The following is a 72,089-nucleotide window of genomic DNA, read 5'->3' as shown; positions in this document are numbered from 1 at the left end:
GATTCACGGAAGGATGCTTCCACTGATAGGAATGTTTTACTAAGTCCATCGGAACCGCCGATAACACTCTTCGTTCGGAACTCATCAAGCAGACTTAGAAGGGATGGAGTGCACAAAGCGTCAATTGAAGACTGCGTTGGCACTTCAATAGGTCTTCTCCTGGGAGTTGAACATGTAGGTTGCTCCTCCTGCATCACAGAGAGTTCCATTTACCAAATCTGAGCAAAGTGAACTATAATGTAATAGAGACTCCCCGAACCAAGTGAACAGCAGTACCAGGTCGAACTAAATGGAGAAAAAGAGGCAACAAAGCCAAAGCAGTAGCATACCAAGTACTCCTCTTTCAGAACGTGATCGGCGTGCTTTTGGACGGCAGACACACTTGAGCTATGGCCGCTCTCTAGTTCTGCAGCTGCTGCAACTTGGGATGCCATCGTTGACTGCATTCTTGCAGCTGCTTCAGCCTCTCCAGCACAGGTTTCTGAGAATAATCAGAAGGAAACTGTACAATTAGTCACTAGATCTCTAATTAATTCTAATTAAAACGGTTCTATGTCCAAGTATCAAATTTGGTGGAATGCTGCTATCCTTCTGATTAGCTTGGGAATGAGATAACTATTTAACATAATCCTCAGAGAAGATAACTCAAATTCATGGCATGCGGGAATACCGTTTACAAAAGTAACTGTGTAATTGTTCTCAGTCTCGATCTCCATCAGCGCAGCATCCTCCTGTCCTTGAATGTTGACCAAAAGATTCGCGTTCGCTTGTAAGCCCTCCCTAAAAAGTGAAAAGGAACTCAAGTTCGTAAGAAAATTAATTATCCATATTCAAGAACACGTTGAAGGAACTGAAACCTCCACCCCATAAGTACAGGAGTGTAGAAGGTGCTGACCCAATAATAGAGTTGACGGCCGCAGTGTGAGAATTCTGTAGCTCCATGATTTCCTTGTGGGTGGATTCCCATTTCCGACCAGAAGTTGAAGTATGGTCGGTACTGTAACGAAATACAAAGTCAGACCAAGAGACATCTGAATTGGAGAAAATAAATTTTCAGAATAAGAAAACCTCTACACCCGCATCACAAGACATGGAGAAGTTAATTACCACGACTGGAGAGTCTCCTCCATCCGAGAAACCTTGGTGTTTAACAAAGCTGCATCTTCAATTGAAGATGAGTCTGCAGTGGCGATGTAGGTAGCGAGGTGTCCGTTTGCAGAAACAGCTTCTTGCTGAATCTTTTCAAGCCCTTGTTGCACCACAGTCGCGTCTTGATTTGCCTTGTCCCTAAGCTTCTTGACAGACGTTTGAATCTGTAAAACCGTTATATCAACAATTAGAAAATGTAGTCATAGAAAAGACACAGGTGACCAATGTATATATACCCCAAGCGCGCTTGCGTGCAGACTGGCTTGGTTCAAATGGCCATATAGCCCCAGCACCCTTTCCAGCGTATCAAATGAAACGCAAAAGTCGTTACTTACAAGATTGGTCCGAGTTGACAGCGAACTGGCCAACATTGCTGTGATCTTTTCAAGGAGCTGGGCATGATCTTTCCGGGCATGTTCCTGAACACAAGCGAGTATTACGTCAACGTAAGTGGATGCAACCTTTTAAATAAACCCAACGCAGTTTGCAGAAGTGATCCTCAAATCTCTAAAGCAATGGATGCATTTCACAAGTGTCAGCTGTTGAAGATATATAGATTGAAAGCGTTGGATAGCAATTCCACTTCAAACTAACCAGCAATAATACATATCAGGAACGAACAAACCTCGTACGCATCTGCAAGCTGGATGAGTTCGTGGTCGTGCACGGAGCTAGTCGAGTTCACATGCTCTCGGAAGTTAGCAGCGTCGGTCTCCATGGTTGACAAGGAGGTTGTCACTACCTGAGTGATATCGCGTGCTGCTTCCAGGCTCCTTCGCGCTGCCTGAGACAGGAAATAGATTTCAGAAAATCGCGATATAAATAAATGATAAGTAAAACAATAAAATAAATTGACTTCTTTTTAAAAAGGAAGTGCCACGAGCAAAGAGAGTAGAACCAAGGACTGCGGGATACTTACTTCACGTTGTTGTTGGGCAAAACTAGCTACTTCTTGACCTTGAGTAGCGATATTCTCTTGTAATTCATTAAGCACACTCTGTGCATCTGCTATGGCGCTTACCAAAAGCTGTTGAGATCACGAAGAGGAATGGTCAATCAGTAGGATGCTAGAACTACACACGGTTCACAATTATCACTGATTCCTCTCGCAGTCACCTCCAGTATCAACTTTACGATTAACATACCTGTTCAAGGGCTGCTGGATATGCCGTCACGGTGGAATCGAGGGTCTTGAATGTGGAGGTCGATACAGTCTCATGTGCATGCACAGTCACGTGGACTGAATGCAACTGGGTTATATACAGGTCCTTCAATCCCTGGAGTTTCCTCTTAAGCTCCTCCACAGACTGCAGTTAAAAGTGAATCAATAATCGCGATTACGACCATAAAGCGGGCTTGATACATCATATTTGAGAAGTGAGAGGATGATGTGGTTCTGGAGAGAGTACCTTCTCTTTGAAGTTCAGGAAAGCTTGGAGTTGCTCTTCTAAAGTCCGGAATTGCTGCTGTTGAGTACCCACTCCTGATACCACTAGAGCACGGAGTTGCTCCATTTGTTCTTTCAGACCAGTTTGAAAAGCGTCTACCAATTTTAAGTTTTTGATCTCCATATTCTCTTTTCTCTCTGCTCGACATGAAAAAAACACAAAAATTAGTGATACATCATTTCCCAACACAAAACAGCTATCTAATTCAAGGACATGTGAACAAAGTTTGCCCTGTGGATCACAAATCCAATTCAGTACAAATAAGACTGTACCGATCTTTGCGAATAATCCTGCAACATCCTGGACTGTTGCCTCCAGCTCCTTTCTCAACTCAGTTGCCTGGCTGACAAGTGCCTTTTCTGTAAGGAAACAAATGCATTAGTGATGCGTACTGCCCGGTTCCGCTTGACGCAATCACGAATGCTTGGGCTAGGAGAGAAAATCCAAGGTTTCCTAAGTTAGGACCAGGGGTTCTAACGCGTGTTCCTAAATTAGAACGAATGAGTCTGGAAGACCAGCTGCCACTCTATATCTAAAGGAGGTGCTGACCTGCTTCTTTATGATTCGCAATTACGAAATCATGCTCTCTTATTGAAATATTGGCTTGCTTCAAGTTCTCTGTTGTTTCGTTCAAATGGTCTCGAGTGCGATCGAGGGATTCCTGCGTAGACAATGTACGAAATGTCAAACACAGCTCAGAAATGAGCAATTATCCTGCTGTAATGGAAGGCCGGAATGACGGAATATCTCACCTGTGTGAGATTTAGCTTGGCGAGGAGATCGGCATACTGCTGCTGTTGAATTTCACTCGACTTCTCTAAATCTTCAATTTGCTGCATCAGCCATAATAAAGCTCATGAGACTACTTGGATTGGTAGTACGACCGCAGAAAACCAACAGAGTTCCAAGGGTCAATAATACCTTATCTTTGACCTCCAAATCAATTTCCATGCGTTCTATCCTGTCCACCATGGCCTGCAAGAACATGGATTTTACCCAACCCTAAGCTTGAGAGATGTAGAAAAGGTGATACATTCGCATACTGAAGCTTAGCAGTGAAGTCCTGACGTCTTCCGGAAAGAAGCACGAGGAAAGACAAACCTTTTTCTCAGCTTCCTCTTCGAAGTAACGATCACGCGGAATGTAAATGCCATTTCTTTCACGGGCAGAGTAGACCTCTGAAACAGAAGGGTGGTGTGCGTCAGAAAAGATAAACTCTACTTAGCATGCATTTCGAGGAGTACTTCTGCATTTGTATGACATGATCTTGCGAATGGATTCAGGGAAAGCATTTGACCTGATTTGAGCCTCTCTATCTCGCTGTAAAGATCTCTAATGTGTGCGGTTTTCAACGTTTTTTGGTTCACCTGAAAAAGTTAATACAAAAAATTAGACAATCTTCCACACCTACGAACTTTGAAAACATTGAAAACATGGTTGACAAAAGAGACCAACCTCAGGCTTGTTCTTGATGTTTTTGGCACGATATGCATAATCCAATGTACTCAGTGTCTCTTCGAGACAAGGAACTGAGGGCGAGACGGTGGCAATTATACACGTTTTTGTCTTTCCTCCCAAGGAATCCCTTAACAATCTTGTCAGCTTACTATCTCTGTGACATTAAAGAAGAGTGAATTGTGAGGAACAGCCATCACGAAAGCTCATCCTTCATTCTAGAGGCATAAATGTTTTTCCCAATTAAGAATGCTCTACCTGTAAGGGATGTGACCCAAGTGCTCGACCAGAGCTGTTATCACACGTCCAAGCGTAAGTAGACTTTTATTGATTTCTCCAGTTTCCCGCGCGCGCATCTGGAAGTTATGTGGTAGTTAGAGATTGTTCAAAAAGATTGGTTTTCAAGAGATTGAGTTCAAAAGTTCAAAAGAATTCTTGCTTACATCTTTAGCGCCAGACCGAGAGATGTTTTCAGATCCGGCCAAATCCACTAAATTCAACTTCCCACACTTCATCAGTTCCTCGCCCTCGGGGGTGGTTTCCTTGACGTGTATGGTAATGGAAAAGATGGTATGAGATCGACTGCAAATGATTCGAAACCCGATTAGGCCATTGAGTTCGTGCTGCGGGGTTAGTAACGCTCGAGAAGTACATGACAGTGTCTTAGCTTAGGCACTGTAATTTCCGGTGAGAAAGTTTACATCAAATTTCCAACCTCGAAGATGTTCACACCAGAACACACAATCTTAAAATTTGAAGCCGACAGGTATTGCCTAAGTGGGTAGTGAACATATACACGCACCTGGATTGTTTGTTCAACAATGTATCCGCAGTTTGGCGTCTGGCCGAGCCCCTATCAAGCAGAGTGTAAATGTGACTGGCACTGGTCACGATTTCCTCCTCTAAACCCCTGACGAGAACACCACCTTTTCCATCCTCCATCAGTTGCAGATGTTTCTTGACTTTCTCATCGATAACCACTTTCGAATACTCTTCAGGTGCTAATAGATCAGTAAGCTCTTCGTTATAGAGCTCAAGATAGGTGACCTTCACACTGTACTCTTGTTCGTCTTTATCAAGTGTCTCGAAAATTTGTTGGATAGCACGAGGAATGACACCCGCATCGGGAGGAAGTTCTCCGTTCTGCAAAGAAATTGTAAATGATGATTCCTATGTTTCGACCATTCAACGACCAGTAAATTAGCTGAGTGACAACGCCTTTATGAAACTGAGCAACATATAAACGTTCAGGGGTACGTGAGGCTTACTACCTTCGACTTCATTCCTGACCCTTCCATAGTGAAGGTCTTTCCGGTCCCGGTCTGCCCATATGCAAAAATAGTGCAGTTGTAGCCATCCAAAACCTCGTTGACGATAGGAACGATGGATTCATCATACAATTCAATTTGCTTACACTGGGGTCCAAATACCTGAGTGTAATGCAACAAGGATTAATGAATGCGAGAAAACGGACGTTAGTCAAAGAAAATCAATACTTACACTGAGAGTGGAATAGCAGTGAGCTATTATAAATGTGAAATAGTAACAACAATAATGGTAATAATATTGGCAAAGAAAATATAATTAACGGCATACACCTCTGAAAGTGCTCAATCAATTAATTATGACACAAACATTCACATTTTAGCTGTAGTAGGGAGCACCAGATACGAGAAAGTGGGGAAGGTAATACAAGAGCAACACAGGGACATGAAGACAAGACTAAGGGACGTGATATAGTATGTACAGTTCGAAATGAAACTAGAGTCATACGTCCCTAAATTCAGGCTTGCTGTCGCATTCTGGTTTTAAATAGATATGTGAAAGTAATGAAGAATTGGGAGCACAATTGACGCGTTAATCACCGGAATTTGACTAGCGAAAAGAACATACATTCAATACGATGGGCATTGGTGCCACACTTCCGAGACCGTGCTAGATCCTAACAACTGCCACCAGTTTAAAAGCTCAAATACGCAGACTTGTACTTCGCGTATCAACTGATAAGACATCCTTTCAAGAACAGAATTGTCGTGAAAGTTACTGGTTGTCAACGGACCTTATCAAAAGTAAATGTTCGGTCAATTTGTTTGTGGGCTGAGCATTGAAATGCCGTAACTTCTCGACGCTGTTCGTTGCAAGAAATGACTTGAGGAGATTTAGCTTTCTTCTCATCGTCGCTTAAGGGCCTGTAAAAAGACAGAGTCAAATAGTTTTAAATTTATTGCAAAATCCGGAAACCATAATTTCAATCACAGTACAATTATAATTTACCCTGTACCTGCAACGAACCAGGACTTGGACGTTGACTCCTTTGTCTTTATCCGTTCGTGCACCTACAGCATCAGGCGGAAACCTGGACGCGGTCCGGGCAGTCCGTGGAGAAAACAGAATAGGATCGCGAGCCATCCCGGCGACAGCTCAAACAGCAGAAACTCAGATTTCAAGATTCAGTGAGGCAACAACGTCAGTTGCATCACCAAGAAGACCTCTCGATTCGCAGTGCACTACAATACTTTACCTCTTGATACGAATTGGTAAAGTATGCACAGAGGAACGCATCAACTCGAAATGGGCAAAATATGCTGCGAAGAGCGTGTTGCCCAAATGAAGTCGACAGGTACAACAGATGAGAGTCTCCAAAACACAATTTCGAGCAGCGACTGTAGGAGCGTCCAGAGAGACGCAGTGTAGATTAAGGCGGCAATTTAATCACCCCGAAGCCGAAACAAGACCCATGACACAAAGAGACGGACCGCTAAACCCGAAAAAAATTCCTGTTACACAACTCTTACTGAACCTTTCCAGAAAACCGCTCTCGAGCAGGGCATCATGAGCGATCCTTCAGGTTCCAGCCGAATCACAGTAACAGACGAGCGACGTGCACCGCATTTGACTGCGCCCAAATCCTCCACAGTGACACCAACAAAGACAGGAACTAGACAGAAACTCTCCGTGGAAACTGGTCCACATTCAGGGAACGATGCTGAATCGGGGAAAAAACTAACAAGCAAGCATCCAGTTTCTTTCAGAGGGATCCACCGTAGTCTCCCCCCACCGCTCCCGCTTCGTGGCCTTCGAAGCAACACGAAACTAAGGTACCCAAGGCGTCAAGCGAGCACGATGCTCGACAGAATGGAGCAAGAATGGACAGAGAGGGTGAGGGATGGGGAGGTAAGTCACAAGATCGAGAAGGAGGTGAGAGACGGAATAAGGACAGCGAGGATTGGCGAGTGGGAAGAAGCTGAAGGTGGGGGGCGGGGACGCAGTTCCGAGAGCTGCTGACAATCGAACCTACCCTTCAATTTTCACCTTTCAAACCCCTTCATTCCCGCTGACCCGGACCACCACCACCATCGACCTGCCCGCTCACACCCCAACTTCCATCAACCAAACACACACTTCCACCTCCCCCCGACCCGTGCTTCCATCCAACCATCCACCCCGCGCCGTGCATCTGCCGTCCGTAATCCCCGTACCCGCCCCCACCCCGCCAATTCCCACGTCAACACTTCCACCTCGTTTCCACTTCGGTACTGGTTATCGTTCCCGGAGCTTGAAGGCGTTCAAATGTGCGTTCAAACCGTTGAATGAGATTCCACTTCCTGCCGGTTATAGGGTTACACTCCCAACACCTTCTACATACATGTTGGTCAGCTACTGTAGTGTTTTGGTTTTTTACATTCTTAGATTATTTTTATTTCTTTCTCCTTTAGAATGTTGGGGTGTGTGTGTGTGAGTTTGTGCGTTTGGTCGAGAGGATGGATGACCGTTGCGGTGGAGATGCGTATCCCAAATAATGGAAGGTCAATTCGGCTGGCACGTATCCATCCGCAGCAATGCCTCGACAAGGACGTCCCCTCCCCTTCACATGATTGTGGTTTGACGCCAGTACCACGAAGAGGAAGAAGAAGAAAACCATGTCTTACAGAAAGATAAATAGACACATACCCGCCAATAGATACATACTCTTCATTCATCAATGAATTCATTCATTTCTTCTGTCGTTTGGTGTGGATGCATGGAATCCAACTTATCAGTGTTCTGTTTGTCTGGCTCGTGTTTAGTTGGATGGGTGTGGATGACTAGTGGCCGCCTCTTTTGTCCTTTATAAGACGGATGATGTTTGGTTTTGTTTCCAGGGCTTGATGTTGTAGTTTACACGTGGTGGTGTGTTGAACGAGCTGGAGCTTTAGGTTGCGGATTTACACGTGGTTGGTTGGAAACCAATGGGCATTTGTGACACGTGGGTTCCTTTTTATCCCAACTTTTTTGCGTTTTCTACTGAAATTTGTTGTGCATTTTCTGCGTGCGGTGTTAAAAACAAATAAAATACGATTACTTACTTTAACTTTTTTTTATTGGAATTTTATTGGTAAAAGGAGGTGGAACAAAGAATCAACTATAGTGTTCCCCCACTTTTTGGTTTTGCGTGTAACGAAAAATTATGCCTTGTTAACTGTACGGCGTCAACAATAATAAAGAGCAGTTTGAATTATGTTGGTGAAATGGATGGGGACAATTGTGAAGAAGAAAATATACACACATACAAGCATCTATTTGTGCAAATATATATATATACATATATATATATATATATATATGACATTATGTGCAGAATTAATAATACAACAACTTCTGAAGTGAATTTGTTACTATATATTGGTTAGTGTTAATAATACCATTCATATTTTGTTTTGATCAGGACGACTGAAGTTGAAATTACAAAAGTATGTAGTGAATTTTAACGAAATCTCGCTCTCTCTCTCTCTCGATATATATACATATATATATATATATATATATATACACATGCACACTCCTATATCAGACCAAAGATTAAAACTTTGACGGAGGAGGTTTCACATTTGGACTCATCTCTATAATTATCTGTTAGGTTGAAATCTGAAGTCCATAGTCAATTATGCCGTCACTTTCTTACCACCACACTTTATTCATAATAAAATACAGAAATAGCATTTCATTTCATTGTTGGAGTGATATTCAACACTCTCGGTACAAAATTATTCACAAATATATATATATATATATATATATACATGCACACATTCGCACGCACACACATGCACATTCCTCTTTATTTGTCTTGTATTAAATCAATCAATGTCTAATTTTACGTTATTTCTTTAATCTTGTTCTTTCGAACGAATCGATATTCAGCACAGAACAACATTTCAATTACTGTGTACCACAGAGCAAATTCCGCCTCATTTGTGAGACTACTTCAATCTTACTCAAAGTTAACTGGCTGACAAATTAAAGGGATTATTGCAAACTCTGAATGGCCACCTTGGATTCCATACCAAGAATTCCAACTCCGGATAGGCATCCTTCATGATCTAGCACCCAAAAATATATATTTTGTCTTTCCATTAATGATTTAATGATAGAATAGTATTAATTACTCAGGATGTCTTCCGTGGCTAAAGGTAAAAGCGCCCCTAATTTCAAGCCGGCAATAGTAAAAACAACGCATTGTCCGATTCTGGGCATGAAGCCGCTTCGCAAGGCCCATCAACGTCACGAGAAACTCACTAACTCACTCACTAAATCACTAACTGATTAACTAGTTCACTAACTAACTCACCAATTTACTGACTAATAGGATTTGCAAAGTAGAGGCTGGAATCAGTGTCGCAGTCGGACCGCGCTGCCACAAGCAGAAAGGCGACGAGGACGAGGAGGACGACGAAGAAGAGGGTGACGATGGGGTTCGAGCAGGAAATAGAACGCGAGGTTCATGGGTTGGAGGAGGAACTTTTTTGTCTGTGAGATGCTTCAGATGCCAGTAGAGACAAAGCCAACGACCTCGTGAGGAGGAGGAGAAGCAGCACGAGGAGAAGGCGACGACGACGCTCGGTGGTGTAGGGAGACAGCAGCCCCTGCTAGCCTCCCCCCCAAATCCCTCTCCCTCATAAACTCCTCGTGAGATGTGATCCATGCTTATCTCGGTGGCTGTTTGTTTTTCGGGTGGATTAGGGTGCGCATCGCCAGCCCAGTAGCTTGGATCGAGCTGCACTCCACGGTCCCCTATGCCTCATTCGTTCAGTCCACTCTGTGATGTCGGATTGCGCAGAGGGATGAGGAATCCCGCTGTCCTGGGTCCTTGGGATCACTCTTGGCGTGGACCCAGTAGCGAACTCTCTCTCTCTCCAACCCAACAGTCGGAGAGACTGAAGGAAAGCTTTTCAGAGGCCCAGTCCCAGTTGCATAGAAATATGCCGATTTCTAAACAGAGACACTGTGAGGCATGGTCTCGATGTCTCAGACAATTTATTAAATAACTACGAAACCAGAAGCTATTAACGAAGGTAGTGCAGGAAAGTTTCGATAGAAGAATCTCAGATTGCTTCGTTTAAGACGATTTCCCACGATTAAATGTTCTGCATGATTCAGTTGAAAAAATTGTGGTTGTCTTTTTACCCAATTTATATTTACGTGGAATTTCGTTCGTATTCACGGAAAGTGTCCAAAACTCCTGACCCACACCATGCATCGAAGTCAAAAAAATCCGGCATGGTTTTCACACACAAAGCCTGGCCAAGTCCACGAGGGAAACGACAGGCGTGTGAATGCAAGTTGAGGAGCATGCGAGAATAAGTTCCTTACTGCTCAAACCTGTGGCAGCGGCTTTAATGTGGGCCTAGACTAGTTCCACAGCCCCACAAGCGCCTTGTGTGTTGAAATGGGTGGAAGGCATCGGCTGCCGAAACGGTATTACGTCTGTAACTCTTTTCGTTTGTGTTGCCAATCGCCTTGATGCCGAAGCTTCGAGCTTATCAATGCCGGATTTAAGGGAACACTTGAAAGTATCAAACGCTCTTCACCGATCTGCAACCCCAGTCATTCATTAGTGCGGTGGCTTAGACTATGGCTTTGACTTAAATTGCAAGCTGTGAGGGGATCAATTACGCGATTCCAGAGTTTCAAGGAGATAAAGAATGTGTTGTCGTTTCTTTCGTTCTTTTCTATCTTCCTTCTTCCTCTCACGATCAGATACCTCTGATTAAAATAGAAACTATCCCACGCAAAAAGTTCATGCGATTGGAGGAGAAAATATCATAAACCTTCCCGTGTCCTAAAAAAGGATGACTTCATTGTTCTGGTGTTGGAAAGCTCTGATTCCAATTCCAAATCTTGGAGTGGCTGTTTCGTCCATTCAATCATAAAATCCTTATTTGAAAACGGTGATCACAATACGAAAAAAGGAGATAGGTAACCTAAAAAATTCACTTTGGCATCATAATTGACTAAGCGATGGTGTACTAAGATTCTAGTCGTGGGATTATTTTTATCCCGATTTTATTATGCTTCAATTCGCCCCCAACTAAGGAAGTAAAGCTCATTCTTTGTAGGTTGTCGACTATTTTGAAATTAATACTAGGGCTATTTCGTGCTAAAATCCAAAACAAAAGAGGTGGCTGGCGTGGAAGGTTTCAATTACCTCTCCGAAGCATGAAATTCATGCCAAGACACCATTTATAACCGAGCATACATTGTGATGGGTTATGATGGCTCATCCACTGTTTCTCGCGAAGTTTGACTTCAAAGGAGCGTATTACGGCGCCAACTGAAAACTGCACAGCACACTTCGACGACGTTCAGTCCAGCTCCGATTCTAGGCTTCGCGATTACGTGGTTTTAAGGACCCCACACACGACAGCTGCGATGATCCTTTTTAACAATGAATTAATGTGAAATAATGAACGTGCTGGAGGGTATGTATATGTTAGATTCTCATCGAGGACATTCATTATTGTTCGTTTCTAAAGCATGGCATTAGTGTAAGTTATGCCTTCTGCAGAAAACTTGGGGGAAATTGTTTAGCACTTGTTCCATGTGTGCTAGCGTTTAAGAACAATGAAACAGGAGTGCAGCTACTACGAAACCAGACGAGTGAATTAAAGTAAATCATACAAATTCAGTACATTTCAAAAAGTATTTTTCCTTCTTTCTCTGTTTCCTTCATTTTAACAATGCTTTCACACAAGTATTACGATGCAGACTGGACAGTGCAAAAACTTCACTCAGCAACGAAAAACGTGTAAGTCACACAAAAAAACTCGTTTACTGGACACCCCATTATAACCGCGTGTGACGACCATTTCGGCACCAGTTCAAACGTAACCTCATCCACAAAATTGACCACATATTACTCCTCGACAATACCAGCCTGGCATCTCATCACATCATTATTCCAAAATTGCTTGCCAACCTACTCAATTTACAATCGCTTCTTACCATCTGTAATCCGTGCCACCAAATATCAAAACGCACTGCACCAGGACGCCAATGTACATCTTCCTCGCCCTCCACACTAGACTAGTCTCCCAGCAATTGTCAACTAACCTACGCTCGTCAAAATCTTTGCTGCGAACCGTCGCGTGCTTGCCAACATCACCACCCCTATAAACCTCCTCCCACAGACCCTCCCACCACTCTACCTTCCGCCAAAAACATTTCACAAATTGGCTTGTGAGCATCTATTCCACTGCGCACCTTTGGCAGCGAGTTCCGCTGACTCCCTCTACCAACTCTCTTAGCCCTGACACTGCACCTACGCTACTCGGCACTACCACATCCTGTAACCCTCCACTACTACTAACATCGCACCACTAGGCAACTCAGATGCATCCCCGCTGCCTCACACCCAAGCATTTGCCCGACTTCGCTTCGCCCTTCCGCACCCTCGCCCATCCCACCACCACCTCTGCTCACGCCGGAGCGGCCGCAGGCGCACCGTTACCACGCCCACCCTGCGCCGCACCAGGGTTGCGTCTTGGTGCTCTTTGACCTTCGCCGCGACGCTCTCCCCCGCCGTATGCTGCCGCACCACTGCCGTTCGAGTTAGGGTACCCTCCTCGCGGAGCTCCGGACCCGCGCCCGCCCCTGCTGCCTCCGTCTCGCTCCCGTGACTCTTGCCCCATGCCACGACCGAAGTTTCGCCCACCGTATGACCCGCGTCCTCTTCCCCCTTCGCCTCTGTCGCTACGATATGGCCGCTCGCCTCTGTTGTCGACCGAACGCCTCGGCGCTGCAACCAACGCGACCACGCTGTTACCCACCACATCCAACTAGCTACCCCTCATCTCGAACCCCTTCCCTGACCACTCACCCAACCAACACAACCACACCCACGATATCCGCCTTCACCCAGCTGCACTACATGTGTCCGACGTACCTCGTCCCATGGGCTTCTTCTCCTCGATGTACACTGGACGCTCACGGATTTCCACACCAGAAGCCTGCGCACACACCCACCATCCCAAATCAGAACCCTTCCCATCACAACCAGACGGCACGTGCTCAAACCATACATGCGTGCACATTCTAACCCCTTCCCCGTCACGACACCGCCAACCTCCTCACCCCAACTGCCTCCTCACCACCGCATGCATTCCTCAAACTCACCTCGATCGCACTCTGAGCTCCACTAACTTCCTCGAACTCCACAAAAGCGTAGCATACACCCTGCCGCATACACCCAACCAAACCATCGTCAGTACCACCCATACACCTCAATAACAGCATCCCACTCGCCTCACCAACTATTCCTCGTGTCCGAAACCACCCCTTGCACGTTCCATTCCAAAATCCCCTCTTTCACATGCACCAGGCAACCACGCGTCATTCACCACGTCTTCATGAGACCAACCTTCTGATTCTTCACGTTCACGCCGCCAGGTTTCACCGCCCCATAGTTGCGCAGCACCTCCTCTAGCTCTGGTGCCGTGGTGTTCATCGGCAGATTCTTCACGTACACTGACCGCCCGTCAGCTGCATCCAAGCATTAGTCAGCACCCATAACGCCTCCCCGACAACTGCTCCAACCCATGCCCGGCCATGCACATCCGCCCCATCCTCTCACCATCCTCTATTGCCCGCTAACAAGGAACACTCACTACCACTCTCGTCCACTTCCACCACCCCGCCGCCTAGCATGTCCTACAAATACCTCACCACATGCCATCACCTCATCCACCTTACATCGCCTCGTCACAAGATCATGCCGGACACATTTTCTCCAACAAACCTACTCTCCACTCCGCCTCTACGACATGCTAATTAGCCGCCTCTCCACTCGTTGGCGCAACAATCCCATGCTACACTACCCCCTCTTCTCACGTTCATCCCCACAATTTTGTCACCACACACCTTCGTTTTCCACAGGTGCGCTCTCTTCCTGCACTTCCTGTGAAGGAGCTGTCGCAGGAGCTGGAGATGCCGTTGCACTGGCTGCAGGACGTTCGGCCGGAGCCTGAGGCGCAGCCTTCGGAGGCGGTGTTCCGATAACTCTCAGCTGCACAAGCCAACCCGAGGCAACATGAGCCAAGTCTCACCCACGCATTCACTTATCACCGATCCACTATGCACACCATACACCTCCACACATCAACCACTCCGTCACAACCAGGTCGGGCTCATGGAATCCCACTCACAATAGACGCGTACGAGTGCTTCTTGGGTGCCTCCCCACCACTCTCGGCCTCATTCACTGCCGAAGACGGGGCGTCCTGGACCATCGGCGATTCCGGTTCCTCGATCACCGGTGTAGTCGTGTCTAGAACTGGCGCTGAGCCGTCCTCGCCCTCGCCTTCACTTTCTGCAGTCTCCGAGTGCACGCGAACCTCCTGGACCATCGTCTCGCTCTCCGAAGAAGAGGGTGAAACCTCCCTCACCAACTCGGGTTCCGGCGCCGAAGCCTGTTGGTCCGCAGCTGCTCAGAACCCCAACCGCACAACAACGGGTCACTACGTGCAACAAAACCCTAGCTAGCCGACTCCACGATCGCTACCACTACCATAACATGCACCACTGTCGTCCGAAAACGCCCGCTGCTCACCTGGCTCGGGAACGGGTTGGTGAACGACTGCTGCCTCTACGTTAACGCTCGGAACGCTTGGCCCAGTCTTTTCCTGCGGAGTAGCGTCGTCCAGATAACGGAGGACGTCATTAAGCACGAAGTACCCTTTCGCCTGTGGAGCCAAGAAGAAGCTCTGCACGAAATTCCTCTTCCCACTGGAACTCGTGGACAGCGACCCCGTCACTAGAACCAACACTCCACCATTCAGCGAGTCCTGAGAGTCCACGGTCTTGATTTCTGCCTTCAGTTGGCTGTAGTCCAACGACATCACTTTCTGGTGTATTTCCTGCAACAACCATGCCTCACGTTGTTCAGACCTCCGGCGACCGGCGACCATCGACACGACAACAGTTTTGTCAAACCCTCCAGCACCATGGTCGTGTACAGCGCAGTTCCACCATGAGCAAGACACCATACACGGTGGGCACGTCGTTATCCCCAAGAACCACAAATCGGACAGCAAGAGAGCCGTCGTTCAACTATTATCAGCAGTAGTAATTCCTATTCGTGCGAACAGGAAAACAGAAACCCCTCGTGTTCTAGACGCACAAGATTTACGACGATCTTGTTTATCACACCCTTCCTCATCGAGCTACTTTACGAAGTGCGTGACCAGCAGGAGTACGTTAATTCCTAAGAATACTGCTCACCTTTTGAGTGAAAACGGTGTCCACGGCACCATCAGCTCCTTCTTCGGCCCGAGTCAAGCGGCTGGAGTCGGTGTAAAACCGATGAACCACTTGTGGTGACTGATGAAGGACGGTGTAATACTGGTTCACGAACGCATTCCCCACCTACACCCCACACACCGAGTAAGTAATGTTCAGTTCACAAACGCCGACACTCTACATTTCTATCCATGTGACCCACCACCACAAGCCAGGGGTCATAGTATAGTGCACCATCACCCACGAACACACCACGTGCTGAAACAGAGAAACGGGGAGTCGTCCGTAGAGTGGGTATAAGTGTGAGCCCTGTGGACTAGGTGCAGTCACCGACACTTCAGTGTCTCTTTCGGCTCCTCATCAATCACACCCGCACAATGCTGCAAGCCTAGGACAAATATAAAAATAGATCGTCGAAAGAGTCTGAAAAAATCAAAACCCAAGGTAGCTGACGTATCTTACCACATGTGCTGTAGCAGGGATTTGTATGGGAGCATTCGCAGAATGGTTCGCCATGGTTCCTGCAAAATGTATTTCGAACGGGACACCTGCTTAGTAAACATGAAACCATTTGAATCACGCATCCTTCCAAACAAGAGGACCTACTACGTTAATGCCGACCAGAGCCGCTGGGACCGCAATCCATCAAGGTCCGAACTCATGATAGTGAGTCAATTGTAACACTGACAGGCCCACAGCGCAGGCAGATTTTGTCGGATGTCGCGGGGTTTGTTCTTTGGACACGCCAGAAAGGCCTCTTACCGGCAATTTTATTTTCAGCATACAGAAAACTCAAGAACGGTTTTTTCCGAGATTCGTACAATCGTTCGCCCCAACTTTCTAGCTGAAAACGAAACATTTTCGAATGCATCATTCTAACAGCAAGAGCGTGAACATGAATGTGAAGGTCCGTCAAATGTGTGCACACTCATAGCAGAACATAGCTACAAGCTGACTTTGCATCGCCTTCGTTACCTCCACAAAGTTTATTATAGCCTGCGGCTCATAAAAAATCTTCTGCGTCGCTCGGTTGCAAAGTTGTGTACAACGAATGAGGATTAAAGTAATTGGAACAGTTCATGCTGCGATAGTATGGTGCTGTAGCTAGGGAAGTTTCATTGTCTGGAGGGTTCCGCAACCCAAACTATATACACACACCACAAACTCAAGAGAAAGGAGTACAATTATCAAAGGTCTGCTCCCAGTTTATGCGTAACAAAATACGGAGGTCCTGGAAGCACTTTAGTGTGACAGTCATGAGAATTCAAGGTAAAGTGCTTTGAATCTAAACTATCTAGGCGTATAAATCATCTCGTAGAACTCCGCAACAATCAGTCGCTTTGAAAATATGGCCTAATATGCGGCAACAAGTCCATACACAGCTATAACCCAGAAACACTACCCTTTCTTTTAATGGGGATGTGCAACCGGGGGTAAATAAATAATAACTTCTTTGAAGACACAATTTTTCAATCTCCACATACTTTCCAAACTGTCTTCCACCTCAAACAAACAATTAGGCAAAAGAGATGTACTCTGCGAGAAAATATTTCACATTAGGATCCAGAGAGCAATGTTACACTACCTGGTAACACACGAACACGGGGCCCACAATTGCCGTACTTCGATCTCCCCCTACTGCAGGAGTCGAAAGTGATGCCTCCGCCGCCAACCTCAAAACGCGGACTCCAAAACCCGCTCACAGCAACAGTGACCAAGCTGTGCCACGCCCTTCCGAAAGAAGACTCCAAGTCAGAACACCACAACCAATACAGCCACGAGCTTCAAGCTCCACCAAACCCTGCAACCGCCTCTGTGTCAGCGGAAACCGCAACAAGGAGCCGCAACCAACTCCGGCGCCAACAGTAAAATCCTCAGGCGTGGAAATAACCACCTGCAGCCAAGGCAGAGGGCGAGGTGGAGGGGGATGAGTGTGAGGGGATGGCGATGGCGATGGTGGAAGGAGATGAGATCCAAACCACGACAGCAACTCAACTGAACTCGTGAGGCTGTCGAGATGTTTTGCCGAAACCCTAACCCTAATTTTTCAACCCATTTTATTCAAAAAACGTGTGTCTCCATGGTCTTGAGGAACTTCACACTGTAGTTTTTTTCCTGGATTGGGTATTTAGTTCGGAAACTGGGTTTTCTACGTTACGTTGGATATGGAATTTCAGTACTCTGGAATTCAGAAAAAAACTAAAACACACATGAAGTGTGTATTGATCAAATACAATTCATTGTTTAATATGACTGTTTTGAGGGTTTGTTTTGAAAAACAGCTTTCATATATATATATATATATTCATATCTATATGCATATATACTGGTTCTGTTTGTTGTTGGACTTGTATTCATTAACGATGTAAAAAATAATATACTTCATATTCTCAAATATACATATGTTTGTGATTCTTACCTGCAAGGACATCAATATTTGCTACAAAATGAAGTATGCATGAATCAACATTTTACTTTTTACAGTTCAAATACATTGTCACTGCTTTGAAATTCAATCGTTGTTACTATGCAATAACTATGGTTGATATTCTTCTGAAGCAATCAAGTATTTTGTTGTATTTAAGTTCTGTGTGTTGATCCTTGATTTTTTGTTGGTGGCAATTGAAAAATAGTTTATTAGAAGCTGAATTAAAATTTATAAAGAAACTTTAATCATTTGATTTTGATTTTTGGTTTTTGGTTTTTGGTTGTTTAGAATTGCATTGATATATATATATATATATATATATATATATATATAATTTATTACCTCTTGTATATTTAAAGGTTCTTGTATTAAGAAACATAAAAAACCATAGCTCTCTCTCTCTCTCTCTATATATATATATATATATTTATATATAATTCAAATACTTTTAAAGAACAGTAAAATTGTTTAAATAATTGAATTACACTCTTTGTTGTTTTTGTAATACAAAATAATTTTTGTTTCACCAACTTTTTGAAGGTGTTTTTTATTTTATTTTATTATTATTATTTTTAAAGACTCTATAATTTTTATTTGAAAAAAATAATCTGACTATTATTTTAGATAATGATAATAATATGGATTATCATCCATAAAGTTTGTATTTTATGATTGTCTTTTGAATTCAACTAGATAACTCCAAAGACCAAAGACTTAAAATTTGTAGTGATGACTTTCAAAAATAAAAAGGCTTGTATTAAAAAATTATTAACATATTTTTAATAGTTTATAGAAATATTATTAAGTGAAATAACTTAAAGCAATTGCAATATTCACACCATATTTTTATATAATGTAACAGATTTATTACTTAAAGTATAATTATATAATTAATCATATGATAAATTTAAAAATGAACCTGAAACCTTGGCTCTCTCCTGTTCCACAAATCAATACACTTAATAATAGTAACAGCATAAAAAAAAATACAAAAAAATTCAATACATTTATCAACCAATCTTTGTTGAAAAGCTTGGTTGACTCTAAAATGTTTTTGATTAAATTAGTATAAAAAATAATTATTTAATTAATTGATTGATTGATTGATTGATTTATTTATTTGTTTGATGTTCATAAAACAATGGCATAATTAGATAACAAATGCTAAAACATCAAACTATTGATGTAAAGATAAAGATATAAATAATGATAATAAAAAATTTATCATAAGCATTATTGATTTTTATAACAAATGTAGTTACTTTTGTCTTTAAAAATTAACCTCCTGTCCTAGCACCAAAAGAAAATAAGTATTTGGAACTATGAGTTTTTATAAAAACTATCTTTCAAGGTGGCCATGTTATAAATTTTGGAAGATAACAATGTTCATGCTATGTAAAAAAACTAAATTCATTCTATCCCATCTTTTTCACTTACATATTTAGGAAAGATTTTTCTAAGTATAAATGCAGCTAAGTGGATCTTCTTATTAATAATTGTTGTTGCAATGGTTGTATATATTGGCACTTGTACATGATGTTGCAACATGTCAAGATGCAAGCATATGTGGTATGAGAAGAGTGAAAAAATATTACACTTATTATTAGCTTTTTTCATAGTTTAGACATGAGAGGCTACATGATTAGTTGGGAGAAGATATCTTGTGGTTTTGTAGACTAGTTTTTATTATAATCCACTACTAAAAATGTTTTTAAGAACAAGACTTATATTTTATACATCACTTATAAGTTTTTGTATAATAAATTAATTCTCATAGTTTATATATATATATATATACTGCTCAAGGAGACAAGTAATGGTTCTCATTTGATGCATGGATCAATCTTTGTTTTCATCAAAATAAATTACATTCTATGGGGTTCACAATCTATTTTACAATTCATTGGTCTTTGTTTTCATCAAAAAACTTAACATTGTTTTACCATTGATCATAGGGCAATCACAGTTGATCACAAGGAGTTTCACATTGGAGCGGCAAGAAGGGCATGCAATGAGGGATTTTGTGTATATCTACAAGGATGAACACTCTTTTGGTCTCAAGGAGGGTGATGTTTTTGCAATCTTTGCTTAGTGAGTTTTTAGTAATTTGATGACTTTGCATTTAATCACTCAATCACTTTACATTTGATCACAGCAGGTTGGGTTTTTTGATTTGTTTGTGATGGCAGTTTATGGTATAGCAGGAACATCTCATTCACATTTTAGTATTGCTTTTTGTCCCACAATGTAGGCCTCAGTCCATGTGTCAAGCCAGTCACACATGTCTGTTTGTTATGCTCTTATTAAGTACAACTCTTACCATGGTTTTTGTGTGTGTGTGTGTGTGTGTGTTTTATTTTTATTTTGTTTGTTTTGTTTTTTTTCCTAGGTTGCAGAATAGGGCCTCTCCTTCATCGTGTGAGCATTCACTTGTTATGATGTCTTGCAATTGCTTCATGGTTTCGGTATTGGTTTGTATGGATTGTAGCTAAGTCTGTTTCTCTTGCATATTTTTCTTAAAGTTTGCTCTCTTGCTCCCTTGATCTCAATGTTTTATGTCTTTATACAGAAGATGGATGGATCAATTGATCCATTAATAAGTCTGTCTAGATATGGACAAATGCCCATGCAGTTTTTTTATATTAGATTCTACAATGTGGCCCTATCTAAATCAAACATATATGAATAATGGCATTGTAGGTTGTTGATTGAGAATCACTTCTTTGATATGCAAGTGCCCCTCATGGCTATGAATACTCGATGATCCATTGAAATGGGTCACCCAAAGATTGTCGCATCCAACAATGTCCCAAATTTAATCACAATTTACAAAGGATGATAGGCTTTAAAGTGGGGAATATGAGAAGACTGTTACAATTGAGTTGAATATGATTTCTGTTTTCACAAAGATTTTAACTATCAAACCACTTAATTTACCAGCAGACTAATTGACATTATAGCTCATGCATTGCATGGAATTTACAATCTGGATGGATTACAAAGGATTACTATATCAAGTGTATCTATGTGTAATAAATAAAAAAATTTAGTCACTTTTTCCAAGCTTTTTTCTGGCTGCAAGTTTACATAATCAAACTGAGTACTCAATGTCTTTATCCATCTTAGCATGCTTGGGCAGAGTGTGGTGGGTGTTGCAAAATACCATGTTTTATATTATCATCTACTTTACCATTATCGTGTATCAATTATCATGTTTAATTACTAAAACATTAAACTTTGAACTTTTCAAAAATATAAGATAAATTGGCCTCGTAAAATGAAAACAAAACAATATATTTGGAATATTGAAGTCATGACCTTTAGATTAGCAATGGATAATAGTGATATAGGGATTTTTTAAAAAATAATTGAAATATTAATATTTATTAAAATATCCAAAAAATAAATTAGATTATATTTTAAACAAGACAAAAAACATCAAAATACTTTTTTTTTTTATTTCTAAAGAATTAATATCATACACATGCATATACAATACCTACATTCTTTAAATTTTTGTTTAATTTAAAAGTATATTATTTGAATTTTATTTCTTTCTAAAAATATATTAAAAATATTGAATAGTATATTTATTTACAAGCTTAATGAAAAAACAGTCATTTAGAAATTTAAAAAATAGAGTCATACATTTTATGACAATGATATGGATTAGCTAGTATGTATATAACAACACATACATACATGCATCCAAACATCTAGCTATAGAAGAATCATTAGGTTTTCATAATAAAAAGAATCTATTTGTAAAATATTTTAAAAAAATATTTTAACATATTAAAGTATAAGGTTTAAAAAAAATTGAATCTTTAAATCACAAATCTTATATAATAAGTGCTATAGATAGATCACATATTTTGACACTTGCTTAATTAATTGACATCAAAGATAATTATTTTTATTATAAACCATTCTATTTAACCTTGTTTCATGGTATTGTAGATGTATATTTTATCTCTTGGAATTATTATTTTGGATTAATGGATATTTTATATATTTGGATGATATTTTTATAAAAAATTAAAAATAAAATAAAATATAGATAAGTTAAAAAAACAAAAAAATATATTAAAAAAATATTAAAAAAATATTTAATAGTATTATGGATATAAAGTCTATTTAATAATTTAAGTTAAATTTTTCTACTATATGAAAAAATTTATAATTTTATCTTTATTTTCACTTGTGTGTATATAAAAATAATAAATGAGATTTTGAAAGATAGATGGAAGATAATTTTATCAAGACTTAAATTAAGTTAGAATACAAAAGAGGCCTTGTCAAGAATAAAGAAGTCATCACTCTTGCCTCTATATATCTATATATTAAAAAAAACTATGTTGCAATATTCTGTAGGCTACATAATACATATCTAACTTGAGAGACATATGTCCAAGTTGTAAGAATAGTCTCCAACATGTTTGCTTCATGACAAACTTGCAATATAAGTTACTAAATATGTGACATGTAGCCAACTTGTTTGAAAAGTTTGTCAATCTACCAATGACTTATAAACATATTATTGTATTTTTTTCATATTAGTATGAGAATGCATTAGGCATGTGATTGTAAAAGGATTTGATTTTATCTTGAAGTTGGATTCACAATCTAAAAACAATGCATAAGATGTTTAAAAATACCTTCTTAATAATCTTAAACAACCTAAGCTTCTAACCATGCTAAGTATCCATTGTCAACTTTAAAAAATCATAAAAATAATTTATTACATTCTAATCAATTTCAAAGAAACCTTATATTATCCTAATTAAATTCTAAAAAATCATAATCAAACATAAATAAAACTTAAAAAAACCTTAATATAATAATAATAAAATCATAAAGTCTTTATAATAAAAATCATAAAAAATTATTAAAAAATTCTAATTTAATCTTATTTAAATCTTTAAAATTATTAAAATAGTAAAATAAATAATAATTAAATTATATATAAATCTATTTTTTTTTATAAAATCCTAATATAATCTTAATAAAATATAATAAAAATATAGAAAAATTTTAATTAAATATTGAATAAATTTTATTACAAATTTAAACTTAAATAGTTATTGATTCAATAATTAAATTTTATTCAAATTTTTTATAATTTTTAATCTATTAGTTGAAAAAAATTAAAAAATAATCAAACTTATAGATTGAGAAAAAATATTTTTAACTTGCTTAAATATTAGTTGTTCTCCTTCTTTAATTTTGATGTTAATCTTTTAGCATCAATAAATTTTTTTTGAACTATTCACTTATATCTAAACTTTCATAAATATTATAAAATAATTTAATTATTAAGATAAAAAATAATTTTAATCTAATTAATGACTTGCTCAAAAATGATAAAACCCTCATTGACCTTTAAAATCTAATTTTTGAGAACCTTATTTATTTAAATTTTAATTACTTATGTTTGATTAAGTTCAATTTTACAATAAAAATCTTGCACAAGTATGCTCACACATTTAAAAAAAAAAAATTACTTATAGATATGCTACAAAACTCACATAATACACCAAAATATAATCTTTTTTTGTATTCTACAAAAATTAGAATCATTTAAAACAACCTTCACTTTGCAAACTTTTCATAAATTTATTATTTTCTAAAATCCCTCAAAACCAACTTTCTAAAAAATCTTATCAAGTTCTACTTTTTTATGAATAAAAGAACCTCTTAATTTCTACAAATAGATAATTTTATATCCTAAAATCTAGTTTCAACTCAAGTTCATAGTCAATCTTCTAAATACCAACTTAAATTGTGTAAGGTAATTTTTTTGAAATCTATTCTTTACTTTTATCTAAATATGTCTTTAATGTTATTTTTGCTAACCTGATTTTTTTGTCTTATTTATGGTCCCAAAAAGTAAATACAAGGTTTTTTTTATAAAATAATAAATATTAACAAAAAATTATTTTTACAACCTTCTAAGATTTTATCTATGTTTCTAAAGTAGTTTCATATTTTTTTTTCAATTAATTTCTTGTATAATATAATCCTTCTTATTATTTTTATCAAATAGCCTTATTAAAACATAAGAACATGTAAAGTCTGTAAGGCTTTTGAGAAGCTTCTTAATAAGATACCAAGACCTTAACATAGTTCTACTTACTTCTATATAATTATGCTTATCTAAATAAATATATTAGTGAATATAGATATCAATTATACTACCCTTTCTTCTAAAGAAAAAGCTCCATAAAAAATTGTCAAATTATTTTTTGCATTGATAAAGTCTAAATTTTTTTGAATATTGATCACAACATTTTTTTTCCCAAAAAATATGGTTCACAGGTCTTTTAAACCATCAATAAGGTTCTTCATCAAAATAAGAAGTTTTTCAAATTATTTTATTATTTCTTGAGGCCTTTGTAACTATCTTCAATTAGTACATTTTGCAATCCATTAGGTCTATTATTCACATCTAATAATATTACTAAACATCAAGAGCCTTTTTTAAAATTATAATGTCAAATATGTTATATATTTCCATCTATCTTAGGAATATTATGTCTTTTATAAGGATCTTTATTACAATTATGATGTTATATAGATTGAGACAATCTAAGACTTTATATGATAATTTAGTAAATGACAAATATTTAAATGAATGTACTAATTGTTAATTCTCTATATTTACAAAAGAATTTTACAAATTTATTTTTTAACTTCTTTCTTTTTAATATATACCATCTTTTTATTATTGATTAGTCTTTGGTTTCAATGGATATTTTCAACAAAAAATATTAAAGGCTTGTTGTCAATACTTGTAATATATTAAATTATGTCCAAAACCTTGATATGAATTCAAGCTTGCAATTAAATATAATATCACTTAAAAATCTACAGTATTCATAAATATTATCTAAAAATATTTTAATTTTTTTATTGATAATTATTTTTAAAAATAATATAGAGTCATTATAAAAATATAGAAACATAAAAAAATTAAAATTAAAGAATCTACAATGAAATCTATTAAAACAAATGGCCATGGTTGCTTCAAAATAAGTACAAGTTGGAGAAGTATATAAGGCTAATAATATAGATTCTTTGCAATAAAAGAAACATCACATGATTGAATAAATGCCTTCACCTCTTTTCACATTTGAGGCCACCAAAAATCTTTGAAATAAGTTTTAATGTTTGATTATATTAAAAAAGACATGTAGTTAGAAAATCATATTGTACTTGTAATGCATGTAATTATGCTTTACCTTTGGAAAAATATAAATGTCTTTTATGATAAAAAGAGATTGTCCTTAAACTTAAATTTGTTAAATTTATTATAAAGAATATTTTTAACATCAATTTTAAGATGGTCTATTAATGTACTTAATTTTTTTTTATTAACTAGTATAAATTAAAATTATTGATTTAATGGCTTAAAGGTGTAATTGCTTTAATTTTTATTAAATAATTTATTATTGATCAATGCTACATTTTTTTTTGGTGCAAGATAAAAACCTTTAGCAAAATATTTCACAAGCTATATTAATAATATATAATAATAAATATAAATTATAACAAATATATACTTCAAATAGCTAGAAAACCATTTAAAATATGCACACACATAAAATATTAAAGATTCTTATGATTTATATAAATTATAATAGAATAAAAAAAATCTTATACTTAGTGATGCTATGTTTAGAATAAATTTACTATAGTAAATAAAATTGTATGGTAGATCTTATAATAAATTATTATTGCTGAAATTTTTTTTAATAAAAAATATATGATGGATTCTATTATTTATATTTATTTATAATAAAATTATATTTGATTTAAAATATAATCTAATTTTTTGTAAAAAATGGCTTTGAAAAATCTAAAAAACATGAAATATGAGCTAATAATAATAATTTAAACATTTTTAGAATTCATTTGCAAAACATCATCTGAAATGATCTACTTCCAAAATTCTGCTTGAATTGTGTAAAAGATATATTTTTTTGTCTTGGTATATAATCTTATATCTCTAAATTTTTGCAAAACTAAATAAAAATATTATTTGTATTTTCTATTTTTATGATATATATATATATATATATATATATATATATATATATATATATATATATATATAATAACATCATCTAGATAAATATAAAATACATTATTTATCAAATGCTAGAAATTTGGAACATTTATAAGTCTTAATATCATGATATTATATTTGAAATGACTATACCTAGTCCAAAATGTAATTTGCCATTCATCTTTTTCTTTTACTAGGTATCAAATTGATCTATAAAGTTTTACATTAAATACTAAAGATAAAGATTTTTAATAATAAAATTATTAAATTTATAATAATCTATAGACATTTGTAAAAAAACCATCTTATTTCTTTAAAAGAATATTGACATACTTGCAAGAAATTTTGAATGTTAAATTAAATTATTTATTAAATTATTATCAATGAATTCTTTCAAAGCAACAAATTTATTTTGCAATAAGTTATAATTTTTTAAAAAATTATATTTGATCCTTTTTTTGATGATTAGTTGTGTAGTCACAAGGTTGTTTTTTTTAGCAATACATCAATATTCTTTTTTTTAAAAATAAATCTTAATATTTTTTATACAACTCTAAGATTCTATTGTAACTTTTTTTTGAATTAAGACTTGATGATATAAAAATAAAAAGTATATTCTTATCTATGCAACTTCTATAAATATCTTAGCTCTCACATATAAAAATAAAGATATTTTGTCATTATTGAAATTAGATCTTGAAGTTATATTTTTTAATTTTAAATTAACATCATAATTATATAATTTAAACTAAGAGATGTTAAGTTCTATATACTTAGAAGGATATGAAATGACGTTGAAGATAATGTTTGATACTTGATTTCTTAATGTTATTTTTAATAGTATGGATTTTTTTATATCATCTATATATGCAAGTAGTAATCTATTAATAATTTCTACTAAAAATGATTGGATTTTCTTTAAAAAAATTATTTTTATTTTTTTACTAGGAAGCTTATTTATAAAACATGTTGAAGCTTTAGTGTCTAAAATTTTTTAAGGTGAGAATTTATGATTTGAAATTATAATAATAATAGAAAGTTTAAAATAAGTTTTAGGTTCTAGTGGTAGTACAAGACATATATTTAATGGTCTAGAGTTGTCCAACTACAAGATCTCTACTCTAATTAGAGATCTTTGTTTTCCAACTTTTATATTCAATTTATATTCTTTATTCTAAGTCTTATTGATTTGGTATGATGTACATTGATTTGGTATGATGATTTGAATTCACTAATGTAGATGGTAGTTGATTGTGATCATTGTTGTAAAGACATGTATTTTGTATTTATTACCATTTTAAATTTTTTTCTCTAAATGTGGTTGTAAATACTTTTAAGAATAAATTTAAATCATATAAAAATTGTGATTTTTTTTATATAAAATATATAAACTAAGAGAGAACACTCTTAAATAAGAGTGTCAAGAAAATTAATTTTAAGGAACTAAAAATTCTACACATTTTTATGTAAAAGAATAAATATTTATTTAAATTAATATAGTATTAAAATTAAAATGACTATTATTGAAGACAAGAAGACTAGAAAGTCTTAAAATAAAACTAAAGACTAAAAAAATATTGACAAGAGTGAAGAAAGCTTCACTCTTATCTCCATATATACTATCTAATTAAAAACTACATAACAATGTTCTGTAAGACCTCTAACAAGTATCCAACTTGCAAGATATATGTCTGATGTATAAAACAAGTTTCTTATATATGTACCACATATTTAGCTTGTTTCATAATCTACTAGCATGTACAATACATGGCTAACTTATTTGTCAAGTTTCTAACCTACCAATCAACTACAAATATGTCTAAAGTCAAATACACATTTATGAAGTTTCTAAAAAGCTTTGCCATAAGATAATATTAAATCTATTTATATTTATTTTCTATCCAATATTTATTATGTAGGTAAATATATATGTTAATAATATTATTCCTCCCATCTAGGGACGAATTTTATGAGAAGTGGCAATTATATGATGAGAAAGTCCTAGATGCAATAAATTATGTTTGCCACATACTTTGATCTTTGTTCCTTTTGAAGGTGGTTGATAAGTCCTTTTAGCCATCAATTTTATTTTATATCAAGGCAAAAAGACCACCCTATTATTTAATTATTATTGAGGCCTTTATAACACCCTTCAATTAAAATATTTAGAACATCATCAAGCATGGTTTTTACCTCTAATAATATCATCAATCATTAGAAGTCTCTTTGAAGGACGTGATATCAAACACATTATATTTTATTATCTATTTGAAAAAATACATCTTATTCTTGAGGGTTTTTATCTTTGTTGTGTTGTCTTGAAGGTTGTGGCAATCATAATGTCTCATTTGATAACTCAACAAATAATAATTCTTGAGTTGAATTTTCTAGTTCATGATTCTCCATCTCTTTACTGCCACAAATATATAAAAATTATAAGCAAAGATAGAAGGTAGAATATAATTTTTCCTAAACCACATTTCTTTTATAGCAAAGATTTGTTATCTTTCATCTTGGTTTTGATGGATGTGATTGATAAAAAGTATCAACCTTCTTTGTTGCATTTTCAAGATTCTTATCTAATTTCTATGTGGATTCATTAATATCATATCTTTGCCAATAAACAAGATATTTTAACCTATTTTTGGTGCTACCTTGAATTTAAGACTTCTTCAATTTTATATTTTTAGTTATTATCCACTTCTATAAGAGAAGGTGGAATTTGTAGTCTCTTTAGTTTATCTATTATCTTCTATGGCTCAAAAAAAAATACATCAAATATGGGATGGAATTTCATAGATTTTAGTAGATACAATTGATAAGCAACTAAATTAATCTCTTCATATATAAAAAATGGTTCAAGTTTATGGCAATCCAACTTATAATAAGGGTCAATAGTCTTGACATTATAATGAAATAGTCATATCTTTTTGCTAATATGGAATTAAAGTTATTCCTTGTAATAAGCATCTATATTGATCTTTTATTGTTTTTGAGCTTCTTTAAGTTGTACCTTTGTAGTTGTATGTAGTTTTGATAAATAATTTATAAAATCTTTTCTTTTAAGATTAATAAATTTTTAAAAGTCAAAAATATCAAATCATAGATGTTAACCATAATTGATAAAAAAAAAAATTGTTAAATAGAAGAATGTACTAAATTATTATAAGCAAACTCTATAAATAATAAAAAATTTGTCAAAATTTTTTATTGGTAGTTGATGATATACCTCAAATATTACTCCAAAACTTGATTCACTTGTTTTTTATATATTAATTTGAATATGGAATGCCAAAGATAGTTTTATGTCTATCTTCAAAACCTTAAAAAGAAATTTCTAAAATCTTGATACAAATTACATCTCTATGTCTAATATAATATCTCTTAGCAATCCATGATAGTAATAAATATTATTAAAAAAATCTTATATTACGAATATATATATGTACTTTAATAAATACCTATATGATACTTTCTAGAAAAGCTTCTTTGAAGCTTTATAGATGCTACTTCACTTTACATATGTTTGTAATTGATTAATAGGTTAAAAACTTAGTCAACAAGTTAACCATATATTGATAGCTTGTAGAACAAGCTAACTATGTGGTACACATATAGAAAACTTGTCTTGCAAGTTAAGATATGACTTACAAAATCAACACGTTTTAGAGGTCATATAAGACATCTCCACATAGCTCCTAGTTAGTAGTATATATGAAAGCAAGAATAAAGCCTTCTACATTCTTATCAATGCCTTTTCAATCTTTAGTCTTGTTTCTAGACTTTCTAGTCTTCTTGTTTTTGACAATAACTATTTTAGTTCAATAATATATTATCTTTGAGTGACTTTCTAGTTCTTTTTAATATTACAAGAGCATATTGAGGATTTCTTTCTTTGAAATTTATATCCTTTATAGCTTAATTATTTCTTTACTTATGATAGATTTTGTACATGATACAAAAAGTACTATCTTGATGAATCAATCTACTATCATGAATATAGAATCAAAAAAAATTGAAACTACAAGATTCATCATAAAACCCATAAAAATAGATGACCATGGTTGTTTTGGAATAGGTAATGGTTGAAAAAGTCCATAAAGTCAGTGACAAAAAAAATTTAATCATAAATAAATATCACATAATTATACTAAATTTGTATACTTTTTTTTATTTAAAGCCATAAAAAATCTTTAGATATTAATTCTAAGATTTTATTATCTAAAATATTTGGCTATTAGAAAGTCATAACGAGCTTTAATAATATTTAATTATATTTAGATTTTTATAATATATAATCATTCCTTAAAATAAAATAGACATTCTTGAATTCAAACTTAGAAGTATCATGATACTTAAAAACTTTATTCTTAATATCATGAATAAAAAAATCAAAGGACATACTTGATTGAATTTTCTTGAGAAAAATTAAATCAATAATTTATATTGATTTCATGTTGAAAAATAAAAATGCTCTGGCTTTAAGAAAATCATTTTTTATTGACCATAGCATGCATCTCTTACTTTTGATACAAGATAAGAATATTTAGAAATGGCTTTCGATAAATCTTATTATTTTTTAGATTGATAAGTAATCTTAAAATCAAATCTTCATAAAGATATGCTTTAATAAGCTTAACAACAATTAAAACACATATTGACATGAAGTACTCAAGGTTTTTATGATCCGTATATATTATGACTAGATTAGAAGAATCTTTTAGATAATGACACCATTCTTTAAATGAGTCTATAATTATAAGAAACTCTTTATTGTAGATCTTGTAGTTAATCTTGGCTATTAAAAAAATAGAAGAAAAAGCTATCAAATGGAATTCATTATTTATTTCCATTTTCAATAAAATTACATCCATAAAAAAGTTTGATGCATCTATTTATATAAAAAAATATCAAAATAAATCAACACAATACAAGATTGGTATAAAAAAAAAAGATGTCTTCAAGGCTTCAAAAGATACTTTAGCTTCTTTGCTCCACTCAAATTTGTCTTTATATGTGAAATATATATAAAGAGCCACAACTTGAAAAAAAAATTTGATAAAGATCTAATAATAATTGTCTTCATCTAATAATAAAAATATCTTTGACTATTTTTGGTACCTTCTAATCTATAATAGTCTAGACCTTCTTAGAATTCATTGTAAGGCCATTATTTGAAATGACATATCCTAAAAAGTCAACTTGATTAATATAAAATCCATATTTTTCTATCTTTGCATATAATTATGTATCTCTAAATTTTTGTAACATACAACAAATATGAAGCTCATACTCTTTTATATTCTTAAAATAGATTATAATATTATTTAAGTAATAAATAAAAAAATTCATCAAAAACTTAAAAAAGACATCATTCATTAGATGTTGAAAAGTAGCTGATGCATTTATGACTCAAAAAAACATGACAATATATTTGAAATGCCCATATCTAGTTTTAAACACAATTTTTTATTTATCTCCTTCTTTAATGCATACCAAGTTGTACGTACTTTTGTTATAGATCTTTGTTTAATTGAATTGATTTAGAAGTCTTAAAATCATTAGCAAAAGATATCTATTCTTGATGGTGATCTTGTTGAGTCTTCAATAATCCATACATATACATAGAAATTTATCTTTTTTCTTTACAAATAAGATAAGAGCCCTTAAGTGAACTAAAATAAATCTCTACTAGTTGAAAGTTTATTCTAGTTCATAACAAGAAATTAAATTTTTAGATTCTTAGAATTTTAGTTCTTATTAAATCGACATTATTTCACACTTAAAAACTCTTTAAAACATCTAAGTAGTCAAGCACCTTTCTTAAGAATTTATCTTAATTCACCTTAAGTAAATTAATTCAACAAATTCATAAGTTATAGCTATTTTTTAAATTTTCATTAAATCATTCATTAATCTTTTTAAATCTTTTAAGACTTTAAGCATAATATACTATTAATCATACTATAATAGTAAATTACTCGATAACTACTATAGAATTAAGAAATTTAAAATTATAATTTTTATTCTTCTTATGATATATATATATATATATATATATATTCTTATGTTACTTTTTATTTAATTAAAATTCATCTATTGATAAAATTTCATCCTTAAATGATATTTTATCCTTCAATAATAATTCATCATTGATTCAACTTCATCTAATAAGATTCATCAAAAATCCTAATTATATCTTGATTTAATTGATAAAATCTAAATTGATTAAATTCTAATTAAATTTATTTAACTCTATCCTATTGTGATGTCATATATTGGAATCTTTATGGATCTAAAGAATAATTTGTAGCAAGTCAACATTTTTGTAAGCTGGCCTTATAATAAAAAAGAAAAAAAAAATCAATATTGTTGTCGTTCAATTGAAATATTGTTGTACGTAAAGAGGACAAATGTTGTAGCTATAGCAACAATAAGAAGTTCATAGAACTATCATTCAAAAGAGAATCTAATCACTCTGAATACTACAAAGATGATTGCTTGTGACTCAAGCTTGCAAGAATTATAGAAGATTTGAAATAATATGTGGCAATAGAATGGCATTGGTTGTAGAGCTAAACTACATCAAGAAGCTCTTCTTGGACTACACAATGATAGCTCACAAGGTTGCTCCTTTCTCACTACAATCAATATCACGACTTTGTCTATGCCAAACTTTCTTGCAATTGAATCTTAAATCTATAATAGAAAGCACACATATAAAACAACATGAAGAATCCTACACACTTTCAAAAATTCAAAATTCTTCCAATTGGTTATCAAGCAAAGAAGGGAAGAAAAAAAAAATGATTCTATCTTCCTGTGGAATTTGCAATAGTACAAATAATAAGAAGAGAAAGATTCACCACTACAACACCGTTGGATTGTAGGAGGAGTGTAAATCACAGATAATACAAGATGAAGATGTTGTACCATAACACCTCTGTAAAACAAGAATATAAGGAAAAGAATTGACTCAACATCAAACATCTACATATCCAGTGCCAACAAAGAAGGCCTTGACTCTGTTATCAACCTTGCATTCTAAGCACTAATATCCTTGACACTTAATTGAAGCATTTGCAGTCTAAGAAAAATCAAAGCAAAACAAGAGTAAGAGATCGAAGACTCTAACAACTGGATCCCTATCAACAAAAAGGTTGCTGTCATTCATAGACAACCTCTTATCTACTTGATTACCTTTCATTTTTTTATAATTTTTTTTTCTCTCCTTCTCTTCTTTTTGTCTTTCTTTTTTTCTTGTTGCTTCTTTTTTTTTCTTCTTTCTTTTATTCACTTTATTTCTTTTGATCTTTTTATTTATTATTTATTATTTATTATTTTATTTTATTTTATTTATTAAAAATATATATTTTAAAAATTATTAATAATTTTTTATTTTTTTGTTTTTTATAATAAAGATTACTTCTATTGGACGATCATCTAATATTATTTTTAAAAAATCATCTCCAACATAGAAATTTGGCTTAATAAATTCTACTATAGATTATATATTTAGTATTAATAATCTATTTTCTATTTCTCCTAAAGATTCTAATACTAACTCACAAAATTTGTGATTTTACGTACCATAAGTATATTTTTTATACTATATATTCAAGTGAGTCAATTTAGTGATTCACATCCTATTAGAGATTTAGTGTAGTATATGATGTTCTTAGCCAAGTTTTTGTCAATGTATTCCATGAGTACAACTATCTCATTTTATAATAGGCTATTGATTGGTTTGAATAGTAATTGGGCTCTTTCTTGAAGATCAATAGAAAAATCAAAGGAACAATGCTTTGAAAGAATGTTTGTATTATTTTTTTCAAGAATATCTTAATAATCTTAGTATTGGCTTGGAATGCCAGTTGAAATCTTTTTTCTATCAAAAACAAGTGTAGTGTATATGGCAAAAGTTGATCTTTTTTTTTGCAATATATATGAAAGTTTTTCACTTATCAATAAGAATTTGAACTTGTTGAACTTATGAATTTCGATTTGATAAGTAAAATCTTAGACTAAATTAGGAAAAAAATTAAGGTTACAAGAAATCTAATCTATTTAAGAATTATATTTTTTTAGCCATAATAATTTTAAAATAATTAAATTAAAAAGAGATTTAATTATATTAAATATTATTAAGCTATTATCATCTCTAGTTGCTACATCTAAAGGAATAGTTTCATATGTGACATCTCCAAAAGATAATAAACGACCATCTATTATTTCTAAGTGTATAAGTTTGGCTTTTTAACTAAAGATTTTATTTTTTTTGATAAAGTCTTTGTCTCAAAAATAGGCTTAGGCTTTTGAATTTAATAAGACAAAGATTTTATGATTATTTTATCTTAAAAAAAGATAAAGAATTTGAGAAGAAGATATGACCTTTATAAGATGTCACACAAGATTATAACTACATGATTGCTATTGTAGCTAAAAAAAATTGGTTTTGTGACATATCATCCTCTTTGGCAACCATATTCCTGATTTTGTAGTTGCATTGCTTATTTGGACAATATTGAGTAATAAGCTTAGATTCTCCTCAATATTCACACAATTCTTTTTTAGAACGTTGAGTCTTTTTTTGCTTAATAAGAAATTTAAAACGTACCATGTCAATTTATATAAATTTCAATCTTGATGAATAAGCTTTTGTGAACTTAGCAATTGATGTGATAACTTGACTTGTATCTCTCTAATCAAATCTTTTTTTTAGCATCTTTCAAAGAATCAATTATTGCATACAATGGCTTGAGTAATAAATTACTCCAATAAGTCTATACTTGGCATTGTCAACAATAAAATTTTGAAGTAATCTTTCAATCCATACCAAAATTGATTGATGAAGGTCTTATTATTCCAATCCATGTTGCAAGCAAGGTTTTGGAATTCAACAATATATATGGTGGTTGAATGTAATCTTTATTGTAAAAATACAAGTTAAGACTCTACTACATTTTCTTAAGCATTTTTTTTAAATAAGATTGTAAAGACTTCCAAAAATAAATTCAAATCAAAAAGTAGTTGTGAATCCTTTTCTATCAAAGGTACAAACCAAAAAATAACACTTTTAAAGAAAAGTATACCTATGAAATTCAACTTGAGTAAATCCATCAGAGTATTGAGAAGGATATAGCTTTACTTGTAGTAGAAATTCTTAAAACTTCAATTTTGTTCCATCAAACTTCTTTGGCATACTTATCCTTACTTCCCTCATACTTATAGTAGTAAGACTTCTTGAATTTAGTTGTAAACTTAATCTACTTACTTCTCTAAATTGCACAATTTTTTAACATAGACTTTGAATTTCATTGATAACATCTTTCACATGCATTGGAATACTACTTCTATGGCTAATATTCGAGATATATAAGATTTTTATCCTAAGAATATTGACAAACTCATGAAGATCTACAATGGTTGTAAATCTATTTTTATTTCTACCAAGAGTAGTATCTATAATTTTTTCTTCCATAGACAAGTCAAATAAATCTATAAATCAAATTAGAGGAGGGTAATCTGCAACCTTTAATATCAAAGAAAAATTTCTTTAAAGAAAAGTAGTCTACTCTCTTTAAAAAAAAATCATTGTTTAGAAACTAAAATTTTAGATTGAAGGTGGATAATCTACAACCTTCAAAATATAATAATAGAAGTAGGATAGTCTATTCACATTTAAAAAGAAGATAAGAACAATGAGTTAGTACTTTTATTAAACTGTTAAGAATATGAATCTAAACAAACCAAAAAGTCAATACATTCTTATGTAATTTAAAAATAATATATAGTCACTCAAAACTAATATAGTATTGAAATTGGAATGGCAATTGTTAAAGACAAGAAGACTAAAAAGTCTTGAAATAAGACTAAGAATTAAAAAGACATTGACTAGAATGAATAAAGCTTCATTCTTATTTCCATAAATATTATCTAACTAAAAGCTATGTGGTGACATTCTGTAAGACATCCTATATGTGTCCAACTTGAAAGACATATATCTAACTTATAAGATAAGTTTCCTATATACATGCCACATAATAAGCTTATTCTACAAGCTACTTGTATGTATAACACATGGCTAATTTGTTAGCTAAGTTTCTAATCTATCAATCAACTACAAACATGTCTAATATCAAATATACATTTATATAGCTTCTAAGAAGCTTTGCCTGAAGATAAGATCAAATTTATTTATATTTATCTTCTATCTAACACTTCTTATATAAGTAAATATGTATGTCTATGACAAAGAGTATATTTATAATGCCAACTTTAATAAATTTGTTAAAATATTAAAAAAAAAGTGATCTTAAATATAGCTTGGCTTATTATATAAATCTTTTAAATTTTGATCTTCTTCTATTAAATTTCTATAGTATAATAAACTTTAATTCCTTCATATTTGTAGTAGCTATACTTTTTAAATTTACTTATAAAGTTGATCTATTTGCTTTTCTTATCTACATAACTTCTTGGCATAGATATTAAGACTATATTATTAGTTTTTTCTATAGATATAGGAATAGTACTTTGATGATTGACATTGATAATAAATAAAATTTCTATTCTAAGAATATTGATAAACTTCCAAAGATTTGTCATAGTTACAAATGTATTCTTATTTCTACCAAGTGTAGCATCTATAATTTCTTTTTCTTTCATCTATATAATAAATAGCTTTAACAAATCTACTAATCAAATTATATTAGGTAATATACAACATCTAATAGCAAAGAAAAATTTCTACAAAGTAAAGTAGTCTATTGTTTTTAAAAAAAGAACCAATATTAGAAGAACAAAAATGTTAACTGAATAATAGGTAGTTAGCAAAGTTTAAAACACAACAATCATAAATGAGTTAATTTACTTATTTAAAATTTTTAAAATAAAAAATAAAAAATACTCACTCATATCACTAAAAGAAAGAAAGTAGACAATTAAAAGATAGATTTAGAATTAAAATTAGAGTAGCTATTATTAAATATAAAAAGACTAAGAAGCCTTGAATCAAGATTAAATACAAGAAAGATCTTGATAAGAGTGAGAAATATCTTAGTCTTGTCATTGTATATACTATCTATTAAAGAACTATATGGTGAAGACTTGTAAGCTACATGACATGTGTCCAAGTTGGATGAGACATGTTTAATAACAACATTATGCTATTTTACGAAAAATATATTTACTATAAAATAAAATATATTATCAATATTTTTAAAATATATTTTTAAAAATAAAAATCAATTAAAAATATTGCTTATACAATATAGATAAAAAAACATACAAAAAAAATATTTTTATTTTTATTGTAAGCCTTCTGAAAAAAAATTTAAAAAAAAATAAAAAATCTGAAGTATAAATTTAATTTTGTTAGGCTTTTTAATTTTGGCCCATCAACAAATTTTAAAGTTATGACCATTCGTTTTGTATATTAAATACAAAAATTCTCTTATTTAGATAGAAGATTTTTCTTTAGCCACTTATTCATTGCTTTTGAGTTTAGAGTCAATAGACAAATATTAAATGATAGTAAAATGCCACATCTACATTCAATTTCCTGTGAATAATACATTGTTGTATAGTTTTTAGTAGTTCGTTGAGTCTAAGAATTTTGTTGAAAAATTCTTTTGTATGATAATTTTTTTTTAGTTATTTATTCTTGTAGCTACTTTATTCTAATCCATTTGTTTTTAATTCCTTTTGCTCACCTGTTTTTACCTTAAAAATATTGATTTTTTATTTATTTTTAAGCATCAAATTTTACCCATATTGTAAACACCACCTGTTATGAACACATCACAAGGATACAGTTTTAATTTATATGGCTTTTAAATCATAAATTTATAAATTATAAGAATTTCCTTAATTTATTTTCCTTTAGTCTACTTTTCCTTGAAGAAGAAGGAAGAAAGAAAAAACAATAAGTTAAATATATCAAACAATAAAATCATGTCTATTCCTTTTCAGTGAGCAAGATTGCATAGAGAAAGCAATTGTTCTTAAATATAATCTGAAATAAACAAATAAAATATTTTAAGAATTGGCCACTTTGGGAAATTTGAGACACTCATGTTGTTTTGTTGTATCGACTAGAGAGCTGTTTGAATCTTCTTCTTTTTTTGTTGTTTTTTTCCACAAGTCCAACCATATCAAACATAAAACCCCACTGCAATAGCGCAGCTTGCTTGCACATTGGTAATCTCAAGGTTGCATCAAAGTCATCAAAATTTGGGTGAATTCAAGTCAATCTTGCATATAATCTTGGAGTGTTGTAAGAACGAGACTCATTGTCCATGTAGGTCGGGAAGACACTCGTGCTTCCTTCAACCACTTCATTCTCCTCAAACACTGTTTTATATAGTTGTTCACATCAACCTGCGGAGATGTTCACAACTTTTGTCAGAGGAAGAGCTTCAAGTTCACAAAACTTGTGTGGAAGAGAGAATTGTAGCAAGAAGAAAAGATGGGTCATGAGTCTCGATTTGCACCAGCATCTCATTACCAGCATAGGAGCATAATCTTGGTGAATATTTCGTGTTCTTATGGTGTGCATGACTGAAGTTGTTGAGTCGCCTCGACTCAAGCAACTGCCTCCCTCTGGATGTCTTCCTTTTCTTTGCAGTCAAGCTGGAAAAGCTGTGAAGGCCAACGTGCTCTAACGTGCCGATCATTGCAGATTTGTGGACTGATCATGAAGCTTTTTTTGAGAGTGTTGATGTGTTTTCTGTCAAGAAGCGATAACGTACGTAAAGGGTGAGTCCTTTCACTGTGCTACTCGACCGCTTCTGCCTTCAAGCCTGACACACGCATTTCCTTTTGTTGTCAGTTCCTGTGTCCTTCATAATCTCGAAGTTTGTACGAATTGCCGTCCGAGCTCGAAAGCAACTGTTAGAGTTCGTTTTCAACCATATAAGGATGAGAAGAAGAAAAAGTCTTTAGCCAGTAAATGCCACATCTAAGTGTCACCTCTTTCCGTTCAAGCTTTCACAGAACATACCCTTGAATTTGCAGCACATGGTCCATTGCTTCACAAAAAACATGCAACCGTGTTACAGCAACATTACGAACAATGTGCCCACCTTCATCGTGTGGAAAACATCAGACCTGCTCCTCTTGCCGTATCCTACAGTTTCCGAGGCCGAGAGAAGATTGAACAAAACTAATCTGTATGCAATATGTGGTCTAGAGCCGCCTTTAGGTCTGCTACTTCCTTCTGCATCTTCACTCCATCCTAGTGCTCTAGTCTCTATTACTCATCTCCATCTGCTTCAGTCCATTCCATTGAGACCCAATATGCAACTTGGACTTAGACTGGTGCTTGTTCGAATAACTCTTCCCCATGAAATTGGTAACGTGAATTTCATAAATTCTCCCATGAATGTTTTCTTCGACATTTCGATTCATAGAAGAGCGAAGTAAGGTTCTAAGAGATAAACGAATAAGACTTATATTTTCACCTGCTGGGGAGACATTGCAACCTTGCGTGATGAAGCTAGCTTGTCAAAACCCTCCTGAACCAACTGCTGAGATGCTTCTTGTGCTCCATAACCTGGAATTAACCCAATCCTCCATTCGCAATATTTCAACACCTGGAACAAATTCCATCTCGTACAACGAAGCCATTCGGACAAGACCCACCGTTTTGGTCCTACTGCTTATTGACATAAGGCATACCAGAACCAAAGCTATGAGACACAATTCGATCCATGCTTTCTGCCAACATGAATTAATCATCAGGAAGTAATGCAAACAAATGAAGTCACAACAGTGGTTGCATTTCACGTCACTTCAAGCAGAGAGACCTATGCGTTGCATTGAGCTGCACTGTCAACTTTATACAGTGAGCAACGAAGTCTCTCAGTCAGAACAGTGACAACAAATCTTAGCGAAAGTTGGACCAATCTGTATATAGTGTGATAAAAGGCCAGGATTTTAGGGTTTGCAAAACCGTGAGAACCTTCCACAGGGTTTCGAATGGACTCTCCACGCAATTATCTGAAAAAAGAGACAAATTTTACACGTATAGGAAACTATGGTGAGCCCCAAAAGAGGATGATGGTCACAACAAAAAAAAAATATACTTTCAAAAAAATGTTGTGTCCGAGTGTAATCGTTTAAATGAAGAATAACTGAATTGTTTAAAGAAGTATGAACGAATGCAATCTCTTTGGTAGAGAATAAGAAGTTGGATTATTTAAAGAGGATTGAGGACGTCATTACACGCTATTCATTGTGCACACGTGTTTATACATCAAAAATTACTCTATTTATTTGTTTTTTTTATGCATGTGTTGAGAGTGGTACATGATGTTCTTCGAGTGAAGTAATCCTTGACTTCTTGTTGGACATTACAAATTCTCATATCTTTCTTGTATATCAATTCTTATAAAATACAATTATCATAATATTTTTATTTTTAAAATAACTAAAAATAAAAAAGTTTCTTATGTATTTTTACCAATTATATATATATATATATATATATATATATACACACACACTTTAGATCTTAATTGAATTGAATTTTCAAATTTAGTATTTTTATTTTTCTATAATAAAATATATTTATATACTTCATTTTTACATCCAATACTAACACTTTTATACTAAAAATATACAAATTTTTAATGTATCAAATTAAAAATGATAAAATATATATATATTAGCATAAGCGATTTAATGTTATTTGTAAAAAACTCATATCTACTCTTTTAAAACATTGATTCTTTCAATACGTTCTTATTAAAAAAAAGGATAAATAAACATTTTTAAAATATTTTTTATTCATTAAGATTATATAGAATGTAACCATAGCAAATCAAATTTAGCTATATTATATTATAAATTATTACTTTGGATATTTATTATTTGATAATTTATATTATTAGTAATTTTGTATCAACTAATTTTAACATATTCTATCACAAAATACATTAAAATATTTTTATGATTTTTAAATATTAAATATAATTCTTATGATTAAAAATATTATATTTAAATTAATAAATTATTAAATTTAGAAAAATAATAAAACTATCCAAATTTTTACTAAATCGACCCACATGTTTAAACCATCATTGTACCCTTTCAACCCCATTCCTAGTTGATTCCCTATTTCCAACCATCATCCCTATTCTTGATGTTCTCAGCCCTCTGCCCCCATCCTTAGCAATGGTTGGGAATGGGAAACGGCTAGAAATAGAGATGGAGGTTGCAAGGGTACAATGATGGTTAAGATAGAGTGGGTTGTTTTAGTAAAAAACATAGGTTGCTTTATCATTCTTTATAATCTATAAATAGTATAGAATAGTTTTTATGTATTCAATACAAATCAAATTTATTTGATTGCAATAATATTTAAGGCATTATTAGTATTAATGGAATCATTCATAGATTTTAATGTTTATGTTTGTATATCAAAGACAACACAATTTCAATAAAAAAAACTATCATTACAATATTTTTAGATATAAATATGACACAATTCTTTCAGATAGATATTCATTTTAATTATATATAGTAAAATTTATATGAAAAAAATTTGTTAAATGAATTTTTAAAAATCAAAGTTACTTTTATTGAAAATAAAAATAATAAAAATAAAACTCAACTACAAATTATACAAGCTTTAAAAACTTATTCTATAAAGTTTAGCGTATTATTTCATTATACAAATTTTGTCTTGTATATTCTATGTAACATACTTTTATAAAAAATAATAAAATCTTGCATATTTTTTTATAATAACTATTAATAAAACTTATGTTACTTAAAAAACACAGATAATTATTTAACAATATTTATAGTTTTATCTTTCATAATTTTTTTCCTTTTACTATTTGACAATAAATTTATTAATAATTAAGAAAATATTGTTACATACATGTATAATTATAATTTAATTATTAATTAGAACAAGCTAAATTAACATTGGATTACAAAATTGTCTAGAAACTAAAAGAAAAATATATAATGCTACCATAGATTTTAAATTATATGGATATGATATTAGTACTAAAGTAACAATCTTTAAAAACTAAAATGTATATGAAATCACAATATATTTGATATTTATTTGAATAATTTCTTAGATAATAAATAAAATAATTTTTTTATATGAAAAATTATATTATAAGTTTAATCATTAAAAATTTTATTTTCATGATTTTTACATCTTTAAAATATTAAAAACATTGATAATTATAAATTGTATTTAAAATTAAAGATAATTAAATATTTCAAAAACTACAAAAATAATACATGTAGACACATAAAGTCTCTTATACACAACTCCATTAGATTCAAATGAAGTTTCATTTGTAAGTTTTTGAATTGATCTCACTTACTACTTTTTTAACAATAATTAAAAAAAATAAAAATCAGCACATAGTTTTCTAAGCCCACCAAATCTACTATTCTTTCACATACAAAGATGTATTTTAGAGCATTTAGCAAAGTTAGTGAAATGTCTTTCCACATAATAAAATATTTTTTTTAAACTACAAATATTCTAGGTATTCATTTAGTTTTCATTTCTCATTTTTTATCACCATATTTTTTTCGAAAAAGAAAAAGGAAAAAAGGAAAAAAAGATAGAAAAAATGCCAGTGTTTCAAGGAATTGAAGAAATTATTTTAGAACTATTCATAAATATTTGTTATATCACATGATTATTCTTTACTTTTTTCTTCCAGTTGTGATGTGTTTAGAAATCTCATTCAATTGTACAGCTCACAGCAATCCCAGCATGTTGCTGCCGTTTCAAACTCACACAATGCTCAGCATAAAATAATCGTCCTCCACTTATTAAAACTCGTGAACAACTCGTCAAGGCCCTCACAACGCCACCGTGTCGTGATCACAACCAGGTGTTACCGCAATATCAACCGCTACACCAACGGGAGCATCAGTACAAACAGTAACACGACCCAGATATCAACAGGATACCAGCATAAAAAATATCGCCGCACGGTCTCCTCCACTCCGCATTGAATCCACGGAGGATCGAGGAGCGGCTGCGAATCAGCGCCGCAGAGAGGGAGGACAGTTGTGGGATAGATTGTGTCCTGGGTTGCGCCGAATGTCGCCTCGATGGGGGGGGGGGGGGATTGGCAACCAGCATAATCATCAGAATCAGTCCCAGCCAGGGTTTTAGGGCTCCATTGCCCATTTGGAATCCACAAACAAAGAGAGAGAGACAGAGAGTAAGAGCGAGGGGCGCAAAACAGGGATCGGAAGCCAAGGAAGGGTAAGTCGGTCAGTCGGACACGCAGTCACTCAGTCAGTCTCTCCTCCTTTTGGCTCCACGAGGATTGGATTCCCACTTCCTCAACCTAAAGTCAACCCTGCACGAAATTCGGCGTCCCAATCCAAGCAGGGAGTGGTCAGCGGGGCCCGGGGGAGGGCTTTTCGGACCGCGTACCACGTGACGTCACCCAGTCGTCATTTCCAGCTGTTGGCTTCCCGAATCGGCGTGGAGGCTTCAGTGCACGCTCGGTTTGGATAGATGTTTTCGTGGATGAAACTATTTGTAGTTGACGAATATATTTTATGTGATGGATGAAACTATTTATAGTTCGTTGTTTTTTGAAATGGATGTAATGCCAAGAATATTTTGGAATACAAGTTTTGGATTTAATTTCTAAGATTAAAATATGTTTTAGCCGTGTACGATTCGAACGCTGTTTAGTTAGTAACAAATACATTTTTTTGTACATAGATTGTCCTTTGTAGAGGAGTAATCGATTAATTATATCAGTTCTGGGTATTAGCATTCAAAACAAGCAATAGTCGCACGATATGAAATTTTGATTTTTAATAAGTATAACTTCTGCATGCTTCTATGTGTTCTCCAGGCTTTTTTTGAGTAGCCAAATATACATCTTTTGAGAAGTAGAAGCTCATTAAGAAAAAATACAAATTGTAACTCGTTAGCAGAATGAATAGTTCTCTTATTCGAAAATTTAATTGGAATGAATTTAAAGACACTATTTTTTTATTAAATAAAAAGTAGACAACTGAAATAATAAAATAATTTAAAAAACGTCGTATTTTCATTCGGTTTCTTATAGACCATCGATTTGTAACCACTTCGGAAACTTATTTCAACTGTCGATCAAAAATTGGGAATACACTCAATTTGTTAATGGTAAGAATTAAATATCTACAAATATTTTTGCAAAAAAAATAATCTTTTTGGTTTCTACAAACTTATACAAAAACTTATAAGTATAAACTCGTTCATCTGTATATTTCTCTCTACATAATACATACATTCAAATGTGATCATGGTTATTGAATAATAATAATAATAATAATAATAAACTTAATTAGTTTAATTCCTCTTGTGATTAGTTAACTCGTCTCGCAATTAGCAACAAAAATACATTATGAATATTCTTAATATATAATGTTGTTTTCAAAATGTCTTCACGCACAAACGTGTTGAATAATTTGCACTGTTGCAGTTTTTCAGTATTATTATCATATAATTGAAAACAAATGATTCAACCTGTCAACTGAATTCAAGTGGACCAAACAAGCTGACAATACACATGGCAATGTGGTTGAAAAACTGCAATTTAAATATACCCAGATGTGCAGATCATGCATATTCACGCATACGTATATATATATATATATATATATATATATGGCCAGCATCATATAAAATTAAACTGAAATGCTTTCCATGGATTAATCTTATCCCCCCCCAGAAAGGGAATGTTGATTTCGGAAATCCAGTGGCAGTGATGTGTTGGGTTATGAGACCTACTCGTGCAGACAAAGCAAAAATCCTGTGATAGGCCCCTTGGCTTTCCAGATTGGTAGAAGAATCTGACAAAGCGTCTAGATCCCATGCAAGTGTCCCCAACAACTCATCGTTTTCAACACGGCCAGCCCTCCATTCGTTTGTGATTATTTGCATAAAGTGTTGTACTAAAACCCACTTGGGAATTCTGAAAGTAAATCAAATTAAAATACAGACTCCTTGGTCAGCGATGAAATTCAAATGATTTCTTCGTTCTCTACTGCAATGACAACCAGGTTCCCTATGAGCGTTCTCACACATTTCAGTTTTAATTTAATATTGTATTAAAGAAGAGAGAGAAGTTGGAACTGAGGTCACAAAAGTCAAGTTGTGAGAGAGGGAACATAGGCTTCGGCAGGGTCTAGTAGGCCTGGAGTGATGCTGCATCCGCCTGGCGCTTGCTATTAATACCCTCATGGCACCAGACTCCTCCTTTTTGTCCTTTTTCTCTTCTTAAAAAACAGAACCAGAAAGGCAAAAAATCCCGTTTCCAGGAGGATGATCCATGCACACACCCATAAACACACACCGAGAGAGAAATAGAGAAAGATCGCCTAAAATGTGGGGCAGTGCGACGGAAGCCCGACGATTTAACTCTACATTCTGCCTTGCTGGTGGAAATAATATCCAAATTATTAAGCCACCCCATAAGTTCGATTCACATTGACCCTCATGAAACAAGTGCAACTGACTGTGTGGCTGAGATGTTGTGCCTACTTGCATCTACAATTCTACATGATACAATGTGGGGTCATTAGAAAAATCCAACCCAGTTCCCTTCATCTTTTTTTTCTTTTTCCTTTTCCTTATTTTCTCATTCTTGCTTTGTTTAGTAGCTAAAGTATTCTTAGCAACAGCAGGTCTCAACAGTGGTGACCTCTGGAGCCTGCTACACAGTTAAAGCCCACGAGGAAATATTCTGCTTTATAGGAGGTACCACCAGGTGGACAGCTGGAGTTCGGAATATTGGTTCATTCATCGGCTTGGTTGTGGATTTTATCCGTCTTTTCATCGCACAAGACTGACTCTTGTGGTCCCCATCCCCATCTATTTGGTTGTCATCCATCCACCCTTTGGGGTTGTGCAGGTTGCCATTTGACCTCACTTGTTGTGGTTCCTCATCCCCCCCCTGGAATTGGAACAAAAATCTAAAATTCTTGCACTGTCAGCTCCTGCCAGTGCTGCAGATTATAAAGGCGAACAGTAGAAAATCTCAGGACCTCCATGAGTGGACGCCACTTGGACTCTAATTAAATTACAGAAATGCTTACAATAAACATAATACGTATATACAAAAATATAGACTCTATGATGGCCTTTTTACTCTACTTCGAAGTATACTTTTACTTCTATACTGGCGGAGGTGCATGGAATTCATGACATTCTTATTTATATTGTTTAATATCTTTATTGCAGTTTTGACTTCAAGTTGAGACCGGTTGTATTACAGAAGATATTTTGAGGTTGTGATGGTCCACTGTATTGCTAATGCCTTGTTGGTGAAAGGATTTTGTAAACTCTATTGTTTTATAAAGTACAATGGATACATTGAGCTAATAATGCAATAAAACAAGCAGATTGACCAAATGCTTTAGAAACCTATCAAAATTATTGAATTAGTTGAATCTCTTTTGAAAATATCCAACCATAGTACATTCTCCTCGTATAGAAGTTGATCAATATTTTGTTTCCTTCCATTTAATACATTGTGAAATTCCATTATTGATATTAGAACAAGCAGCACTAACTTCTTCAGAGAAAAATAAAAAAAAGTATGTTATTTTTCTTCCATAAGATAATAATTGTTAAATTAGGCAGTTATGTCTTCATGTAATACACAGTGCAATTTAAATATTGAAGGGATCTTATTGGAATCCTTTACACCGTTGTTTTGTTAATAACAATAATTTTTTTTGAAATAAAATAAAATATATTAAAATGAATGATTGATCTATACTGTTCATGTCCAGTCTCATTTATACTCTTTAAAATTATGTAATATATTATTTGATGATAAGTAGTAGTATAATTTAAATATAAGCCAGAAATCATGATTGCTCTAATATCTTTCAGAAACCAATGATTATTCTGTAGTGTCAAATGAATCTTAATAATATTATTTGTTTCCTTAAGATAAAATTCAAGTAAAATAGTTGATCAATAAAATTTATAATTAGAGTATTTGTTGTATTTTAAGTGGTCTGAATTATAGCTTATGTTATATAATTGGAACAAATCAATTGACTACTAATTTTAAGATAATTTTAAAACTTCTATCCTCTTTTGATGTTAACAAGTAAAATATATAATTTTGAAGCATCTAATTGATGAAAGGATAGTATCTAATCATTGGTGTCATTTTCATTTCTATTTGTAGCATCTAATACATATATATATACATATATATATACACTTATGTTTTTGTAATTTGTTTTGTAAAACCCCTGATACAAATTACTAAAAATTAGCTTTATAAAGGTTTCATTACTTTTTAAAAAGACATAAGATTGGCAACCAATTAAATAAATCTAAGTGTCTTCTGATTGTGCAAGTATCACTTTAATATCTTCAACTCCAAAGATTTAATAATTAACATTTCAAACATAAAAGAATAGATTAATGATAATAATAAAGAGATTACTATAGTTCTTAAATTTTAGTATTGGAGAACTTGTTTTGAAGAGCTAGTACCATCATTATTAATAAAAAAAAAGAAGCTTAAATTAGTTCAAAATACTAAAATAATTTATTCAAAAAAAAATTAAAAATAATTTACTAAATATGTACATCCATATTTTTGAAGAATTATTACATCTACTGTTTATTTATACACACACACACACACACATATATATATATAAATTAAAATAACTTTTCATATTGATAAATAAATCTATTTTATACTACAATATCAAGACCATAAAAAATATACTGTTTTATTTTACAATATTTTTTAAATAGAAACAATTCCAAGTAAAATTATATATATATGGTCCAGTCTATATCAGTCCATAGATATGTGCTCTTGTATATTTAATTTTTTGAATTGAGGTCCACAAGTTTTTATTCGAGCTAGGAGGATTGTCATTCTTAATCGTGTAGAAAATTTACTATTTTTTCCTTGTCTAACTCAAAATTGATAACATTTTGATGTAGATTTTTAACCACGGCACAAATATTTCTTCAGACTTTCAAAGATCCCACTTACAAAGATATAAATATTTTTTTTCAAAAAATGATAAAACGATGATACCACTGTTCTTAAACAAACAAAATATAGACTTAACAGGTTAAGGTCATTATTCAAGGTCATTATTTATTTTACTGATAAAAGTTTTATTATGATTTTATTTTTTACCTTAAATATATAAATAAATATATACATGTACATACATATATAACTTTTTCATTATTTTCCTATGACAATCTAAAGTAAATTTTCAAATGTAATCAGTATAATTTGCAACATTGCAAAGGACATGCTGATTTTTTCTGTTCAATATATTACTTAATATTCAAAAGTAAATCAAAAAAGATATTGGTCTTGTTATTGATCTATCTATTTTTTCCTAACAAAAGAATATATGAATGTTAACATATTTACTAAGTGTTTGATGTTCTATTATATTAATGAGTTCAATGCCTTTTTTTATTTTTTCTATTGCTAATCTTATTTTTAATTTAAATAAATGTTCTAAAACTAATTCCATAAATTGATTTAGAAAAAAAACATCAAATACTTATATTTGATTAATTTTATGATATGTCGAATTTTTATTTATTTAAGTTAGTTTGTGAAATAAATACAAAAATCTATTCTTTAGATTTTATGGTTGATTATTTTTTGATTATAAAATACTACATTACTTTCTAATAAGTTAGACAATGGTTTGAATTTGATAAAAGACTTAGTTGCTTGACTTTGTTAACATTGTAGATTATTTTTTAGTTAAATAAAACATCACTCAAAATTAATCTTAGAAGAAGAATAGTTGGTTTGAGGGTATAACCACTTGAGAGTTAAATTTTAAGTGCAGTTAATAAGAATTTCCATAAAATTATAAAGATAGTTCTAAAATAATTATTGAAAAAAACTATTTACCATTCTTATAGAGTATAACAATATCGTTACATTTTTAATTTTTTTTTAAGAATGATATTTTTTAAATTTTTTACTTTAAAATATATATATATATATATATATATATATATTAACATATAATTCAAAAATTGAATAATATTGTTTTAGTTTTATTATTTTTTTATCCATCTTTTTCTACTGTATCTTCTAATAGTGATCTTAAAGGTGTCTGACTCTGTTTGTTGTGTTATTTTTTCTTAAAGAAAACTTACCAACTACTTTTTATTAAATGATATTTTTTGTGATTTTATAATAATAAACTAACATCAAATTTAATTGTCGCATTAAGTTTTGATAGTTGTTAAATTATAAGAGGTATAATGCTATGGATTTTTAAAAATTTAATCAACTATTAAAAAATCATATATATATATATATATATATATATATGTATATATTAGGCTTTTTTATATTGATTTAAATTTAGTAAATTTTATACATGTTTTTGTAAATAAATGGGAAGAAGCTGTAACAATAAAAGTTAAAACCGAAACAAAGAAATCACATTAAATACAAAACAATCATACCAGAAACTTCATTGAAGTTTGTTGACGAGCAATCCTTTTAGTACGTTTTTTTAGTTGTTATTAATAGACTACACAGATCCTTTTTCAAACATACTTAAAACAACATCAACATTGCACAAAATACTATTCCCAAGCTTCACAAACAACTGACAACAATGCAACCCAGAAAAAGACACAAAAATCGTTCATGAAGAACTTGTGTTCCATGTCCCAAACTATCCAATGCAATCACAGTGATCACTGGTTTGAATCACAATTGCTATTATGCGATATTGTACAAGTGGGGGAAGCATTAATCACACTGGAATTAGTAACCCAACCACCCAAAACTCGCCCGTAGTGCTAAGTCGTCACACATACCGTACAAGAAGGACTTATCCATGCGAAGAATATAATATATATTTGATACGGTTTACTAAAACAAACAAAATTACTTGGGGTGACGTTCTAAGTGGGCCCCGATGACATCACGATGTCGAAAGCGTACTGTCAGTCGGTGAATCATGAACTTCAATAGGCCCACCATTCCATTGATTAATACTTTTTCATGGATGTTTGTTTCGCTGAAGGAGCAGCCAATCCAGGATCAGATCAACATCTTGCACAAATATTCTACGCCGAAGGTGCTTTGGAAATAATTAATTAGAATGAAAATAGAAGCAAGAACCTACGGACTACTGTTGTGCAATGTTTTGTTTGGATGTGTTGTCCTCTAACCTTTTCCGAGTGTGAAGCCAGTCCGAGAAAATGCTAACTGTGATTCCGATCTATCTCATCCGTGTGTTTGTGGGCTGGGAGATTGATATTTCAACACCCTACTTCAGTGTTAAAGCCACCGCATGGTGGTCATCTAATTTGTTATGCCCAATGTCTTTGCTTTCTAAGCTAAGCTTACCTTTTGTTTTCTATATTAACCCTGCCTTGCTTTTCTCTACGCACCATCAATATTTCAAGTATTTCCTTCTGGTGCTTATTTGAACTCGGACTTTATGGGCCCATAAAGTCTCTCACTTTGCATGGTCATGGCTTTTACTTCTGCTTCCCCTTAATCCATTTTTTCGCCACAATTTTCATTTGTTTTCAACTTTTGGCAAGTGAGGGACTTCATGCCATGTTTTCATCCACTAGGGTAAATTCACATAGGATCCATCGTAAAATATCAGTATTTTTTATTTGCTTATTTTTCCCATGACGAGGGACAGAGTAATAACAGCGCGGCGCAGACGAGATTGTTCGTTGCTTCTTCTTTGTCGTCTTCTTCCAGGCAGCGGCTTCGCATGGGCACGATTTCCGACAGAAGGGGCCCGCGCCGTGTCTGCTGACTCGTCGTCGTCCTCGATCTGCCTCAACCTGGTTTTGCCACACGGACGACGCATCGATTTGCAGACACTGTTGTTTTTCCGACGTTCGCGTGTGTTTGCTTTGGCTGGAAAGCCCGGACCTGATCCCTTGTATAATCTGCAGGTCCTCTGCTCCTTCCTCTTGCATATTTATGCTTTATTGCTTGCCTAAGCGAACTAGTTTGTGTTGGACTTAGTTCTGCTCTGCTTGGGACTTTTTGGCTTGTATGTGTGCTGCAAAGGATCACCTCGCCAGGACCCATTAGCCCTATAAGTGCGAATTTGACTGTGACTGTGTTTGGCGATGTTGATGAGAGTGAGAAATTATATGAGTGTGAGTGTTGTGTGAAGGTGACGTTCTTAGTATTAGTATTATTTTCTTTTTCTGTTGCGGGTTTTTTGGCCGACGTTTGTGGCTTCGCGCTGGAGCGAGTGAGTGAGTGAGTGAGTGACTGCAGACAGCGTAAGAACACGTCCAGCCTGCAAGGAAGGTTGTTCAAAGAATGTGTGAGCGTGCCGTGAAGTAGCTGCGTGGATTCGATGTCTCCCCCGGTTTGAAGGTGAGAATTCTTGAAAGCCTTCACAGATGTTCACTTTAACAAATGTAACGAGAAAAGAATGCTCGATGAATAAGTTTGTCGAGTACGGTGGATACCGTGGACTAGAGTGATGACTCCGCTGTTGTAAACCGTCTAAGGAATGGGACTTGTCCATGAAAATTTCTTACATAGATGCAACTATCTCACTTTAGTCGCGCCAACAATGGTCGAATCTAAGGGGGGTTAGCGTTTATTTCGCAGTTTTTTTTTTTTTTTTTTTTTTTTTTTCTTCTCATGAATGATTGTTCTGGTTGTATTGATGTGCACTTTACGAGTAGTCGGCAGGCACGGTTCCTTAGCCTCGCCTCGTATTCGCAATCCACCTACCCACGAAATACAAAGCATGAAGTGACCGTTAGCTTCCTACTGCTAGTTATGTATACTTTGCAGTAGTGTCTCAGAATGATGGATAGTTGAGACTACTGTCTTTTCCAATCAGAAAGGAGTCGTGCAAGTGGCGCGAACACAGGTTTTGGGCTTCTGAAGGAGTATCTTGCTTATCTTGTCAACATCCTTGATTGTGCAGTGGAATCTACAGCATGCCAGAGAGGGATGGCTTAAAATATCATGATGCGGTGAATGAGATTTCGGATAAGTTCTTTAGCTCGTACAGACGATAACTCGAACGTTTCAGTGCGTGGAATTTCCCTTGACAGAAGTTTATTTTGCTGTTGGTAAAGATGCCGGATTTGGACGAGTCCCACCACTATCGTGATGTCGACACTCAGCTATTAGAGTGCAGTGGTCTCCCAGGCTGGGCATCGTGCTCCTGCGGCACTGGTATCAAGTCGGAATTTTACGGAAGATGTTTGAACTGCCAAGATGCTTACATAGACGAGAAATGTGGAGTGAAACCAGTCGTTTGGAGATCGACAGACTACACCCCAGCTGCGTTACCCGCAGCGGTTAATGTTCTGGCTGAGGTCGATGGTGCTGCCAGTCCACTTGCTCAGCAATGTAAGAGAGTTACCAGACCGCGCTCCAAGTCTCCGCGAATAGCGTCTTCCTCGTCATTCGCGCCTCCTACGAAACCACGGGGTAGGCCTCCGAATGGCTCTAGAACAAGACAGCAATCATTCAAGGGCGTTCGGCAGCGCGCAGGAGTCCGCGGGTTCCTTGTTGAGATCAGGCCTCCGAAATGGAAACGCACCATTTGGTTAGGGACCTACGGCACTGATGCTGAAGCGGCCGCAGCATATGATGCGGGGGTTTTTTACACCAAGAAAAAGACCCAGTACAATTTCCCCCACCTCAAAGCAACATTCCCTCACTTGCCTGCTAACCTGAGGCTCGATCATCCGGACGACTCCGAAAAGATCAAGAATTTCGTGCAGGTCCAAGCGAAGGAGGCTGCTCAAAACATCAGGAACCTTGCATCCAACGTCAATGGTGATGCACCCGCCGCGGTCCCGGCCCAAACTGCTGCTACACTCAGCACTGTAGCAGTTCCCAAAATTGCTGCTGCTGCTGCAACTGTTGCTACACCCATCACCGAATCTGCTCTCAAGGTTGAGGACCTCGCATGCGTCGATTGCGAAGCACCCGCTTTCGCCTCGACCTCAACTGCTTCTTCACCCAGCACCGACTCTTCAGTGCATATCAGTCCCGAGTGGGAGGGGAGTATGGACCTGGATTCATTACCATTTATCGAAATGGGGATGAACCCATTTATCGATTTGGACGCGTTGTTGCCGGAGCCGGAAGGTGTGTTTTACTCCCTCTTCCAAAGCCCTTACCGCTTGGAGGAAGCAGTTGTTTGGCGTTGACAGGCTACAGTCACCGCATTCGGAACCCTGCGCACGACAGAAACAGGACGATGGGTCGAATTCTCTAACAGGAACATTCTCGATAATTCGATTCATCGGCCTGTTGTGATGTGAATACACTTGATTTTGATATTACCAGACCCCTTGCGTATTTCATTTAGGCACGCCGTGTGTGAGCTATGTAGTCGAGATCGAGTTAGTTAAGAGCGACCCAGGCCTTAATCTTTTCATCGTACTCAAAGTATCTACGATGTTAAGGTAATTGGAGTCTTTGTGCATAATGGTTGTATTCTAGATGTTGAGCCTGAGCGACTACGATGGTGTTTCAGTTACATGACCCACTTGAACATCACTACCTGTTCGTCCAAGGAGATTTTCTTCATTGATCACATGTAACTGGCTAACTTTGGTAGTTGGCCAAGTTCTTTTCAATCTCCAAGCTACTGTTTTCTGGTTTTTTGTCGGATCATTGAATCTCCATTCCTGTTCGAATCTCATGAACCCCGTCACTGGTGTGAGCGTAGGCCTCTCAATGTATGAATCAGTGGTTGGCTTGTCGATGGATTCGGACTAAGTACCATGATGTAAAACACACGAATAGTTCTAATCCACCGCTCTGAGCACAAACTCACTTGCTGTGATCAGACAGCAGTTAACCCCAGTTTCAGCTCGAATCGTATCACCGCCCCGAGGATGTCTAGTTACGGGTGCTTTGAACGGGGTGCTTGGTATCATAGCCGTATCGAAAGAAGCTTCACAACTCTTTCCAAACATGATTTTGTTCCCCACCTGAGACAAGACACATGGGTTATTCTACTTCTAGAAACTGGGTTGCTTCAAGGATGACACAAGGAATCGACACACAAACTTCACTCTACTTTGACGAGATACTCTCGCAATCCCCATTCACCATCAATTCCGAAACCGAATCCAGGGTTCATGTGTTCATGTGGTTTGCGTTGCTTTTCTGCTCTTTAGAAGGATGGAAAGTTAGCACAATTTCTATATTTTAAATAGTAAAAAATACATATGATTCATGTTTCACCAATATAATCTTATAATGTATCTACTAATAAGACTAAAATCTAAAAAAATAAAGCACCTATTAGATAGCAATTAGAAACATAAACTTATATAAACTTCCTTACTTAAATTGGGTTGATGGAGCATGAAGATAATGAAATAGGAATTAGAAATTGAATCTTTTTATATATTTTAAAGATAAAATTAAAAGAATAATAGATGATGAAGCACAAAGAAGCATAAAAATACCAACATTAATTATAATTCATATATATATATATATATATATACACTCACACTAGCAATGGCGCATCTTATGTGATTCAAGTAAAAACATTGGATTAAAAAATACACAAGAATGATATTCTATATGATTTCCAATTGAATTATTTCATTTGTTTAGTGTTGAAGAAACAAAAATTAAAACTTCAAATAAGATTGTTACCAACCATGGCCACAAGAGTCCCTCTTCGATGGCCACGCTGATGGTATTGAGTAGCATGTGTGAGACGTGGTAAATTGAAGAAAGCGTTCGGAGGATGGAGAAATGAGAGTGTGATTTGCTAGTTTTTGCATTTGGGTGTGACCTGCGCAGGTAGCATACGCTATTTTTTTTCTTAGACGTTTACTTGAACAGATTTGGAGCAGGAAAGAACAAAGCAAAAAGGAACAAAGCAATGACAATGCTCATGAGCAAACGAAGAAACAATGGCTGCTATTAGGATGCAAAAGCACTTACATCTTCACTTATTTTTGCAATTTGCACAAGTATTCGAACTGTGAAAATTACCAGTTCAACCTCTTTGTCGGACAAACTACCGGTTCATTGGTTTCTGCGGCGATTCTCAAAGTCTAGCCACGAATTAATTTCAGGCAAGCGACTCTCTGAAGGAGGATACTTGGCATCAAACTGTCGACGCTGCAATCGGTGGTTGAGCTCATAGTTCTTTGCTTGTGATAAAATGAAGCAAAATACAGGTACTGCTACAAAATGAAGCAAGATTCTGGCTTGTAATGAAGCAATCCCATTTGACTGCAACACCATTTATTGTATTGTGTGTATGCAAAGCAAATTCTCTCTATTTGTCACTCCAGTTCAACTTCTTTCAGACATGCTTTTTGGAAAAAATAACCCTGAAATCAGTGCGATCGAAATGAAGACATGATCGAGTTTCAACTGAAATACAGAACCTTCGAGAGGTGACTAACATGAAAAGTGCGATTCATGGAATGCATTTGGGTTGGAGCTGCACAATCAAACAGTAAGAATGCATCTATCTCTCCACAAAGTCGATTGCAACCAAGAATACAAAACTGTCGCAATTTGGTTGTAAATGTAAACAAATGGCTCCTGGTCACTACTTGATTGACCTTAAGCTTTGAGAGGGATGAAAACATCTCTGGAAATGTCGTGGTGTTTTCAAACCAAGGGTCAACAAAAAAAAATTAGAAGATTGTATCCTCACGGATTTATTAGCATAATTACTAATATTTTATAAAGGATCATATCATATATAATTTAAGTTGATATTTTGTAAGTCAAATATCAACTTTATTTGATGTAGTTTGATTTTTTTGAATATAATTTCATAAAGGTATACATTATTTTATTTATGATTTAATTATTGTCTAAAGTTCTAACATTACTTGTAATTTTCACAGAATATTGCTACAAGTTTTGCATAGATATTTGTTTTTAATTTATAACTTTTCTCTATCAATTCCAAAGTAAATATATTACCATGTCTATAGAATTTTATAATTTATCTCAAGTATTTTACACAAAGATTTACTATTTCCTACAACTACTTTTTTAGAAATTCAAACCTATGTTCCAAATTTAGAGCTATAGAGCCTGTTTTAATGAGTAATAGGATTATGAATGATGTAAGAAAAATTTTATTATACAAATAACATGTATCAAAACTTATTAAATTGATTGGATAAAAATTGAAAACTTTCTTAGAATGTGAGTACAAAGAAAAAACTTAGAATTGGATCTAATTCTATGTTAGATAAATAAAAAATTAAGTATGTACATGAAGAATTTATTTTATTTTTATAATAATTATATAATTTTTTTATATTAAAATGTATCAAATAAAATATGCATCTATGTAATTATTTAAAAGTTTCAAAGAACACATTTTAAAAAAACATTATCTAATTTTTTTGAAAGAAATTGTATCAAAAAATTTCAATAAAAGCTAAGTACTTTAAGCTTATGGGCAAATAAAGAAAAAAGAAACATTTTTCTCATTAATATTATTAGACGTAGATTGCAATTTTTAGTATAAGAAGATAGAAGTTGGATCCATCTAAGATGAGATAATAATACTTTATTTTTTATTATATTTTAAAGTTTAATACACCATAAATCCACCTAGTTTTTTTAATTTTCAAAAATAATATCTAATAATTTTTCCAGCTCATGCTACTTTCAAAATAATCTATTCTAAATTTTGAACTTCTATCAATATTTTTTTTAATCATTCTTATTTTGATACTTTATATATATATATATATATATATATATATTTTGTAATTAGTTTTTAGCCATTTTATAATTTCTTATATTATAAATTAGTTTTTTTTTGTTTCACTTGTACTTGAATATTTTTCCATCCAAATTGCTATATTTCTTTAACTTCTTTCTACTACAATATCAATGGTCCACATTGTGACGATTCCCTTGTTGCTTGTTTTTTTTTTGTCAGTCTCCTTATTTTCTAAGCTAATCATGTATGTGTTGATTCTTCTTTTTTAACATTCTTTTAGTTTGCCTTTCTAAAATTTACTTGATTGCATCTTTGATACATTGTTGGTTCTTTATATTTTCTTCTTAATAATATCACATCAGTATTTTTCATATTACACCACTTGTGATTCTTAGTTGTTGCTTGCATATTTTATTAACACCTAGTTACTTTGTGGGTACAAATATGCAACTTCTATTTTTTCTTATTAGTTCTCACACCTCCTTTTTATTTTTATTTTTTTATTTTATTTTATTATTTAGGTATTACATACTATTACTTTAATTATACTCATGATTACATATGCTTAAAAATATAGCACCAAAACACTACCATCTTATACTAAAATTCACATACATTAATTGGTTCTTTTAATTATCTACATCTTCTAATTTATATATGTCTTTATGTATATATATATATATATATATATATATATTATCTTTTCTAGTACATACATACACAAATAGATTACATTCACAATATTTATTTATTAAAAAAGATAATTGTACTAGTCCATATTCTGTATACATCAAGAAAGTCTTTAAGATGATTCAAGTAATATGACCATGAAAAGTATTGTGACTACCTTCTATTTTTCTCAAGACCTATTGATATCCTAAAAGATATTAAAAAATCTTTAGAGTTGATACCTTGATTATTTTAAAAAGTTGACACTTTATGATTTTTGAAATTGATATCTTAACATATTTAAAGTTAATATTTTTCTAAATTTTCTCTTATACCAGAAACTCTAAATTAATTTTTAAATATTTCTTTTTACACTACTGTTTTTTTAAACTAGTTTATTCAAAATTCTTTTCACGATTCTAACCTATTAAAAAATAGTATTTTAAAAACCAATTAATACTATATGCAAAATCTTGATAATATTATTGATTTTGGTTTTTGATTTTAAAATAAAGTTATTTATCACTTTAAAAAATATATTATTTTATTAAAGTTTAATATAGTAAAAATATATATTTAAATTACATCAGATTAAATTAGCATCACTAATAAATGTTAATACATTAACTAATTAAGTCCTTAATTCTAAATCCTTGTTATAAGATAATTGTAATATTTTAGTTGTTATATTGTAATAATTGTAATCTTTTAGGAGGATTTAGTGACCTTTTGATCCAATGAATGTTCCATATTAACAACATTTAATACTTCAAGCTTATATTAAGTTAAAAGATTTATTTTTTACTAATTAAATTATTATGTAAAGACTAAAAAATTAAAATAATATTAAAAAAATTAAAAAAAGAATATTTAAATATCTTATGCTTCTTTATATGTATATATATATATATATATGTCTTTTTTATTATATCTTAATGTAGTTATTTATTGAATATTTTATATTATTTATTTATGTTTTATTTATAATTCTTACTATTGAATATACGTATAAATCTATATGTATCTTAGATCAAATGAATAAACATGAAAAATAGACTAATAAAAATAAAAATAAACTATTTTTTTAAGGTTGATTTCTTGAAATGCATCATGCATAATATAAAGAAGAATATTTATGTTAAGTACTTAATATTTTCAAATACTTATAGAACCTAAAAAATATTTGAATTAATTTTTATAAATATTTTTGAGGTAATATTATAAGAATTATTTATTACCAAAAAAAATTAATTGGTATATGAGGTTATTTGTTCCAAATACTAAATTTATAAAATTATATGGATTTTTACTATAATTCAAAAATATATATCTCTACAATTAAAATTTAATATTAATAATAAATTAAATATCTAATGATTTATAATCATGTTAATAAAAGTAAAACTATACTTTGAATAATCTTTATAATTTTATATTTAATAAAATATTCATTTTTTCCATTGATAAAATAAAGAAGTTATATATATATACATATATATGTATTTTAATAATATATTTAATATTTTATCTAATTATTCAATTACAATGCTACATGTCTTTAAATCACTTATTTAAAAGAAGACTATTTTATAAAAAATATATTCTATTTTTAAAAGAAATATAAATATAAAATAATAATTAGACAAAAAAATTAATATAAAACAAATCTTGTTTTGTAATATCTAAACAAATACACTTAGAATTGTAGTTATGTCAAGTTAATTACTAGAGTTGTTCAAATTTCTAAATTATGGTTTTTAGATATTTTGAATGTCCACCAAATAGGATACAATATCATCTATTTTGAATTTTAAACATAAAATATATATTAATATATAAATTATTTAGATTAAAAATAAATTTAATTTAAAAAAATCATGTTTATTTTTTCTTTAAACATATTTTAAATTTTTTTCAAAATAAAAATCTATTATTAATAACTTATTCAATTATAAAATTTCATACACACCTCCTTATAGTATATAAAAATTTATAATTATTGTAACTAGAGATAAATTTTTATTTTTTCTAAATTTTTGAAAAATATAAAAATTTATAATTAATAGAATCAATCGTCTATTCATGAACATACCAAAAATATTTACATCTATCTATAATAAACTTAAAAGAAGAAACTTGAAGTTAGATTATAAATAAAAATTATATATATATATATATATATATATATATAAAATAATATAAAATTATACTATAAAATTAGAATAAACATATTAATTTTTTTAAAATTATAAAAAAATATTCATATTATAAAAATAATAAAGTGACTTTCAAATCCTAAATTTAGATTATAGAATGAAATTACTTGAATATGTTAATGTAGTGGAGTTTTTAGAATACCTATCATTCTTATGTCATAGACATACATATTTATTCTATTAATTACGTAGCTAATATGGATAGATAGAAGTAGGTAAAAGTAAATTTATTTAATAATATTTTATAGAAAAGCTTTGTAGAAGCTTCATAGAAGTGATTTCATCTTTATACATATCTAAAGATAATTGGTAGGTTGAACACTAAGCCAACAAGTTAGCCATGTGTCACATACATTGGTAGCTTGTGATATAAGCTAACCATTTAGTACACATTTGTGAGTGGATTTTTCTCCCCTCACTTAAATTTGATTTAATTAGATTATAACTTAGATAAGAGCCTAATATTAATTGATGTAGAGATGCAAATCATCTATAAGATAGGAAAAACAAAATGATGTAATAATTAAGATTAATCCAACAATACAACAAGTTAGTTACACATTTTTATGATTTCATTTTTAGCATTTGTAGTTCATTTAGTTAAATACCTTCCAAGACTTATTCCATCAACTTAAACTTTAAAAATTATAAATTAGAATAAAATGAAAAAATAAAAAATAATGAATACCACACTAGAGTGCTAATCTAGGGCTTTCTAAGATAATATTAACCATGTAAATCGGAGTTCTATATAGGAAGTTATCTACGGATGAAGTTTTTATGACAAAACTTCATCTAGAATTGAAAATTCAGTAATAAATAGCCTTAAATATTAAAGTTCAGTACTAACATGTTGTTAAGATTTTTTAAGATAAAAGATAAAATTTGGAAGATTACAAAATTAAAATTAAAAAGTAAAAAGTAAAAATAAAAACAAAATTAGAATTAATAATTAAAAGTTAAGTAAAAGTTCAAAAGTAATGGAAGTAAAAGTTTAAGGTAAAAAGTAAAAGTTTAAATGTTAAGGTTAAAAGAAACAAAAAAAATTAAAAATGTCAGATTATTATTTTTTAATTATTTTATATTAAATTTTTATCCTTAAAGGGTAAAAATGGATGGAAAGATAAGAATTTAAGATTAATTTCTAGAATGAGGTAAAAAGTTTTTGAAATTATTAAATAAAATAAATTAATGATAATAAGAAAAATGAGTGATAATATAGCAATTTAGGTGCTAAAGGATGTGAGTGGAGGATGATTAGGGAAGGAAAACTTTCATAGAGTATGTTGAGTTGAGGGCAGCAATTCCCTTGTTATTCGGAAATTTGCCAACATTCTCCTATAGCTCTTATGTTCTTGAAATTTTTTGTGGTTGAGGTTGATTTAGAGTTGCCCTTATCTACCAAATTTCATAGTGATCCAAAGTTTGATGTCCGAGATATGTGTTTTCAAAGCAAGGTGACTTGAGCTGCCTAGGTAGTAGACCCCCTTCTACTTTAAAATTTACTAAAAATCAGTTAATAGTTTAAAATTTGATAAATATAAATTTTCCTAAAACTAAACTTAGTAAAGTTTCTTCTTCAAAAAATTTCAGCAAAAAAATATAAGTAAATACTAAGATAAAGTTTTTCAAAGCTGGTTGTTCAATATTGCCAAGGTGGCAGATTCCTTTGCATTTAAAAATTTATTAAAAATTTGATATAGATTGGGAATTAGTGATTTAAATTTTGAAGTAAGCTAAACTTTAGAGTGCATTCATCTCAACAATCCACATCAAAGTTGAGTCAGAAGTTGCCACATTATAGATTTTTTAAGTTGATGCTCCTACATTGCCAAGGCAGTAGACCCCTGCCACCTTGAAAATTCGCCAAAAATTTGTCACAACTTCAAATCAGGAGTGCCTTATGCCATTACAAAGCTAAGAGTAATTTAAATCTGCTTACAAAGTTTCACAGAAAGAAAATAAAAAGAGATAGACTGAGTTAGTTAAATCCGAGGCCATATAAGTTTAAAAATGTAGATTTGCATTCACAAGATGGGGGGACATTTTGCCATGGCTTCACCACAAGAAGATGGAGAGAGAGAGGGAGCTCAGTCACCCAAGCCCTCTTAACTAGGTGGGAGGAGGCTCAAAAGTGGCAGACACATCTCTACCATCAAAATTGGAAAATTCCTAACCAAGATCAAGGGTCCTCAATAACTCTTAGCCTAATCCCGATTTCAAGGTTGGAAATGCCTAGAACTCAAAAAATAATACCTTTTTGGTGAAACTAACACCACCAATGTCTCTGAAACATACTTTCATCATGAGATCGACTATCCACAAGCCCAAATCTGAGTTCTAAATCATAAGAACCAATTAATTTGCTACTTTAGTTGTAAATTTCAACCAAAATTCTAATTCTAATTAGCTTACTTGGAATTCAGCAAGGGTTCTTGCCATCAAAGCCTTCATAATCACCATTCTTCAATTTAAACTCCCTTAAGCATGAACTCTTGGCAAATCCAAAACCTAATTGCAAATTGGCATTGAATTAATACGCTTGTGATTTTTTCCAATTATCCCTTTTTTCAACTTCAAGTAGTGATTAAAATCACTATGAGAGGAAACTCCACCAAAAAATTTAGCTTGTCTCTATCTTTTTAAGATCATCATTAATTTAACAATTAGGCTTTGTATTTTTAATCCAATTAAATTACAAAATGAAATTTAAGCTTAAAAATCTCAAAATTAATTAAGAATTTAGAATAATTAGGTTTAAGGAACTTTTTAATCATAGTCAAATTAGAAATTAGCTTTTTGATTAGAAATTAAGATTTTAAATTAATTTAAGATATAATTCCTAAGAATTAGAAGAAAAATTCTACTAAAATTATAGTTTTATCACTAAGAAAAAGATTTAAAGTAATTCAAGAAAAAAAATTATAGACCTTCTAAATTTATTATATTTTCTTTTGAGTTTTAAAATAGTCAATCAATCTACTAATTAGAAGTATCCATCTAATTAAAAATCTAAAAATATGATTAAAGTCATAATTAACTATTTTTTTTGATCTATTAATTAATTATATTAGTATTAAAATTAAAAAAAATATGTTAAAAATTACAAAAGGAATTGTAACTAATCATTGAAGCTTTTAATTATGCTCACAACATTATCAAGCTGAGATCATTTTCTTTAAAAAAATACAAAGTTTATGGTTGCAACTAAATTTAGTCAAATAATATCTTTCATTCAAATAAACTCTATCACTTCATATTCATGATAGTATATGGAAGTTACCGCTTCTTCATTCAACTGTTTGCCACAACTCCATACTTTATTAGATTTGAGCATATGATGGCTCTTTAAGAAGCAACTTAGTCCATATATAGACATACTAAATCTTACTTCTTAAAATTTTCTATAATATATTTTATGAATAAAAAATATTAAAATAAGTAAATAAATATGAAAGTAGAATAAATAACATTATAGAAGATATTACTTTAGATAAGTTACTATTGGTTAAAGGATTGGCTCTTAGTATATAAGAAGGCCAAGAAATAAAGTAGATGAATGGATCAAAGATCTTAAGAATATAGAAAATATGCTAAAAATATATTTTTATAATAGATAAGATAATAATAGATAGTTTTGGTAGAATATTGGATGGATATATTTATCAAAGGATAGAAAATGTCTATTAAGGCAATAGTCACAACTTTTAAGTAATGGATGTTGGAAGTGAGAGATATCTTATTCCATACTCTCATTGTGTACAACATTGCTATTGCTAAGTGTTGTAACTTCATAGTGCTTGTTCTTCAATAGGTTATGGCCTTAATCACCTTTAGTTGTGAATTTTGAAGTTTTTTGAAGTCGTACTTGTTGTGAGGAGTAGAAATTTTGGTTGTTGTTGATTTTAGAATTTGATATCATCAAACTCTATTGTTGCATCTAGATGTTGCTTTTACTTATTATTAAGTGCATTGATAATTTTGGAAGTTGTTTGATACCTTAAAATGATATTTTAGAATACTAGTATTAGATTTCTTTGTTGATTTACATCATTTGTAATCTAATATTGTGGTTTTATGTGATAAAATTTCCTTGAGATCTTCTTATAGTGATAAGAAGTATTTTGTGAGATTAGAAGTATTTTATAAGAAAAGAAAGGTGATTAAAAAATATCAAAGCTTATACAAGAAGTTAAGATAATATATAAGACTTAAGAGAAGTCTTATAAGTGAAGTTGATAGTGATTAAAGAGTGAAACCACTTATTTATTCACAAAGAGGACATTCTGGGTTTCTAAGACAATAATACCTTATTGATTTTGAATTCTCTTTTTTTGATTTTCTTTGACATACTTCTTAAATATGGCTTTAAGTGAAGGTGAGAGTTTGAGATTCATTGAGAAGTTGACGGGTGACAACTTCTACCATTAGAAGACAAAAATAGAGCTTTTGTTGGCTTTATTGGACTTTTGAGATATTATGGATGAAAGTAAAGAGCTTCTAAGTGATGATGTTGATGTCAAGGTGAAGAAGGAATATAAACATCATGAAAGAAAGGTTTTTGGCATGATTTCATCAAATTTAGATGATGCCAATTTTTTATATGTAATTGCTTGCAATTGACCAATAGAAGTATAAAAGATTCTTTGTAACATTTATGAGAGTAGAAACCTTGCCAACATTCTTTAGACAAGAATGAAGTTCTTAATGATAAAGATGGAAGAAGGAAATGACTTTATGGCTCATGTCAACAAGGTAAAAGTACTTACAAATCAATTAGCAATTATTGATATGCTAGTTGATAATAAGAACATTCTGTTGATATTGCTTATGAACCTTCTGTAATCCTAGAACTATCTCATTGTGGCATTAAAAGTCTATTAATATGAAAGAACTTATCATGAATTATGTCACATTAAGGCTTGTTTATGAAGTAACTAAGAAAAAAGAAAAGGATATTCAAAGTAATGATTCGGCTTTATTTTCAAGACAAGGCAAAGATAGCTATTCTTATTAATGTGATAATTCAAAAAATAATATGAAAAATTAATGTATATATAAGAAAACCAAGTCACTTTACTAGAAATTGTTAGAAAGTCAAAAAAGAGATAGAAAAAATATAAATAATGCTCGTGATAACCTTGATAGAAATAATTATGCTTTTGTGGCAAGTGAAAGAGCCTCCATAGCTGTTATGTCTAAGTGGATTATAGATTTGGATACTACTAAGTATATGATACTGTATAAATATCCATTTGACACTTATGAATAAATTCCAGCAACCAAAGTTTAATTGGGAGAAAATGGCATGGTACAAGCCATTGGAATTAGATCCATTTTTGTGAAATTTTTTGTGAAGGATCAAATCAAGAGAATCAAGTTGAACGAGGTCTTATATGTACCAAAGATGAAGAAAAATCTTCTTTTAATGAATAAACTTGTATTATATGGTTGTAAAGATCAATTTGATAAAAATAGATATTTTATAAAGATATTGAATTGATAATATATTACCAACGGCCTTAGAGATGGCAACTTCTACTTCATCAATTGTAAAAAGGTGAATAGAGTAGAAAGAGCAACATTTGTTGATTTTCCACATGATAAAGATAAGTTTAAAATTTGGCATTAGCTACTTGATCATTTGAATGCCAAAAGCATAAAGGAGCTCCAATCTATAGTAAGTGGCTTAAATCTTGGTTAATTTAGCAACAATGCCTTGACACTTACTTGCGAAGGATGTATACAAGGCAAACAACAAAAGGCTTGATTTCTAAGAAGAGTTGCAACACATGCAAACAAATTTTTGGAGATTATGCATTTTGATGTTTGTAGACCAATGAAGATATTATCAATTGAAGGATTAAGGTATTTTATCTCATTTATTGATGATTTTTTTAAAAAAGTATGAATTTATATCATTAAAGTCAAGAGTGAATGTTTCTCAAGGTTTAAGGAGTTTAAGGCTCTTGTAGAAAAATAATGTAAGTACAAGCTCAAAGTATTGTGCATATATAATAGAAGAAAATACATGTCAAAATATTTTGATGAAGTCTTGAAGATTCAAGGTGTTTGAAGACAATCCTCTATGACAAAATTGTAAGAAACCTTATATTTTACATATGAGGATTTTTTATTCATAAAATATATTATAGAAAATTTTAAGAAGTAAGATTTAGTATGTCTATATATGGACTAAGTTGCTTCTTAAAGAGCCATCATATGCCAATATTGCATTTTTCACTGATCTATTGAGTTTGTATGATGTAATGAAGTCCAAGAATGATATGAAGTGAGAGAATGCCATGGAAGAAGAATATAAGTCACTCATGGATAATAAAACATAGAAATTGACTCAATTTCTACTAAATCAATCTTTAATTGGTTATAAGTGAGTGTTTGAATCAAAAAAGATGTAATAGATAATGTTAAAAGATATAAATTTAGATTGGTTTCCAAAATCTATTCACAAGTTGTTGATATAGATTTCAATGAGATATTTGCTTTTGTAGCTAAATTTACCACCATTAGAACCATCATTATAATTAGAATAGCAATAGACTTGGAAATGCATCAAATGGATGTCAAGATGGCTTTCTTAAATAGAAATCTAAAAAAAATATCTACATAGAATAACTTCAAGGTTTTATAGAAGAATACAAATAACATCTTATTTTTAAGTTGAAAAAAGCCTTATATGAGCTGAAGCAATGTTCTAGGACATGGTACTAATTCATTGATACATTCTTTGTAAATGAAGAATTTAGAAAGAATGAATCTGATTATTCCTTACATGTAATGCAATTAAGTGAGTTCATATTAATTTTCATCTTTTATATTGATGATTTGATCATCTTAACTAATACTATGAAGATGATGGATTGATTGAAGGAAAAATTAAAAAAAAAAATGAGATAAGTGATCTGAGAGAGCTTCACTATTATTTAAGAATGGAATTTGTAAGAGATCATGCTAAAAAGACCATTATAATGAGACAAAGTAAGTATATTGAAGAAGTGTTAAAACAATTCAATATGGACAAGTGTAAGCCTATTGAAATACCTTTGGAGGCCAATTTGAAGTTGATGAAGCTCACAAATGAACAGTTTACTGAAGTTGAAGGTGAAATGCAAGTTTTTCTATACAAAGCAACAATAGATTCACTTATGTATACAATGGTTGGTACAAAGGTAGATCTTACATATGCAGTGAGTGTTGTGAGCCAACACATATCAAAAGTTAGACAAATCTATTGGAAAACCATCAAAAGAATCATAAGGTACTTAAAAGGTACTTTGTATTTCAAATTGTCCCTTGGAGGTGATAATATTAGTTTGTATGGTTATTGTAATGTGGATTGGGCTAAAAATACAAATGATAGAAGATCAAAAACTAGATTTATATTCTTTGTTGGAATAAAAGCTATTTTATGGAATTGCAAGAGACAACCAACAATTGCAAGATCAACAATTGAAGTAAAGTACATGGTAGCAAGCTATAGTGCAATGGAGGTAATATGGCTAAGACAACTTCTAGAGGATATTAAAATATTACAAATAAAAGCATTTTCAATGGAATATGACAATCGAAGATGTCTTGTATTTATAAAGAATCCAAAGTATCATTCAAGGATTAAGTACATTGACATTCAATATCACTTCATAAGAGAAAAGATTGAAATGAGAGTGATTGATATGAAATATTATGTAATAGAAGATATCCTTGCTGATTTATTGACATAGGTACTAATAAATGATAGACATCAGATGTTGACAAAAGCAATAGGATTGAAAGCCTTTGATCAATAGCAAAGTGAGAGTATTAAAGCAAGTAAGTAAATGTGAAAGTAGAATAATTAACATTGTAGAGGATATTACCTTAGGTAAGTTGCTATTGGTTAAAAGGTTGGCTCTTGATATATAAGAAGGCCAAGAAATAAAGTAGATGAATGGACCAAAGATCTTAGTAGTATAGAAAATATGCTAAAAATATGTTTTATAGTAGATAAGATAATAATAGATAGTCTTGATAGAATATTGGATGGATATATTCATCATAAGATGGAAAATTTATATCAGAATAATAGCTACCACTTATAAGTAATGGATGTTGGAAGTGAGAGATATCTTACTCTATAATTTTTTTATATGCAACTTTGTTGATGCTAAGTATTGTGACTTTATAGTGCTTGTTTTTCAATAACAAAAATACTATTTATATTAATATAAGATAATTGACTCTTTTTTATCCAAAAAGAAATACTGCTAGTTCATACCAACTTTCTATAATACAATTGAGAAGATTTTAAAAAGCTTATAAAGAAAAGAATAAATTTTAAAAATATCAAATCTAAATTCAAAATATACTTTGAAAAAACCTCCAAAAAAAACCTTGAAGAAAAATTCCAAAGAAAAATCCTAAACAACAGCTAGCTCTCTCTTTATTCAAATACATATTGTATCTTCATACTAATTATCTATAAAGTAAATAAGAGTAATCTAAAAATTTTTTAAAAAGAAAAATAATTCTTCAAAATCTTAAATAAAAATTTAAAATACTTTCTAAAAAGAAATAAAAGAAAAACCTTGAAGAGTAGTTAGCCATTTTTTTATCCAAAAACATATTGCATCTTCATACTAATTCTTTTTAGAATAAGTGAAAACTTTCTCAAAAGTTTTTTAAAAAATAATATTCTTTCAAAATCTTAACTCCAAATTCTAAATAGACTTTGAAAAAACCTCCAAAAAAAAATCTTAAAAAAAAAATTCCAAAAAAAAACCTTAAAATATAGTTAGTTCTTTCTTTATTCAAATGTATATTGCATATTTATACTAATTCCTCTGAAAATGAATAAGAACCTTCTGAAAAGTTAACAAAAAGAGAAACCTTCTCTCAAAATCTTAAAACAAAAAATTAAATATATTATTAAAAAAATCTCTAAAAAAACTTAAAGAGTGGTTATTTTTTTTTTTTTAATTCAAAAGAAACACTATTGGTTCATATTAATTCCAATCGGCACAATTAAGAGATTTTTAGATAGCTTATAAAGAAAAGAAAAACTCTTCAAAATCTCAAATTAAAATTTTTATAATATTTTATATAATTTTTATATATTATATCACTTTTCAGCAAAATATCCACTCTCTTCAAAATTTCAAATCCTTTGCCATATACCAACCTAAATACCTTTATTTTCTTTGTCTTCTTGAGACATTTTTGTATTACGTGAAGCCTTGCTTGAGAATGCACCAAGCACCTGGCTATAGAAGCTGGAAGGAAAATTGTAATAATAAGATTTTAATTCTAAGAGAATCTTAAATAACTCCAATCAAATCTTAATAATACTAATCAAGCTTTAACCAAATCCAAATAAATCTTAAAGAAATTACAAAAGAAGCATGAAAAAATCCAAAAAAAATTTAAAAGAAGTATTAGAATAAATTGTTAAATATATCTTAAATAAATTCTAATTGAATCTTAATTTAATCCTAGTCAAAATCCTAGTAGTTTTTAATTAAATCTTAAGTCGAATCCTAACTAAATCCTAAAAAATCCTAAATACTAAACAAATCTTAAATCCTAATCAACTCCTAAATCCTAAATCAAATCCTAATAAAATTAATTTAATCTTAAGTTAGTTTAGAACCTTAATATCTATCAATTATATTATTGATCTTACTTAGGATTTTATACAACTTTCAATAACTAAGTTGGCAGTAAGCATAAAAAATTTAAAGAAAATCAAACTTACCAAATAAAAGATCAATTCTAAATTTTACTTAAGTATTAGTTGACTTCCTATTTCAATCTAAATGTTGAATCTTCAATTCCAATAACTTCTTCTTAAACCATTGAATTGCTTCTATAATTTATTTAAATTGTTAGAAATAAATTCTAGTCTTTATATAAAAAAAATTCACTTCAATCTAATTGATAGATTGATAAAGATCTTAAAATACTCATTGACCCTCATACTCCAATTTCTAAGACCTCAACTGACAAAAACCTTGACATACTTAGATCTAACTATTCGATTGACTTCAAAATTTTCATATACATTTACAACTAGCATACCAATATTTTGTCCAAAGTTTACTTGTATACATACCACAAAACTCAAGAGACCCTCAATTTTATGAATATGAATTTTTTTTTAAAAATCTAATCCAACTAAGGACATCAATAACTTTAAAAATCTTCCAAAAATTAAATATTAATTTGATTGATATATATCCAATGTCTAATTTTTTTTTTAATAGTTTGCTTTCAAATCTTGATCTCCAATCTACCAAAGAACTTTAGAATTGACATAGGTATGTGGTTTTATTTCTAGAGGTCTAACTTTGACCTAAGTTGACAACCAATCCTCTCCATATATCAATATTTGATAATTTGAGATAATTTTTGCTTAAATCTATTGACAACTCTCTTTTAAACATGTCTATATCAATTACTTATCTCATTTATTTTAATTTGATGTATTTATGCTCCTACAAAGCAAATAAAATTCTCTTCTCTAAAAGATAGCATTAAAATTAAACCTTTTATTAACTTTCTTTCATTTATTCTTATTTTTCTACTATATCTTCTTACTATGCTCTTCTATAATAACATCCATGTTTTTATTTTTCACCATATAGTTGTGTTACTACACAAAAATGCTTTCACATCTTTTATCTAATATAGCTCTAGATTCTCAAAATTTGTAGATCATTTAGATTTAATAGATTTAATCTAAATGATCTACAAATACTTTTATCCATTTCTCAACCATTGATCTCTATTTTTGGACTCTATTATATCCAATTCTTCTTGATTAGCCCTCATGCTTTTAATACTACTATATTTACTAAAGATATCTTCTAAGATGAATCTATACATTTCATCTGAGATCTTAGTCTTCAAAGTTCTATCTTTAATATAATTTGAGAGTTCTTCTTTTGTTAAAACAAGATACTTCATGCTCCATAATTTGAATGGCATAGCCTCTAAGTCAATCATCTACTAAAAATATATAATAAGTGAATATATAGGATGTAATTTATTTCTAAATTTGACTTTAGACTATAATTAACATTTAATATAAGAAGCTACAAAATCCTCTAAAACTTTGTAAATATCCTTGTACTTTGCTCTTTAATCTTATGGTATATGGCTCAAACTCCTTTATGATATGCTTTAAGTGTATTATGAAATTCTTTAAGAATTTAGTTCACCACTACTTACAATGGTACTCTATCCTTCTTCTTTGGTATCTTCTACAAAAAAATATCACTTAGAATATAGCCATAAGATTGATATCTAATATCTTTAAAAGTCTTGTTTGACCAACTTTCTTATTTTTTCATTATACTCAAATAGATACTAATATCTCTCAACTTCCTTCTATAAAGATATTTTCTAAAATTATATTTTTTACTACTTTTATTTATTCCATTAATAGCTAATATATAATAATAGTCTTTATCTTCATCATCTTCATCAATCTCTTCTTTCTTAATCTCTTTATTATAAATATATCTAGTTCTAAATAGAATATTTGCCACAATATTTTTTTTGCTAAAAATATATATTAACATAAAATTGAGTGATCTAATATTGGCTATCTATCTTAATATGGTAATATTATGAATAGAATAATTGATAATAATGTATAATAATAATAAGTAATTAATTTCTAATACCACATTAGCTCTAATTAAGTAATTTTTGTCTACCTTCATAGCTACGAGTATTTCTAAAAGCCTTTTTTTTACTTGTAAATATGCTTATGTTTATTTGTAAAAATTCTTGCTTCAAATTTGATAGAAAATCTTTTCTTTTTTGCATTATCTTGACTAATATTCTAACCAATAAGAATTGAGCTTGTGTCAATAGTGAAAAATATTAATTTGTGACAATCATAGTCAATTTGCTTTAAGATTGGTAGTAACTTCAATTTTTTTTTAAACCATCTATAGCTAGCTTTTACTTTTGATTCTATCTAAATTTAGTTCTTTTACTTAAAGAATTATAAAATAGGTAAATTATATGAATAAAGTGTAGAATTGAAATTTTATAGAAGACACAAGTTCTCAAAAATCTTCTTACTTCAATGATACTATTTGTGATTGTCATTTTACTTATTTTACAATTCTTTCTAGAATAAACATGTATAGGGGAATTCGAACACAGGGAAAGACTAAGCGCATGAGTTTCACTTATTAGGATCATACAATTAACTGTATTCCGAACTACTAGAATACTAAAAAACACTACAATGCTTCTTTCCAATAACAATACTCTTTCATCAACTGATAACCACAATGTGCAATCCTGCGCTTTCAAAAGACCACTCAAAACTCAATAAATTCCATCCAACACCAGGAATAACAGGCTTCACTCCAACCAAT

At 32.0% G+C, this 72,089-nt stretch overlaps 3 protein-coding genes and 1 long non-coding RNA gene across 12 annotated transcripts in view; 1 reads left to right on the top strand and 3 right to left on the bottom strand.

Annotated features, from left to right (window-relative positions):
* LOC112278033 (kinesin-like protein KIN-5D) overlaps positions 1–6,778 on the bottom strand; it is a 7,243-nt gene extending 465 nt beyond the window's left edge. Inside the window, exons 1-23 of the mRNA XM_024511022.3 lie at positions 6,334–6,778; positions 6,112–6,241; positions 5,324–5,482; positions 4,855–5,195; positions 4,496–4,634; positions 4,311–4,408; positions 4,053–4,209; positions 3,895–3,964; positions 3,699–3,775; positions 3,519–3,572; positions 3,350–3,430; positions 3,147–3,258; positions 2,870–2,956; positions 2,559–2,734; positions 2,295–2,456; positions 2,069–2,176; positions 1,775–1,933; positions 1,485–1,568; positions 1,108–1,313; positions 896–997; positions 671–780; positions 330–481; positions 1–188 (exon numbers count right to left, since the gene is read on the bottom strand). The exon at positions 1–188 is cut by the window's left edge and continues 465 nt beyond it. Coding sequence (XP_024366790.1) covers positions 1–188; positions 330–481; positions 671–780; positions 896–997; positions 1,108–1,313; positions 1,485–1,568; positions 1,775–1,933; positions 2,069–2,176; positions 2,295–2,456; positions 2,559–2,734; positions 2,870–2,956; positions 3,147–3,258; positions 3,350–3,430; positions 3,519–3,572; positions 3,699–3,775; positions 3,895–3,964; positions 4,053–4,209; positions 4,311–4,408; positions 4,496–4,634; positions 4,855–5,195; positions 5,324–5,482; positions 6,112–6,241; positions 6,334–6,461 — 3,080 coding nt within the window. The 5' untranslated portion in view covers positions 6,462–6,778. The remainder of the gene's footprint in view (positions 189–329; positions 482–670; positions 781–895; positions 998–1,107; positions 1,314–1,484; positions 1,569–1,774; positions 1,934–2,068; positions 2,177–2,294; positions 2,457–2,558; positions 2,735–2,869; positions 2,957–3,146; positions 3,259–3,349; positions 3,431–3,518; positions 3,573–3,698; positions 3,776–3,894; positions 3,965–4,052; positions 4,210–4,310; positions 4,409–4,495; positions 4,635–4,854; positions 5,196–5,323; positions 5,483–6,111; positions 6,242–6,333) is intronic.
* Positions 6,779–12,276: 5,498 nt separating this feature from the next.
* Positions 12,277–17,624, bottom strand: LOC112278034 (nuclear transport factor 2). Its single transcript, XM_024511023.3, has 10 exons — positions 17,191–17,624; positions 16,068–16,126; positions 15,588–15,731; positions 14,917–15,223; positions 14,513–14,790; positions 14,229–14,373; positions 13,729–13,850; positions 13,485–13,544; positions 13,255–13,318; positions 12,277–13,107 (listed from the first exon to the last, which is right to left on the bottom strand). Exons 2-10 carry the CDS (start codon positions 16,119–16,121, stop codon positions 12,788–12,790), a joined length of 1,494 nt encoding a protein of 497 aa, XP_024366791.1. The 5' UTR covers positions 16,122–16,126; positions 17,191–17,624; the 3' UTR covers positions 12,277–12,787.
* Positions 17,625–37,497: 19,873 nt separating this feature from the next.
* On the bottom strand, positions 37,498–40,416 carry LOC149986229 (uncharacterized). Of its 7 annotated transcripts, XR_016501246.1 has the most exons (5): positions 40,065–40,413; positions 39,565–39,656; positions 39,187–39,370; positions 38,610–38,904; positions 38,038–38,482 (listed from the first exon to the last, which is right to left on the bottom strand). It is a non-coding gene; the product is annotated as an uncharacterized LOC149986229 (long non-coding RNA). The 7 variants fall into 7 exon arrangements; XR_016501243.1 differs by lacking the exon at positions 40,065–40,413 and adding an exon at positions 37,498–37,889 and having other exon boundaries at positions 38,156–38,482; positions 39,187–40,054; XR_016501244.1 differs by having other exon boundaries at positions 39,187–39,656; positions 40,065–40,416.
* Positions 40,417–50,908: 10,492 nt separating this feature from the next.
* On the top strand, positions 50,909–53,748 carry LOC112278105 (uncharacterized). 3 transcript variants are annotated; one of them, XM_024511201.3, is made up of 3 exons: positions 50,909–51,050; positions 51,385–51,486; positions 52,206–53,748. In XM_024511201.3, the coding sequence occupies exon 3, from the start codon at positions 52,206–52,208 to the stop codon at positions 53,289–53,291; it is 1,086 nt and encodes a 361-aa protein (XP_024366969.1). In that variant the 5' UTR covers positions 50,909–51,050; positions 51,385–51,486; the 3' UTR covers positions 53,292–53,748. The 3 variants fall into 3 exon arrangements, with proteins under 3 accessions (XP_024366969.1, XP_024366968.1, XP_073387886.1); XM_024511200.3 differs by having other exon boundaries at positions 52,052–53,748; XM_073531785.2 differs by lacking the exon at positions 50,909–51,050 and having other exon boundaries at positions 51,117–51,486; positions 52,052–53,748.
* Positions 53,749–72,089: the final 18,341 nt, after the last annotated feature.

This window comes from Physcomitrium patens, chromosome 26 (genome assembly GCF_059467195.1).
Source record: "Physcomitrium patens ecotype Gransden chromosome 26, ASM5946719v1, whole genome shotgun sequence".
NCBI classification, from domain to species: Eukaryota; Viridiplantae; Streptophyta; class Bryopsida; order Funariales; family Funariaceae; genus Physcomitrium; species Physcomitrium patens.
The sequence above is the reverse complement of the archived record's forward strand: the minus strand, read 5'-3'. Positions and strand labels throughout refer to the sequence as shown.

Bases quoted from the DNA above. Each gene is read 5' to 3' on its own strand.
- LOC112278034 (XM_024511023.3), bottom strand. From the start codon at position 16,121: ATGGCGAACCATTCTGCGAATGCTCCCATACAAATCCCTGCTACAGCA. The intron at 14,791-14,916 runs GTGAGCAGCGGG...GGTTCTGAGCAG, and splicing joins CCAACCCGTTCCCGAGCCAG to CTGCGGACCAACAGGCTTCG. The intron at 13,851-14,228 runs GTGTGTGGTGAC...GCTTGGATGCAG, and splicing joins CGCACCTGTGGAAAACGAAG to CTGACGGGCGGTCAGTGTAC.
- LOC112278105 (XM_024511201.3), top strand. From the start codon at position 52,206: ATGCCGGATTTGGACGAGTCCCACCACTATCGTGATGTCGACACTCAG.